Source organism: Mytilus trossulus, chromosome 10, assembly GCF_036588685.1.
Source record: "Mytilus trossulus isolate FHL-02 chromosome 10, PNRI_Mtr1.1.1.hap1, whole genome shotgun sequence".
NCBI lineage: Eukaryota > Metazoa > Mollusca > Bivalvia > Mytilida > Mytilidae > Mytilus > Mytilus trossulus.
This window is the reverse complement of record NC_086382.1, coordinates 75,330,964-75,396,545: the sequence shown is the minus strand read 5'-3', so window position 1 is coordinate 75,396,545 and position 65,582 is coordinate 75,330,964. Positions and strand designations below refer to the sequence as shown.

At 33.8% G+C, this 65,582-nt stretch overlaps 1 protein-coding gene across 1 annotated transcript; it reads right to left on the bottom strand.

The window, feature by feature from the left end:
- Positions 1-5,900: 5,900 nt before the first annotated feature.
- Positions 5,901-36,225, bottom strand: LOC134688174 (uncharacterized). Its single transcript, XM_063548645.1, has 8 exons — positions 36,066-36,225; positions 34,532-34,758; positions 14,475-14,614; positions 11,595-12,514; positions 10,137-10,955; positions 9,245-9,447; positions 6,835-6,903; positions 5,901-6,023 (listed from the first exon to the last, which is right to left on the bottom strand). Exons 1-8 carry the CDS (start codon positions 36,223-36,225, stop codon positions 5,901-5,903), a joined length of 2,661 nt encoding a protein of 886 aa, XP_063404715.1.
- Positions 36,226-65,582: the final 29,357 nt, after the last annotated feature.

Genomic DNA, 65,582 nt, shown 5'->3' with positions numbered 1-65,582 from the left:
GAGTTGTCTCCTTGTAGTGTTAGGTACCACCTTAAAATGACTGAATAATTGTGTAAAGAAATAACTTTTATTAATTATAAACTTGATCACTATAGTATTCTATATATTCTTTTATGATATTATAAGATATTTTTCTATTGCCTCAAATTTAGATCTGAAGAATTTTTTTAATATGATTGTATTTTTATAAGCCATCTTAATTGTGTCTAACTTACAATGTACATGCAACAACTTAGGGGATGTTAAAGAAAATGGCTTTCATGAATGTTGGTAAGCCTCTATTATCCTAAATTATAAGTTAAAGTCTGCATTGATCAATCCTCATGCAGAGCTTGTTGATACTCATTACATTTGTATTGTGATTTTACATGTTATATAGATCAATGTGTTCTCAGAAAAGGATTTCAATTCCTCAGATATTTGAAAAGTGATTATAAATAAATGAATATAACCTATATTATAGCATTTATAATTAGAGAATATGTTAGAAGTTCATATAATCCATGAAGGATTAACATTAAAAATGGTATATTGATCTTCTTATTTGTAACATGTAACCATGGTAATTGTGCAATAATCATTATCATTACATTATCAATTGGACATGGTGTATTTTTCATAGTTTTCATTAATCATGTTAATTCACTTTATATTTGTCATTTTCATTAATTCATTTAAAATTGTAATTTGATTTATATTAAAAATATTTGTTATAATAAGCAATTATGTCATGATAATACATTGTACTATATTTTTATGATTGATAATTTTCATATAGGAAATATGGTATTCCTACTGAAAATATGAAAATGCTTAATAATTATCTTCGTAAGGTTGTATATTTATTAATGTAAATATATCGAACAGGCTGTATTGACGACGCATAGGTAACCTTCAGCTGTTTTCTGCTCTTTGGTCGGTTGTTGTCTCTATGACACATTCCCCATCTCCATTCTAAATTTTATTATGGTGTTAACACATTGAAGGCATTACAGTAGCTTTCCTATAAAACAATACTTTTTGATTGTTCATGATTGTCAATTTTTCAAAATTATTCAAACAATTTTAAATTTGTCCAAATTTTATGATCACTTATTTAGGTTATTGCATTATACACTATTCATGAGAAATTCTATATAGTGAGAAGTAGTTGACCAAAAAATTTTAAATCCATATAAAATATAACTTTTTAATATTTTCAAGAATCGCAGATGAAAAAAACATGCAGGAATATTTTTTACTTGTGTTCAAATGAAGAGTCTAAACAACAATTTAGATCATCACTTAAACATGTTTGACGGAAGATCAGATTTTATTTTAAAGAAAAGATGAAATTAAATGGAACAAATTTAGAAGGAAAGGGTTTTTGCTAGGTGTTGTTATGATTGAAAATGCAATATAGACATAAGTGGATATGACTTAAAGGAGCTAAAACTGGGTAGCATTGCGCAAATTTAAAGATCAAAGGAACTTAAAACTCACTTGAGACCATATAGTTTTAATTGTAGTTGGGAAGTAATATTTAGTGACTTATTTAAAGGTCCTCTTAGCTTTGTAAGGGATAGTTTCACCATAGGTTTCATTTGGGTTTTTAGGAGCCTCTTGATTTTTTATTGCATTTTAAAATGTTGAATATAAAGAGTTGACTAGTTGCTATTATAAGCCAGAGATTTAACTCATTACAATAGTTAGATACTGTGATATATCTATCTGCCTTTATTTGTTGTAAAAAGTTGTCTTTGATATATTCATCATGTCCATCCCATCACATATAGTACTCTCTGCTTTATTTTTAAAAATCAAATTTACCAAGCTCTGTACGGCAATGTATTCTAGTCTTAACATATATATGTTTATAAGTTTGTGTTTTTTTATTTGATTTTACTATAAAAGATGACATTGTATTTTTTTAAAGATGCATATACATAGTGCTTATTTACTGATAACACATTATAACCTGTCCTTAATTGTTAATTTTGAGTTAGTTTAAGGTATGACCGGGTGCAATAAAATCAAATTTTTCTGTTTTCTTGCAAAAGAATGTTACAGTAGTCAAGATAGAAATTAAGTACAAATGGAGTTATCTACCTTTAGTTAGGAAAAATCTAATCTGCTATAAAAAAACAAAACTTTTTACTTTCACTGAAATCAATATGTAGAGGTTGGAACATATTTAACAGTGAAACATATCCATCAGCTCTTGTAAAAATAATGTAGCAAAAGAAACAAAAGAGTAACCTCTAGGTATGTGTGTGTAATTTATTTATTTTGATTTTTTTGGATAGCTATAAATGCTAGTAAATATTGGGTTTCATGTATATATGAAAAAAAGTTATGCACATGTATGTCATCATGAAATTGTATTGAAAAAAAGTATGCCCGTTAGGATAATGACAATAAGTTTTAATCCAATAAATAATGTATGTAAACCAATACAGCAAAGGGAGGTAATTCTATATAAAAAAACCAGATATAGATGAGTTTTATTCATTGTTGAATACTGTTTATTTTCCTGTAATTGCTTACATCAATTCATTTGAACTGTGGTGGATAGTTATCTCATTGTCAAGCATACTTAAGAGTATGTTACCAAAAAAAATCTAGTTTGTAGATAATAGTGTCATAAACAAAATCTGGCTTATAGATATCAAATGCTTTAGTTTAGCAGTTGTAGGTATCTTGTATGTTTATCTTGCCTATAAATGCCAAAACATTTCAATGTTTGACTCATACATGTAATAAATCATCCTGTAAAATAATAAATCAAAACAGATCTTTCTAACAGCAATTTTCATTTATTTGCTTTCTTATAGTCAATATGAAGGCATAACAGTTTTTATTGATTTTATAAATTATATAAAGGAAAGTATAATGTACTCACTAGTTTCTCAGTTTTGTTTAGCATTAGCCACCAAGGTCAATTAGTTGTTTTTTCTTTTGTTCAAGTTGGTTAATATTTTAAATTGTAAATATCTTGGCAGGAATGGATGTACGGTAAACAAACTGCTTTATTATAACTTAACCTTCTGCTTACCCTATTCTTGTAAACCTTTTTATCAGATTTAACATATTATTTCAATAACATAATGGCAAAGAGAGAATTGGCCCTTTTGAGATGTACTAATTTAGTGTAGTTTTATTATTACTTGCATTTGTTGTATTATGCACATTCCATCAATAATGTCATGATTTATTTTGTTTTTACACTTATTTTTACTGCTTGGTTTTTAGGAATAAATTGTACACAAATGAGACTAAGATTTTATCTGTAGATTCCATAACAATTTTGTATGACCTTGAACATTTCATGTTGAATAAGACAGGAAGTGTTAATCAGTTAGACAGCAACCCAAAAATCTAAGCATCATTCAATCAAACTTTGTGCTAAATATTTAGTATGTTCCAACTTGTGAAATTGTTTCAGAAAATTGAATTTCTCATACTGTGACACTGTGATTTTAACAAAATTATATTAGACGCATAAATTAAATGAAAGAGCTTAGTATGTGTTGAAGTGTTTATGACATATATGAATTTATATTAGTTCTGGCCTAATGTGAATTCATTGTTTTCAGGGGTATAAATTTTCATAGAATATCAAATTATTCCATTCAGTGGTTTTGACAAAGACTGCATAAAGCCTTTAGGATAAGTTTGCACTCCTTTGAACATTTATACTCTTAGTGAACATAAATCCAGAAAACAACAAAAAAATGTGTAAAATCAATTAACAGTGTATGGGTGCATGTGCACAATTTCTTAGACAATATTATAACAAAGATCATTTCGTTTGAAATTCAGTGAAAAAATACACATAATGATTACACAATATCACAAATGCAACTATTTATATCAAAGATATGTGTGTAATAAACAAACAAAATTGGATGCTATCTTATTGTGGTATACTGATATTACTGTGAAAGTACTTTTATTCGTGGGGTACCAATTTTCGTGGTTTTCATGGATGACTTTATCCATGAATTTAAGTGTCCAACGAAAATAAACAACCATAGTCCAAATCAAGACATGGAAAGATCCCCATCGGTTGGTTTGACTACTGATATGATCTAGAGAATATATTGAATAACGCCAAATCTGACAATACTTAAATAGCAGTCACAGAACTACAACCAGATGCAGGATTATACCTTTTTAATCTTTTATAACCTAAACTGTACAACTTTTGATCTTTTAATTCTCATGAAAAATATTTTTGATTGAAGAAAGTTAGATTTCCGGTATTGATATGCCAGTATGATAGAGTGTTCATTTTATATCCTCATAGTTCTCGTACATATATGAAAATAATAATTTCATGCTGGGCTTGATTTTGAATTATTTGACAATTCAAGATACGTTTAAAGCATATGTTTAGGTCACTGTTTTCTTTAGGCGACATGTTTATGGCCTAATTAACACCTTTGATGGTCTTTAATCTGTTGATCACTTAATAGTAAGTAGTATAACTACGATTTACACGGGTCAATATTTACCTTGCAATTTCCTTCAATCAAGACTATTTGTAACCTTCGTTTCTACAGGCTTTAAGTTTTCAATTTTTTTTTTTTAGAAAACTAAAATCCACGAATTTAAAAACCCACAAACATGTTAATGTTTCTCAAACCACGAAAATTGATACCCACGAATTAAAGTACTTTTACAGTAATTACTTCCATGGAAGCCATGTTTGCCTGAGTGCAGGAGGTGGTGGGATAAATAAATAGCCCGGAAAAGACTTGAAAATTGGTGTTTTCTGCTCTTGGTTAATCATCACACAGGATTTTAAGGACTGGTCGACTCAACTACAAGTAATAAGTAGACGAATTACCAATTTTCTATAGGCTTGGTAACCAGAATTCCACAAACCTCAAATTTAAATATCCACAAAAAATATATGTTTTCCTCAATACACGAAAATTGATATCCCAAAAATAAATGAATCCACAGTAAGAGAAACTGACCAAACCATGTAAACTTTATTTTAACCAGAGAAGCATGAAGATGAGATAAAGATTAGATGAACCCTACCAGATAGACATGTTCACCTCACAATTATTCCATGCTTTAACCTTATACATAGTTGACATATTGTTTATAGTACATTTGTATCTTTAAACAAACTTAAGATTGACTTGAATTACGCCAGACTGACATGTGCATCATAGAAATATTTCCATACACCATATAAAGTTCACCTATTGCATACAGTATAAAAAAACCAGACCAAATACAAAAAATAACTTTAACCACTCAACCATAAAAAATGAGGTCATGGTTAGATGACACCTTACAGCAATATAGTCCACATATTGGGTACAGTATCTGAGATATGGACTTGACCACGAAATGTTTACCTTGTTCACTGAGCTATGAAATAAGGTGGAAGTCAAGTGAAAACTGTCTGCCAGTCATGAGGGCATAGCAAGGTATGCAATTACCAAATATAGTTATCCTATTACTCATAATAAGAGAGAAATTAAGTTAACAAAAAATCTGAACTTTTTTTTCAAGTATTAAACCAGTGGCGGATCCAGAGGGGGGGTTCCGGGGGTGCGCACCCCCCCTTTATTTTTGCCGATCAATGCATTTGTATCGGGACATATGTTTTGCACCGCCCCTTTGCCCTGGGTTAGCACCCCCCTTTCGAAAATTCCTGCATCCGCCCCTGTTAAACTGAACCATAAAAATGAGTTCAAGGACTGTGGACATGTAAACTTCATAACATAAGACATCTTCTATAAAAAGTATCAAGCTTCCAGTTCTTCTACCTTCTGAAATATTAAGCTTTGAAGAAGTTAATGCTGCCACTGCAAGATCAATATCTTTATGTCTTGCTTTCTGCAACAGAAGTAGTATGCCCAACAAAAACACATAAATTCCACATTAAAATGATTTTATTAAATAAAAGTATGAATCTGTCTTAACTTTGTGTAAATGTCTACTATTGTTCTCCTACAAACATCTGATGAACCAGTATTAACATTATCCTCCTCCAGCTGCTGTAGCTCCGTCAGTAACTCCTGGAATAAATCATATAACTTTTTAAATACTCAGTTTATTATCAACAGGAAAATATACATCCAATATCCATTGAAAAATAAGTTGGGAATATGTCAATGGGTCAATGCCTGAGCTTGCATAGCATATAAAGTTATAAAAGGAATTTACTGAAAAATTTTAAAAATGAATCCACTAAAATTCAAACCTGATTCGTATTATGTGGTAATAAGCATTGTGTATAACGGAAGTACATAACATTCGGTTGAGGATAACTTAAGTTGGAGAACGCAAACAAAAAAATCAGCAATTGTTCCATTTGTAAAGGGACATAACTATAGAATGGTTAAAGTGACACCAACAAAATTCAAACTTGATCTGTGTTTTGTGGTAATAATCATAGTGTATAAGTGTTATAACATTTGCTTGGGGCACACTATTTTAGATAACAGAAATCAATTTAGGAATGTACAGATGGTCGAGGGTGGAACCTATTAAACCCTCCATTATGGTGGAGGCTTGAAAACTAAATAGTAACAAAAACATTACTTGGTAGGGAAGCAGCAAATACTTTTAAATAAGTTTTTTAAGACTTAAGTTTGGCACAGCCAGGCATTGAACCCTTTAATCCAACCCTAAGACATGAATTTATAAATGTAGTTTGCATTGATGTTTGTATACGTGTGTAGACCCTAAAAGCAATTTTTCATTATGTATTCAATTCCTAAATTATTAATACATGTACCAGATATTATCCAAAGGAGACCTGTTGGGTCTGTACTAATAGACATTAACATTACACTTATGACACCTGTAGTAAATTAACAGTCTTACCTGATGAAGTTTTAATTTTGTTTGAATTGAAGTCATGGTGAAATTTTTTTCTGTATTCTTGTCAAGACCCTAAAATAAGAAGAAAACACTTTGATGACTACATAGCATTGTAAATAATTATTCAGTGTTGATATTCTAATAGGGGCACTTCATTGGTAATGATTGCAGAAAACTACTATTACACCTTAATTTCAAAATTTTGTGCTTTTCTGATAGATTTGTATTTTACATTTTTTGTGTGTGTTTTGTTATATTTCTGCCATGATTAACAAGAGGCTCTCAAGAGCCTGAATCGCTCACCTTAATTCTTTTGGTTAAATCTCTCATCAATGATTATTTTGGCTTTTCAATTTATTTAAATGGTTTTTGGATCTTTCTATTTTCTTCAAAAGCCAAAAAAAATAATAATTTTCTCCTATGTTCTATTTTAGCCATAGGAGCTATGTTTCTTGACATACAAGGAAATAAAATATAAAATTTATACTAGATACTCTGAAACTCATTTAGCCTAAGTTTGGCTGAAATTAATACAGCAGTTTCAAAGGAGAAGATTTTTAAAAGTAAGTCAACATGATGAACAAATTGTGAAAAAAGTCTTTAAAGGGCAATAACTCCTTAAGGGGTCAATTGACAATTTTGGTCAAATTGACTTAATTGAAGATCTTACTTTGCTGAACATTATTGCTGTTTACAGTTTATTTCTATCTATAATTATATTCAAGATAATAAACAAAAACAGCAAAATTTCATTAAAATTATCAATTTAGGGGCAGCAACCCAACAACAGGTTGTCTGATTCATCTGAAAATTTCAGGGCAGATAGATCTTGACCTGATAAACAATATTACCCAACGTCAGATTTGCTCTAAATGCTTTGGTTTTTGAGTTATAAGCCAAAAACTGCATTTGACCCCTATGTTCTATTTTTAGCAATGGCGACCATGTTTGTTGATAGATCGTTACTTCGGATACAATTTACAAACTAGATACCCTAAGGAACATTCAATTAAAGTTTGGAAGTATTTGGCCCAGTAGTTTCAGAGGAGAAGATTTTTGTAAAAGATTACTAAGATTTACGAAAAATGGTTAAAAATTGACTATAAAGGGCAATAACTCCTAATGGGGTCAACTGACCATTTCCGTCATGTTGACTTATTAGTAAATCTTACTTTGCTGAACATTATTCCTGTTTACAGTTTATCTCTATCTATAATAATATTCAAGATAATAACCAAAAACAGCAAAATTTCCTTAAAATTACCAATTCAGCGGCAGCAACCCAACAATGGGTTGTCTGATTCATCTGAAAATTTCAGGGCAGATAGATCTTGACCTGATAAACAATTTTACCCATCGTCAGATTTGCTCTTAATGCTTTTGTTTTTGAGTTATAAGCCAAAAACTACATTTGACCCCTATGTTCTATTTTTAGCAATGGCGACCATGTTTGTTGATAGATCGTTACTTCGGATACAATTTATAAATTAGATACCCTAAGGAACATTCAGTTAAGTTTGAAAGTATTTGGCCCAGGAGTTTCAGAGGAGAAGATTCTTGAAATAGTTTACGACGACAGACGACGGACGACAGACGACTGACGACGACGGACGCCAAGTGATGGCATAAGCTCACTTGTCCCTTCGGGATAGGTGAGCTAAAAAGGCAGGGATTTAGGATCTCATAGAGAAGTTCAAATTCGTCCATACTTTTTAGCGAGTCTGTCAAAGCTTCATTCAGGTTGTGGTGTAATACCACTATTGATTTTCCCCAATTACTTTTTGTTCAATTTGCACTTTTAAAAAAATGTGCAGAATTTATCTTTGTTTTCAAAAAAATAAATACTTGGCATGAGGAAAGATTTATTCTGCCCAGTACCATAGAAAAAATTACACACAATTTTCATTGCATTGTATAAGAAAATAACTATCACTGGAACTTAAACAATCAAGTTTCACCCTTTTACTTCCTGTGTACAAGCTTTAAATTAGCAACCTCAAGTTTCCAAAATATTCTACAGAAACACCAAATAAAAAATAATGGCGGTTTGAAACAACTAAGATATTTGTCTATGGCACAGATATTTTTTAATGCAATGAAATGTAGGATAAATTTCCTACAACTGTCAAATTCAAGGGAAAATTTTGTTTCCTCTCCTTTTTCCAATGCAACCAGAAGTGACGTATTATTTTTTTGTGGTATTACACCTTAGTGTTGAAAGTCTTATCTTAATATAATTACTATTATGTGATTTTTGAGAATTGAGTGTTTATAGCAAAACTTGATCTATGGATTGAATGGACATAAGTTACATAACTCTATAATTACATATAACCTGTCTAATATGGCCAGTCTGATTGCTGTATACATAATGGCCACTCTGTGTATTGAGTGGAAATAACTATATAATTACCTGTAATCTGTCTAATATGGCCAGTCTGATGGCTGTACATAATGGTAGGTCTGTAGACTGAAGGGAGATAACTATTTGGTCCTCGATACTGACATCAACATGGACTTTACTCCCACCACAGACTGATAATGTAAGAGCTTTGTCACTGATGTCAGAAATCTGGTCAGAGTCCTCGAGAAGATATCTCAATATGGCAGGTTCATCTACAACAGATATTATAGTATTATTAATTTGTATATTTTAACTAACCCTAATTTAATTCTTCAGGGACAATCACATTCACATATTAAAATATATTTTTGAAGGTAGATAGAAAATGCAGATACCAAACGTTATACTGCACTGTTGTTTTTAGTATGTATATATATCAAAACGGCAATACTTTGTGAGTCATCTTATTATTTTTAGGATATTGTTAAAAAAAATTAAAGTATATATTATGATGGAATATTTGAAGAAAAAAATGTACCGGTACACTAAAAAAACAAAAAAATAATTGAAATAACAACTTATATGTCATGTATGTTGTTATTGACAAAGTAACAATATGATATCTATAAAATTTCAAATATGACAAAAATGGTTGGAAATTAATAAAATAACAATTATAGCCTTTGTATGAGGTCAATATATCAAACCAAAGAAGTGTATTGACCTTGAACTTCACCCTCAGTCAATGTACTTCTTTGGAAGTTCTTTCAGGTCAGTATATCCTTGTATTGACCTCACACATAGGCTATAACTGTATAATATTACATTAGTATTAGAGAGATCTGGCTAGATTCCTGGAGAAGATATACAATTCAGTTTGTCATGTCTTTCGTCTTGTACTGTTAAAATTTTAAAACATTTTATATAAATAACAAAAAAGTATTGCTGATGAATAAATTACCTTTTCCCACTCTACTGATTTCTCTCTGATTCAGTATATCTAGTGGTTTATGTATGAGTAATGTTACTGGATCATGAACAATTTCTCCACTATTGTCAGCATTCTGTAGACACTTTGCTATTGGTCGACTTAAAGCTAAGTCTCTCACTCCATTTTTATGATCTAACACTGGTTCATTCATAAACTTTTTCTGGTGTTTTTCATCCCCAATAAAATAAATGATGTCTACAATTTTTGAAGTTAAAAACACTGGTAAAATTACAGCACAATCAGTATTGTTAATTATGTCCTTTGGAATTTCCAACTGAAGCTGAATTTGCACCTTATAAGGGAGATAAACATTCTGATCAGATAAAACAGTCGAGATTGCAATGCATTCATTTAGTTTTAATCCTTTGTGCAGATTAAACAAGACTGACTTTGTTAAACTTGATTCTATATGCTTCACTGACATAACAAGGTTCCAATCTGATGAAAAGTAAACATTGCCACAATTAGTTAATTCATAGTTCAATTCAAACTCTAAAGAATGCGGTAAATATCGCAAAGTAAATTTATGTTTAAAAAGTTGATTATTCCCTTCCATACAAATTAAAAAGTTAGCAACACTAAGTTGGCTGATAAAAGTGTGATGAGCTTTTCCTAAAGCAGTCAATTTTTCTTTTTCTATATGACATTTTTCCAGGTTAACTAAAACATCTTTGATCTGCTGTCCAGGATTGTCTCCCCCTGGATGCTGTTTATCCTTCTCAATCTTTCCTGGACTAACAACACAACATTGACCAGATTTGGTTTGATAGAAAAGAAGACAGGGAGTACCTGTAACATAAAATTAAAAGTAATTAGTTTATATACATACATGTACATGTGAGTACATTGTAAACAAAAAATAAATATGTATACAGTATAAATGTACATTATATAGGAAGATGTGGTATGAGTGCCAATGAGACAACTCTCCATCTGAGTCACAATTTGTAAAAGTAAACATTATAGGTCAAGGTATGGCCTTCAACATGTAGCATTTCAAACATGAGCATCCCATCACATGTTTTGGCGTTTGTTAGTTCATTATTTATCTTTTGTATATATCTGCATGTTACTTTTCATTCCGAGAGTTCGGTTTTGAAACCAGATCATTGATCATTTGGATAATCTCTCTGGAATTATTTCAAAAATTTGTAAGACTATGACTGGTATAAAAGTTTGGCATTACTGCATTAATATATTTTACTTTACAGACTTTTGTTTGTTGTTCAACATCTCATTTGATTCATACATGTATATATATACAGTAGGTAACTAGACAACTGACAAGTTAGAAGGACCCTTCCAGCTTTTTCCTGTGAAAGATGCAGCAACAAATATAGATAATGTGTGTCTGCTGATGTGTTTCTGTAATGAAATTGACAAAAATGATAAATACCAGGTATAATGTTATCTGGTTATTATTTTTACCTTCCACTAAAGACTGATCTTGCACTGTAACCACTTGTTGTACATTACAAATCCCTAAACTCTGTTGATTTACAATACGTGCAGTTACTGTGCCGGTTTTATTATCACATTCTGCACAAATTTCACTTTCAATCAGATCTCTACTGTTAGAATGGTACAGTGTGTTTGTATAAATACTAAAACATTCTACAGGCCCTGGTATAGTAATAGGTACAAACTGTGCTCCATTGTTACTCCATGAGGAGATCAGAACACATTTTCCATCATTTGTTACCAAAAACAAACCATCCTGATTTCTAATTTCTTTCTCTGTATTTTCTTCATTTCTATTCTCTTCTTCCCATCTTGTTGGAAACCATATCTTGTCAATTCCAAGAACTTGTTTACTTGTTTGGCAAAATAAAGTCAATTTATGGAACAATGTTTCCGTCATTTCCTCATATTTTGATTTGACAGGTGCATAAAAAACAGATCCAAATGGAGGACAAAACAGAATAATTGCTGAATTCATTAATGCAAGTTCACTACCAAGCAATGATTTAAACAGGTTCATAGAAATCCTTAAATAGTCACTTGACTCAACATGTAGATTTTCTGATTCGGCCACCATATAAAATACCTTGGAGGACTGTGGCACATTGCTGTTTGGACAGTTTAACACAAACTTTCTCCTTAAGGTTAATGTATAGTGACCAGAATGTAAATGGATTGAATGTAGATTCAGTTCATAATAGCCTTCATGATGACAAACTGTCAACAAATTGTTACCATAGAGACAAATGGATGTGATATAAACTTGACCAAAGTTGTGGACTAAATCAGCTGATGTCAACACATACACTCGTTCTGTTGCTACAGAAAGTTCAAGGTCATTGGTTGTAAGTAAATCTTGGAAAATGTCATCTTCTTCTGAAAGACTTCTGAAAACAGTGTAAAATGTAGTTATAACTCAAGCAAGGTTGGGCGGTAAATACCACCCCCGGTATTTACCAGTGGTATTTACCGGTATTTACCGCCCCGGACAATACTTCTCAAGTGGTCAATACTGGCAAATACTGGTCAATTGAAATTTTCATGGTTGTTTCTACTAATAATTGAAGTAAAATCTTGATAAAAAGTCAAATATAATGTGTCAGCTTATAAAATTAATGAATTTGATATGTTTTATACATCTATAACACTTTTTCTTACTGTCACTGATTTAAAATTTAGTTTTTATGAATTATAATATAACATACATAAGATATATATATACAAATTTATATTTTATTTAAACATGTTTAAATAAATGAATTTTTATTCAAAATGTATGATTTTACAGGTAATTAAAACTAAAGGTAAATAAAACTACAGGTAAATGAAGTTACATGGGTCTTTTTACCTATCACCTGGCATTGCTAGGTGTGAAAATTTAATTACTTAAACAACAGACTCCAATAAAAGTTGACAGTACATGGGTTGAAAGTAACAAAATTGATTTTTGAAGACTCCCCTAAACAATAAATTATTTCCTGTCCATAGCTATTTAACTGTGAGATAAAAACCTTCTTTATGCTGGAAATGAAAATTTGAAGTTAAGGGACAAAAAGTTTTTTTCCTTTAACTATAATATTATGTTCACATTAATCAATATAGATTCCTGTTTAAATTAACAATAGAATTCAAAATTAAAGCATTAAAAATGATTTGAACACCTTCTATATAAATTAATTATTAATTGTAATTATAATTGACCAAGTAGATAGAGGTTTTTATAGTAATGACCACTCAAAATTTCAATCGACCAGTATTTGCCGGTATTTCCCAGTATTTCCCGGTAAATACCGGTATTTACCACTGGCATGGTCAATACTAGTATTGACCGCTTTTTTGCCAACCTTGAACTCAAATCAAGTCATAAATGAATGTCGGCATATTATAACTATTTAGAATAATTGATATATCTGAAACTATAAAAATGATTTAACCACCTTAAGAACATGAAGAAGAGGTATTGTTATTTCTTTCTATTTCATCAGGTTAAATTAAAGAAGTTACAATTACTATGATTTCATACAGCTGCAATAAACACTTTTATTGTATAGCATTATGATATTTCCGACAGAAGGTAACAAAAAGTTAGCGTGCATTAAATTGTAATATTGCACTAGTGCAATAAATCTTCAAAATTCATGATGTCATCAGCGACAAAATCTCAGTTTGAACCAATTTTTACTTTCAAATATCATATTGCTATACAATAAAAGGGTTATTGCATGAATATTGGAGAAAATTGTCCCTAGTAGAACATAGATATTGCACAATCTCGTGCAATATAAAATTTTACTCATGAAATAACCCTATAATACTGTAAATTCAGAAATTATTGTGTTGTTTTTATTATTGCAATAAAAAATAAACTGATTTCAGAGGAATAGATTTCTTAATTTCTTAAAGCTAAAAAAGTGGCAGTTTTTACAATTCTTTTCTTGTTATAAAAACTCTGCTCTACTTAAAGGGCAAGCTAACTGCAGGTTTCATTGGCAAATTAATTATTCAAGTCTTAGTATTCACAAAAGAAAAAGGCTGTTCTAATTCTGTGAGTATATAACCAAATTAAAACAAAACAACCTATTAAATAGAATCAAACATTACAACTATCAGTATATCATTTTTAGTGACAGTTAGCATGATTTGATATATAAACTATTAATTAATCAAATTTAATTTATTCTATTAAAACCTGAATAAAGAAATATCATGCAATTTTAGTTTTTTGGCAATCAACATGTACAATGTATGCCAAAACAAATTTCTTGAAGGTATATATATATATCACCCAGTGTTTGTAAGGTTAGAAATCTGATATAGAAATGGATTCAGTAAAGGGAAATAACTTACTTTTGCTGCTGACTAACAATTTGTTGTCTGCTGACCCTGAACAGTTGACCGTCTGAGGTCAAACAATACAATGTCCAGTCATCTAATGTATCACTTGTTACACTGTAATCCTTAATATAACCACTAGCCCTTATGTTGGCCTGAAAGTACAAAACAATTCATTCGGATCACAATAATCTACTGGCTTAAACTAAATATAACCACAGGCCTGAAAGTAAAAAAAAGTTCATATGGATAAAATCATCTACTGGCTTCATTTAAATATCACTACATGTACAAGCCCTTATGATGGCCTTAAAGTACAAAACAATTTATTAGGACCACAACAATCTTCCGGCTTCAGTTAAAAATACATTTAACCACACGCCCTTATAATGGATTGAAAGCACATTTCATTAGGATCAAATCATCAACCGGCTGTACTCTTCAGAAGAATACATGTGTGTCCAATTAAAACATCTACACAAAATGAAGACATTAAATATGATGACTCGTGTAAGGACAATGCTGTGTTCTCTAAAAATCAAAGAACTCTTGCAACAAATTATATATTATAGAGGTTCTAACATTTAGGGGGCTTGTTGCAAGGCAAAGTTTCACACCCTTCATCCTAGTAGGCCTATCATGCTAAGCCTATCTATAGTATCAATTACTTTTATCATAAATACCAAAAATTAAATAAAAATAAAAATTGAAAAATATTACTTACATATACCTGTATACATTTGTGTATATAAAAATTGAAAAATTATTATGAAATCAAAAATATATTTTTAATCATTAACAATATTGTTAAACCAGGCATGTGCCGGAAAGTAATCATCAACCAGTTGATGTTTTTTCTGTATAATAAGAAGAAAAAGAATTGTAAATTTGTTCTTTTCCTGAATATGAATGAAATATTTTCCACTTTACATTAATTGAAAACCATAATAAGTATCACACTACTTAAAGAATATGAAAGATAAATCTTCCCCACTGGTAGCTAGATACTGTGGGACTTAAACAAGACTTTGATCTTTATAAATATTTTGATATGAGCATCACTGATGAGTCTTGTGTAGACGAAACGCGCGTCTGGCATACTAAATTATTATCCTGGTACCTTTGATAACTATTTGATAATTCACTGTTTCAGAATCTAATGCATTTTTGGTAATATTTTCAATAGTGAAACCAAAACATTGTGATTGGTTAAAACATTCTAAACAATTGAAATTCAACCAATGAGGTCACTTTATTTTCATTTTAGTGTACAAACAATGAGATTACCAATAGTCCTTCAGATTCTGAAAAGGCGAATTGTATTTTGTTGGTGTATAATACTTATCTTTATCAATATAGTATATATACATGTATGTCTGAATTGATTATGAGCTGTACCTTAATCATATACATGTAGGGTTGTAAAAGCCTTGACCGTGCACACATTTTTAGAATGAAACGCTTCTGCGCTTCAGTCAAAATGTACTTCAGTCAATGCTTACACCTAATGAAGTTACAAAAAGAAGCATTCAATTTTTAAGTAATTACAAATCATCTAAGATAGTCAGGAGTGTACATATTCATTGGTTAAAATTTACATTTATTTTCGTGGAAACCAATTTTTGTGTACTGAGAAAAACCTACATGTTCATTAATTGCAGGGTTTACAAAAGTTTTCATACCAGCCTATAGAAAATATGATATTTGTTGAACATTTAATTTTATTGTTCTCCTGTACCAACATAATCCAAGGTAATTGGTATCCAAAGAATAATTATGAATCCACAGTACAATGAAGTACATTCATGACATGTATCAATGCTTATTTGTTTTATTAAAACCAATCTTAAATAAAGGGGAAAGTTCATGATTTTTAAATTATTACCCAAATAAGTTCATTATAATATAAAATGATAATTTCACTTCTATTTCACGCAAGGGAAAAGCTGTTGTTGACTATTTTTGTGTTCCGTATGACTCTCTCAGTAATTATGATAACTTTAAAGTGCTCCCAATACAGAGTATTGTGGACATGCATAAACTTCAACCGTTGATTGGCGAAAGGTCAAAATTACCGGACCATTCAGTGATTACATGTCATCTTAAACTTATGATTACGGATTTGATAGACGAAGCGCAACCGATTGATCCATTATTTAACCGTACTCGTTATAGACTAGACAGGATACCAGGCGATTTTATGTCAAGTGAACTGAGACGGCTAGCAATAGTCAATATTATTGATCAGATAGAGCGAATTAGAGAGACACAAGAAAATATTGACATGATATACAGTGATTTGTGCAACGTGATTGTCGCTGAAATGGACGAAAAAATACCGAAAGCAATTTCAAGCTCGTCAAAAAAACGCTTTAGACATACAAAACCGTACTGGAACGATACATTAGCTACAGCATGGAATAAAATGCATACAAAGGAGAAAGAATTTCTAAAGTGTACTGGTAATAGATATACAACCAGATGCTCCGCAGGGCGTAGCTTTATACGACCGCAGAAGTTGAACCCTGAACGGTTGGGGCAAGTATGGACACAACATTCAAGCTGGATTCAGCTCTAAATTTGGATTGTGATTAAATAGTTGACACAGCATAGGTTTCTGACAGAGATTGAATGTGTTCTAATGAACTTAAAATTTTTGTTTTCTCTTAGAGAAATTCACTAAGCTGTTGAATATTAATCCTCTCCAAAAAATGTTTGAAGAAATTCTCTTTTTATTTATGAAATTTCAAATGAGAAAAATTGAACCCAATTTTTTAATCACATCCCCCTTTCCCTTATTCCAAAACTAATCTCAATTAAAATATTCTAATGGAGTTTGCAACAATAACTACTCATTTAAATACATCATAAAATATTAAGATTTAAAAAAACTGCTTGTTATCACTGAATGGTAAAGATTATTTAAATTTATCAGTTGGTAGTAAAAAGTGAATATACATTGTATATTGTATATAACAAAGATTTAAGTTGATTCTGAACAAAGAAAGATAACTCCAATTCAAAAAAATTCTTGCTATTGCAGAATATTGTGCAATAAGATATTTCTTGCTTACTATTCTGGACAAAGAAAGATAACTCTAATTAAAAAAAAAAAATTGCTATTTCACAATATTGTGCAATTAGATATTTCTTGCCATTGCGCAATACTGTGCAATTGAAAAGACTTGCTATTGCACAATAATTAATATAATAATTTTAGATCCTGATTTGAACCAACTTGAAAACTGGGCCCATAATCAAAAATCTAAGTACATGTTTAGATTCAGCATATCAAAGAGGCCCAATAATTATTTTTTTTGTTAAAATCAAACTTAGTTTAATTTTGGACCCTTTGGACTTTAATGTAGACCAATTTGAAAACAGGACCAAAAATGAAGAATCTACATACACAGTTAGATTTTGCATATCAAAGAACCCCATTTATTCAATTTTTGATGAAATCAAACAAAGTTTAATTTTGGACCCCGATTTGGACCAACTTGAAAACTGGGCCAATAATCAAGAATCTAAATACATTTAACATATCAAACAACCCCATGGATTCAATTTTTGTCAAAATCAAACTAAGTTTAATTTTGGACCCTTTGGACCTTAATGTAGACCAATTTGAAAACGGTACCAAAAGTTAAGAATTTACAAACACAGTTAGATTCGGCATATCAAAGAACCCCAATTATTCAATTTTTGATGAAATCAAACAAAGTTTAATTTTGGACCCTTTGGGCCCCTAATTCCTAAACTGTTGGGACCAAAACTCCCAAAATCAATACCAACCTTTCTTTTATGGTTATAAACCTTGTGTTTAAATTTCATAGATTTCTATTTACTTACACTAACCTTATGGTGCGAAAACCAAGAATAATGCTTATTTGGGCCCTTTTTTGGCCCCTAATTCCTAAACTGTTGTAACCAAAACTCCCAAAATCAATCCCAACCTTTCTTTTGTGGTCATAAACCTTGTGTCAAAATTTCATAGATTTCTGTTAACTTAAACTAAAGTAATAGTGCGAAAACCAAGAAAATGCTTATTTGGGCCCTTTTTGGCCCCTAATTCCTAAAATGTTGGGACCAAAACTCCCAAAATCAATACCAACCTTCCTTTTATGGTCATAAAGCTTGTGTTAAAATTTCATAGATTTCTATTCACTTTTACTAAAGTTAGAGTGCGAAAACTAAAAGTATTCGGACGACGACGACGACGACGACGCCAACGTGATAGCAATATACGACGAAAATTTTTTCAAAATTTGCGGTCGTATAAAAACGGCAATAAGAAAAGATTACGTTGATACACGAGACAAATTTGATAAATTGTTAAGAAAAACGGAACGTGAATATAGAAGTGCGAAAGCTTCGGACTTTGAATCGATATCTGTAAATAATCCGAACGAGTTTTGGGAGAAAATAAGTAGGCTTGGACCTGAAAGGGATACATCTATTCCAATGGAAATTATTGACAATAACGGGAACTCTGTACGAAAAGAAGCTGATATTCTAGAAAAGTGGCGAACGGATTTTTTCAACTTATATCATGGTGGAAATAGTGAACAGTTTGACAGCGATCATTATAATCGAACAAAAGTGCATAAAATCTTATTAGAGCAAAATATGAATGACCCTTTATATGAACCAAATGCATTCATTAACGGTAACATTACACGTGAAGAAACCAGTGACATAGTGATGCACGCTAAGAACAAATCTGCCTGTGGTCATGATCAAATACCATACATTGTTTTGAAGAATCCCGTAATAATAGATGCCTTGCATAATCTTTTTCAGTGGATTTTCGATACTAGTACTATTCCGTCGATCTGGCGAAAGTCGATTATTTGTCCTATTTTGAAAGACTATAATACGGACGCTAGAGATCCTATGAATTATCGAGGTGTTAGTTTGTTATCATGTACCAGTAAATTATACAGCGCTTTAGTTAATAAGAGAATTACGAACTATTTAGAGAACAACGACAAATTAGTTGACGAGCAAAACGGGTTTAGGAGAAACCGCTCTTGCGAGGACCATATTTTTACATTGAATAGTGCAATTCGAAACAACGATAAACTTTATGTGGCATTCATTGACCTAAAAAAATGCTTCGATTTTGTTGACAGAGAAATGATGCTTTATAAACTGTTAGTTAATAATATAGATGGTAAAATTTACAACTCTATAAAGAGCATTTACAACAGTTCCGAATCTTGTGTTAAACTGAATGGAAAGTTAACTGACTGGTTCCCCTGTACAACTGGTGTAAAACAAGGAGACAATTTATCGCCTACATTATTCTCAATTTTCATAAATGACCTAATAGCTGAACTGAATGAATTGAATATTGGCATTGACATCTCAGACAGGAAATTATCGGCGTTACTTTATGCAGACGATATAGCTTTATTGGCTAAAAGCAAGGACGATCTACAGTTATTGTTAAATAAGCTCGGGAACTGGTGTAAACGCTGGAGAGTCTTAATCAACACCAATAAATCTAAATGTGTTCACTTCAGAAAATCAAAATGTAAGCAGACTGATTACAATTTCATGATCGGAAGAAATAAACTTGAAGTTGTTGACCAATACAAATACTTGGGTGTTATATTTACATTTAACGGAAAATTTACCACAACCGCCGAAGCACTGTCAAAAGGGGCTGGTAGAGCACTTGGAAAAATAATTTCTAACATTCATTCATTTAAAGAGATTGGAATAGAGTCATTTGAAAAGCTATTTTACTCGTGTGTTGTGCCTATACTAGACTATGCATCCGGAGTTTGGGGTAACGAAAGTTTCAAGCCATAGAGAACATCCAGAACCGATCTATACGTTACTTTTTAGGAGTTCATCGTTTTGCCCCACTTCTTGGTATTTGTGGGGATATCGGATGGATCCCGTGCCACTACAGACATTGGACTAATATTGTGCGTCTCTGGAATAGACTTGTTCAATTTGATGACAATCGCATTACAAAACAAGCCTTCAATCACGACTATGAAAAATGTAGAAATAATTGGTGTTCTGACTTCAAAGACATACTCATGAAACTTGGTATTGTGGACTACTTTGAGCGCAAGGACGTTATATGTATGACTTTGTTCGAATCCATATTGAAGGAACACTATAACTGTTTATGGAAAAATGACATTGTGAAAACTCCAAAGTTGAGAACTTATGTGAAACTAAAGACTAATTTTGGAATAGAAACTTATGTTAAATTAAATTTGAACAAAACTGAACGATCTTTCCTAACACAGCTGAGATGTGGAATTCTTCCTTTGAGACTAGAGACGGGTAGATATAGCGGCGAGCAACCAAATGAACGCTTATGTAAGTTTTGTAACAGCAATTCCATGGAGGACGAGTGTCACTTTATTCTCCACTGCTCCTTATATAATGACTTGAGAGAATCTACTTTTAATGATATATTTTCTGGCAATGAACTAATAGATATGACAAACGATGAACAAATTATCTTTTTGATGACAAACTATCCTAGAAAGCTGGCTAAGTATACAGTGAAAGCGTTCCGGCATAGACGCGAAGTGTTATATAATACATGAACAGTTTGATAAACAGTATATTGCAATTCCAGATGACAGTATTGATTGTATTTGACTGTAATATGAAAATGTAAAAATGTTACTTCTTGGTCAATCTAAAGATTTCCAGTTTCTTTATTATAAATATTAATTTATTATGCATTCAACTTTACTTAATCGATTTTCTAATAAGTTCATTTTTTATATAAGTTTGAATTTTTCATTATTAATTAATTATGCATTCAACTTAACATTTATTAAATCGATCTCCTAATAAATTCATTCTTAATTATTTATTTATATAAGTTTGAATTTTTCATTATTAATTAATCATTTTGAAATTTAGCTTAATCTTACTTTTCATTAATTTGTTTGAAATCCGTGATAAAAGAATTATGTTTTATTATTTGAAAGTGACTTATAGACCCAATGGGTCGGGGGTATTTTATTGTGTATGTAATATATTTGTACTTTATTGAAATGTGATTACACAGGTCACTATAATAAACATTTACTTACTTACTTACTTACTTACTTACTATATAACATACATATTTAGGAACTTTAATCAAAGCAGACATGGCAGATTAAAAGTAATAACAAAAAAATATCATTCTTTCAGCATCTACTATGATCTAGGAAATTTGAATAAAAAACAACTTGTTTTTAAAAATTAAAGCATCACATCCATTACATACATTTTAATGTGTAAGAAAACCACTTCCGATGAGGGTGAGCATGGTGAGATAGCATTAGCATCCCATTCAGAAATATAGCATTATATATTACCAAGATGCTAAAAAGCCCTGGGGAGAATACTGCTTCCAGTTGTGAACAAATTTAATGTTTAATTTTTAGTGATTTTTCTGAATGACAAAATTGATAGGTGTAAGGAATCTTTCCACCTTTCTTTTAATACAAGTCTCAGTGACAAATCAAATGGTCTTTGACAGTTGATCATCAATAGAAATTTAAAAAAAAAAAATCTTCAATTTAGAATAAAGAACTGAAGCTATGTACATGTACATGTCAAGGAATTGTATATTTAAAAGGAATGGAAACGCGGCTCGAGATCAATCGGGATACCAACAGCGCACCCGCAGAGCTATAAAGTATAAACCATGTATGGCTCAGGAGGAAGTATGATGAATAATATAAAAAATCATGATGGAGTTCCATTTCCTGTCATATAAATCGGTCTTTAAATTCACGGGGTCATCTTGCTTGAGACGATATAAATGAGATAGAAACCCGAAATCAAGAATAAACTTTTATTCCTAGCAAAAAGTAAGGCCTTAGGTATCATTTTAATGCCTCATCAAACATACGTTTGTAAAATTGTATTGAGTAAATTCTCATTAGAATAGACCTCGGTCTTGAAAATTGAGGGAGTTTCATCCGGATTTCAAAACAAAATATACTGTGTTTTGATTTTTTCCTAAAAACTTGAAAACTGCGAAGTGCAAAACAAAACAGTTGATATCATTATGAAGCCGAAACATTATTCTATCGCTTAGGCTCTTTTTGAAGTTTCTTGTAACTTTTTTGAATTTTCTACGATTTTTTCGAAATTTCAGTTTTGAGTTTCAATAATCTGTCAAAATATGTCTATCAATCTGGGGGTGCACTACGATTTCTTTATTATATTGGAAAGTAGAAAGAAAAAAGTGAGAAAATGAGATATCATTTTAAAGAAGGAATATTTTTCTACAGTTTGGTCTAAATTACGAATGCTAAATGTAATTGGTACAATATATATGATTTTATTTCGAAACATGTTGAAAATTTGAAGTTGTGCGTCAACAAATACATCGACACTTTGTATTTTGGTATAAGTTAAATAACTACTTGAAATAGATGTGACATTGACATATAATTTATATTAAAAGCTTAGTCTTTTTTCTATCGCATAGTGTTGGTTTTATGAAAATGGTGATAAAAACGAATTAGCTATAATTTTTTCAAAATCCCATGTTTATAGTTCACATTGACGCCATTTTGTTTGAAATAACAGACAAGAAATATATAGAAGACACACGATGTGGATTTATGTGCCTCTTTATATACCATGTATTTTTTTTTGTCAAATGCTGCTTTAGATACTAAATCGTTGTTTAGAATGCAGTTTGCCATTATAAAGCGTTGCCACAAATTACCATACGAAACAGCAAAACTGTTCCTTCCTTTTTTCTCCCAGAGCAGTAGTCTATAGGCCGCAAAAGTATTCCTTTGGTGTTAAAATAAATAAAATGCGAATGTGGGAAAGTTTTAACTGTTTCTAATTAGAAAATTTATTGCATCTCTGCATAATTTAGCATTAATTAACAGGTGAGCTCGACATTATTAATTTTTAACATCTGAAAAGTATGTAAGACCAGAGACAAATTAGCTTATCATTGATACATGATATATTATACCTGCAAATTGGAACATCCTGCATGCCGTTGTATATTATAACACCTGTAATCTGAGTTCTTTTATCTAGATAATATACTGCCATGACTGCAGTTGTTTACATTTTCCTTCCTTCATAATAATTTATTAACTTCTTTTTTTAACAGTCATTTAGTTACATTTTTTAAATGTCCTTTATTTTGCATGAAAACTTTTTAACACTCGTAAAATGTCCGATATCATCTGATTGTGACATAACTTCATGAAATATCACGATAAAAAAAATGTGTGAATAATAAGTTTTTATCACTAACTTTGCATGAAGTTGTATTGTTATATTTTTTTTCTTGGATTAATTTATTTTTCGTTTCATTATTTATCACTTAGCTACTTTACCACGTTCGTACTACACAATGTAAGTACCGTTACTCTACAATAGAATGTGTATTTTGAATTATCTTCTAAAAAAACAATAATATAATTTATTTTTCGCCAAGCAAATTGAAACAGAATGCCCCTTAGAATGATGTTTTAGTCATTATTTTTTATTACAGAAACATGCCTAAGAAGAAAGAAATATCATTGTCAAGTTAGATAACTAGTGTCAGATTAAAAGACCACGTTCGATAACTTCTACCAGATAAGTAATGAGCCAGTTAGAGCGATGGGGTGTAATTAACACCCGGTCAAAGCAAGAGATGCATCATAACATTTTCTTTGAAGTCGGCCGCGTTTCCATTCCTTTTAAATATACAATTCCTTGGTACATGTATATAGTTTGTAGGTGTTGAGAGACAGACACTTTTCACATGAAATAATATCCTTTCTATGAAGGACACTTTAAATATCACGTCTGTTGACACAATTTCATAGGTGAATATCTTTTGAAAGACATTTTATAACAAAATTATGTTCATGGACACAATTTATTTTGAAAAAGTATCCTGTGGAGATAATTTAATGGCAGGTAATATAATTTAAATACTACACAAACGTGTGTGATACGACCTTACAAGGAAAGAATGAGTATGGGAGCAACATAATTTTGGCGAACGGACCCAGATTTGAAATAAGCAGAGTGTGTTTTAGGCTATGGCATTAAACCTGCCAGTTATGAACAGTTTTGATGTTGCTGTGGTGCCGCTAGTGTGTGTAGGAAGAACCAGTCCACATTCTACTGCATGCTACCCTCTGCAGCTGAGTGACGTCACAGGGAGACTTCCCTTCTACTTCCGCTTACTATATTGAACACATGTATTATTATATTATTGCTGTCTGCTGACTTATATATTCACCAGATTACAGAGATCAACAGATATTAAAGGTATTCTGTTTATCACACATACACTTTACTTATTTGTACCATATCGGCACAACATTGGCGTCGTACGACAAAGAACGAATTATTTTTTGCAAGTGAGGCGGACTCCACGAGGGCGCCTTTACAGATTTGAAAACTTTTGATGCTTCATTTTTTGTAAATTTATTACGTAAGCATTACCATAAATTTACTACAGATTGATAGTAGATTAAATTGCATCAAATTTTTACAGTTTATCACGTATGAAATCTTCATATTTGATATTTTTCATCAGATAAGGTTAGGAACTTCCGGTTATCGCCATTAGGTCCTTCTTCACGGAAGTCATTTGTCTGCAATACTCCATTGCGCAGACGCAAACCGGAAACAGTCTCGATTTCAGTAACTTAGTTTCGTACATTATTTTTATACTGAATTTAGACTGATATTTTATATTAAAGAGGGTATATACTCATAAATATTTTATGAGTAACATATTATACACCGTATAATAAAGTACAGTGTGTCAACTGAGTCTCTGTTCCAGTTCTATCCTATTTTGTTGCCTGCATTTTTGAAATTGTAAAAGTAGTAGCTTTTATAAAAAAGCTGCATTGTTTATGTCTTGAGTCACACATAAAAGTTGTGATTTTGAGATTTATTTGCCTTGAGTAATTACTCAGTGCAAATTATAATATTGTTTTGAGTTGCATAATATTGTAATTTGAAATATTTAAGAATATTGTAATTTGAAATAAAGACAACATGGCAGGAATTGGGGATGAGAATGAACTGAAGGAAAACATTGAAACAGAGGAGTTGATACAAGATGACATATTCACAAAAGAAAATATAGCTGATACTACTTTGACAGAACCAGCTGAAAATACCAAAATGTCATTGGAACAGCTATACCAAGAGTTTCAGGCGGATAGAAAAGCAAATGCAATAAGAGCTGTTGAGACTGAAAGCAGAGTGAAACAAAGTGAGGATCGCATTGAACAGATTTTCCATGGTTTGTTAAATATTCAATCTGAACAAAAAGAAGCAACAAAAATCAGTACAGAAAACATCGTGGCAATATCCCAACAAGTGCAACGGTCAGAACAGAGAATTGACAAGAAGATTGATGCTAACGGAAAACGTTTAGAAGAGTTAACATCGGATAAGTTTAATGCCTTGGGAAGGCGGCTAGACAAAATGGCTGCTGCTAATGATGAGGCAAGTACCGTGCAATTCAAGAGTGCATTTGAACACCCAGGTTCATTTCAGCAGATGGCATCAAGTGTTAGCGATTTGATTAACAAGAGAAATAAGGAAGTCAAGCTCCCTTCTATGGATACTCCTGTTAAACAGAAATCTGAAGCTAGTCCATATATTGCCAGTACTCCATTACTGCAAAATAAGCCTCCAGCATTTAGTCTCTCGCCAATTATGTCAATTGACGAGACTACACAGCCTGAATCTAAGGCAGGTACAACTCCAGTATCGAGTGACAAAGGTAATGTGTTAGGGCCCCCGGCTCTGCACAATACATTGTTGTTTCAACAGATTCAGGGCAAAGGCATGCCAGAAAGTGTTGGTAGTGACCAGGAGATCTATCATATGCAAGGTTCGTTGCCACTACTGAGTGACAAGGGAAGCGTGCCAGGGCCCTCGGCTCTGCACGGGACAAACTCAGGTATGGTAACACAGCATCCATTCAAAGGCATAGAGGGAGTATCCACTGAATACAAACCCCAACATAACACAACTCCAGCAACGGCTACTTTTGCACCGTCCTATGTTGGTACACCATATGTATCACAGGGTATCAATGTTAGTACACCTTTACACGTTGCACCAGCTACAAGTAGCGAATCATATGCAGCGTCCTTAGTACAGAGTAGACCAGCTCTGTACCCTCATATAGGATCAATGATACAACAGCCTCCGCCTGCGTTTATGACCCCTGTGATGACAACAGTAGCATCCACAGGCCCGTCACCAATGCAAATTGACACTAGCAGGTCTTCAAGATCACGCACTAAAAAGAAAAAGGAAAGAAGCCACAGCTCTTCGTCAGACTCCTCTCTTGATAGGGAGTGCTCTAGGTGGCAGGAAAACTCTGGGGCGAGAGACAGGAGTAGAAGTCCCCAGCTTCCTAAAATGCAAGTTTTCACAGGAAGAGGTTTTCTTACGTGGGAAGCCTTTATCTATCAGTTTGAAAGAACAGCAGGAAGGAGACAATGGGAAAATAGGAAGAAAGTTTGCCGACTATTGGACTGTCTAGCTGATGTGGCTTTAGAATATGCAAGAAAGGTCAACATCGATGATGACTATAAGACTTTAAGGAAAGCACTGAAACAGCGTTTCAGCAAAAAGGACGAACCTGTATCAGCAAGACGCCAGTTGCAGTATGTGAGGCAGCAAGACAGTGAAACACTGGAGGAGTTTGCTGAACGGGTCCATTTTGTTGCAATGGATGGGTATGATAAATGTGACAATTCTGTCATTGATCAAATTGGCACAGAGGCATTCCTCAGAGGTTGCAAGGACAAAGAGGCTGCCCGTCACGTGATTGAAAGGAACCCAGAGTCCATCAATAAGGCGTTGAAAATCATGAAAACGTCCATAGCGAATCAGAAGGCTATTTATGGATCTAGAAGTCCAAATTTTGCCCACAGACAGGTCTCATTTGCTGATAGCGCTGGTAAATCACAGGACACAGAAAGTGCTAGTACTGTTAATAGTCCATTGGAAAAGGAAGTAAGGAACTTGACTCAACTTGTGACCAAATTGACAGAGGTGATGCTTTCTTCTGATCAACATACACGTGGTAGGTCTCCCGAAAGATATACACCACCTAAGTACAATGCGTATCGATCACCTACACCACCTCCTAATCAAAGTTCATATAGTCCTCAACAAAGGTCATATAGTCCCCAACAGAGGTCATTTAGTCCTCAACGTCAACGTTCGCCATCACCACGACCAAATTCTAGAAATCAAGGCTACTTTAAACAACGGTCCCCTTCACCTGGCGACAGAGCTTATCCAAACTCTACTCCAACAACTGAGTCTTTAAATGCCAACGGGTCGAGCCGGTAGGCCAACACTCGACTCTAAAATCACATGGCCAAGGGAAAATACCACCCGACAAATCAGAACCGAGGCCCACGGCTTCGTCTGATATTGTTATAAGACGTACAATTGGAAAAAGTTTGGCAGTACGGGGAACAGTATTTCAACAAAATGCAAGTATGATTGTTGATACAGCAGCTATGATTACACTCGTCAACGAGAAATTAATACCGGAGAATATAGAATGTTCCGAAACAGTGACGCTACGTGGTTTGGGCGAGCAACTGGTCATTGGCAAGATTATTAGGAACACACTCCTGAATATAGATGGATTAGAAATAAGGTGGGACGTGTGTAGGGCACCACTTACAGATGATGTCATTCTAGGTCTAGATATTCTGGATACGCTTGGTGCAGTCATCAACCTCAGCACTCCATCACTTACAGTTAACAACAGAGTTATACCTGCCTCATTCGTTACTGGATCTGATGATAGTGCTTCTCAACAAGTCTGCATTAAACGTACAATTACAGTCCCGCCAAATTCAACGATGATCTTCAGCATAGATACACACAGAGGATCCGAACAAGAGTTTATTTTGGAACCATGCTCTCTTGCCAGTGGAGTTTTAGTTTCGCATGTTGTCGGAAAAGGCAAATCTTGCCCTGTAACTATTTTGAATGATGGGAATCGTTACATACGTATTAAAAAGGGAACACCGATAGGTCATTTAGAAGAGATTGACAGTATAATGGAGGAGATTTCGGAAGAAAGTGAAAATCGAACTCCAGATGTCCGTCGTGGCATCGTAGAAACACAAACCCAGGTGCCCACGGCACCAGGTTTAAGCCAAGAAGAATTGTTTACGTTGCCATCCCATTTAACAGACCTGTATGAACGTTCTATAAAGCATGTAATTAGTCAAGATGATAAGTTAAAACTCAAGAAGTTATTAATCGAATACCAGGATGTATTTGCACAGCACGACCTAGATCTCGGATGCCTTACAGCTGTCCGGCATAAAATAGATACCAAAGACCACGCTCCAGTTAAACACCGGATGCGAAGAACACCTCTTGGATTCCAAGATCTCGAACAGCAGCACCTTGACAAGATGTTACAAGCAGGTGTCATTGAGCCATCATCTTCTGAATGGGCCTCAGCTCCAGTGCTGGTAAGAAAGAAAGATGGAACCGTGCGCTGGTGCATTGACTACAGAGCTTTAAATGACAGAACAATAAAAGATTGCTTCCCTATTCCTATTATTGAGGATTGCTTGGACTCACTCCAAGGCACCACCACGTTCTGTACATTGGACCTTGCCAGTGGCTATTATCAGATTGAGCTTGAGCCAGAAGACCGAAAGAAAACGGCGTTCATTACAAGATATGGGTTGTTCGAGCACACCAGAATGGGAATGGGCCTTTGTAACGCCCCAGCAACATTTCAGCGGGCCATGCAACTCGTTTTGAGAGGACTTACTTGGACACAGGTGTTAGTTTATCTTGATGATGTCGTGGTTCTCGGTCGCAACTTCGAGGATGGTCTCGTTAATTTGAGGGCTGCATTTGAAAGATTTAGACAGTATACCCTGAAGCTGAAACCAAAGAAGTGTCAACTGTTTCAGCCTGAAGTTGAGTTTTTAGGAAAACTGGTGAGTGCTAATGGCATCTCCGTTTCTCCATCTAAGATAGAAGCAGTGAAAAAGTGGCCAACTCCCAAGTCAAAGAAAGAACTCATGTCATACCTAGGGTTTGTCAATTACCACCGGGATCACCTGCACAACTATGCAGAAATGACTGCATGTCTATACGACCTTGCTCACCAGACAGGAGAAGCTGAATGGCAACAGTGTCACGAAAAGGCGTTCCAACAGTCAAAAACGGCGTTAATAAGTGCACCTTGCTTGACGTATCCTAATCCCAATGACCAGTTCATATTAGACACCGATGCGTCCGATACAACTATAGGCGCGGTGTTATCGCAAATACAAGATGGTAAAGAACGGGTTATATGTTATGCCAGCCATGTTCTGATGAAGCCTCAGCGTCGTTACTGCACCACCAGGAAAGAGTTATTAGCTGTGGTAAAATTTTGTCGGCATTTCCGCCATTATTTGCTTGGTAGGCGCTTCATTCTCCGCACGGATCACAATAGTTTAGTATGGTTGATGCGGTTCAAGCACATTGAAGGGCAGCTTGCACGATGGCTAGAAGAGCTGTCATCTTTTGATATGGAGATAATACATCGACCAGGAAAGAAACATCTAAACGCTGATGGCCTAAGCCGCATCCGAGACGATGTTACTGAATGTGATTGCTATCAGGCAGGACTTGATCCTACAACACTGCCATGCCACGGCTGCCGATATTGCATGCGAGCTCATGACCAATGGAGCAGGTTTGGTAACGATGTAGATGATGTGATTCCACTGGCAACAAAGTCTCTTATGGCAGCAGTACGTACTGTTTCTGTTGTCCCTGAAAATGAAAAGGACAAATCCCCTGACCAAGAGCCCCCGGCTCTGGCAGTGGATTGCGAAGCACACCCATCATCAAGTCTAGACGACACTTTACCGTATGCTGATGGAAATCCGTGTAGTAATTGGGCACCTGAGTACCCCCCGGAACAGTTAAAGATATTTCAGCAAGAAGATCCCGATTTAGCTCCAATATTGACTTGGATGCAACAAGATGCTGATCCTACACAAGCTGAACTCCGTTTGCGAGGAAAGGCTACCAGATCTCTATGGTTATGTAGACTTTGTTTCCTTATGTTTAACGATGTACTCTACTACCAATTTATAGGTTGTCCAGAGCGCCAAGGACTTTGTTTAGTTGTACCAACAGCATTGAAAGAAGAGGTGCTGCGAAACTGTCATGACACTAAAGTTTCGGGACACTTGGGTCAGAAAAAAAACACTTGAAAAATTAAAACAGTCATTCTTGTGGTACAATATGCGAAAGGATTGTGAGGACTATGTTAGTACTTGTGCCATGTGTACCCAGAATAAAAAGGCTCATGTTAACCCAAGAGCTCCGCTGGGACAGTTCCATGCTGGATATCCGATGGAGAGAGTCCATATTGACATACTTGGACCATTTAACACCAGTAAGAGCGGTAACAACTATGTCCTAATGATGGTGGACCAGTTTACTAAATGGGTCGAAATGGCGTCTTTACCTGAGCAAACAGCCAAGACGGTCGCTGAGAAGTTTATTGTACATTTTATTGTCACGTTTGGGTGTCCATTAGAGGTCCACACAGACCAAGGACGGAATTTCGACAGTGATCTGTTTAAGACGTTATGCGAGGCATTGGAAATTGCAAAAACGAGGACAACCCCGTATCACCCTTCATCGAATGGGCAAGTGGAAAGGTACAACACAATTGTTTTAGCAATGATAAGGTGTTTTATCGAGAAAAAATGTCGACACTGGGATAGAGATTTGCCCTTTCTGGCGATGGCAATGCACTCGATGGTCAATAGACAAACTGGATTTACCCCGAATCAGATGATGTTAGGGAGAGAGACCATTCAACCAATTCAACTTCTCCTCGGAATACCTCAATATGGCCAGAACAAGATGACTCCTAGCACCTATGTACAAAAGTTAGTAAGTCGGATGCAGAAAACACATGAATTTGCAAGACATAATCTCCGTGCTTCGCAGCTGCGGCAAAAGAGGGATTATGACCTCAGAGTAGTCGAACATAAATACAACCCCGGTGATTTAGTCTATAAGGCAGACTCCACCACTAAAGTCGGACAGAGTCGAAAGCTGAAATCGCCATGGTGTGGACCTTTTCTGGTCATATCAAGCAGACCTCCATTGTATACTATCAGGGGACGTAAACGAGATTCTACGGTACATCATGACAAACTGAAGCGTTGCAATGATAGGGATATTCCCACCTGGATCAAGAGACTAAGACATGCAATGTTCAGGGAAGAAGGCGATTTCGATGAGAGCTGGGATAATCTTGACGATACCATTCCCTATGGTGTGGACTTTAATGTCCAAAGCATGTTTGAATCGGATACCCAATTGATTGACAATGATACAGCACTTCAGTCTTTAGGTGACCCTTCCTTTGCCCATATCCCAATCACATCAGAACTGGAACAGGGGCCCGATGTAGACCTTGGGGAAAATTCAAGTCTGGGTAACGATGCCAATGAGGACAATGTTGATACTGGAGTCAGTGGCACAGATGGCGAGACGAGGCCCTCGGCCTCTCTGTCCTCAGTGCAAACATCCAGATACGGTAGACCAATCAGATGCCCAACACGGTACCAAACAAAATAGGTATTGTGTGGGAGCTTCACGACTGTATATATGTATATATCTCTTGTATATTTCAATTAGTGCTGATAACATTATTTCTAAAATATATGTATGTTTTTAATAATCATGATATGTTTTCATTTCTTCTTGTTCCAGAATGGAAGAAGGGTCTCGTTCAGACCAAGATGTTTTATCGCTTAGTCCGCACAGTGAGTGGCATGATACCCGGTCCGACTGTACAGATCTTGATGTGGCGGACTTGATGGTAATTGATGAAGTGGGTCCTGATGACAGTGATGCAGGTGCTGGTACTTCTCCTGGGGCCCTAGGCCCTGTTGAAGCACACAGTAGCATGACAGGTATGTCACAGATGAGTTTTTCTAGTCAGCCTTGTCAGGAGGGAGAATCAGGTGAGACAAATGAAAGCCAATCAGAAGGAAGAGTAGTAGTGCCTTCCAAAAATAGACTACGGAAGTGCCCTGTCTGTGGAATAATGTCCAGGGAAAAGACACGTCGTCACATGATGAAGACACACCTGCCATGGTTTTGGTCTGGGTCCACTGCCTGTTGGGAGTGTAGTCGACAAGAGGTACAGGCGTCCTCCTTAGCGCTACGGCACACAGAAGAGCACAGACTTGGATGTTTCTTTGATGAGGAACATCTTCACCTATGGTGTCAACTGGTGACCGGCTGCCTCCATCGTATAAAATCTTGGTTCGGTTGTGCCAATCTCGAAGATCTACTGCAGTACGTCATTGACAGACAGTTGTATGAAGGTGTTAATAGCGGTTTCAATGATCAGGAACAGCAACTCTTGGTGTACTATGCACAGAACTATAGTCCTGACTGTCTGGTACATATCACCGCCAACCCTCCAAATCACGTCATTAGCCTTACAAATTGGGAGATCATGGCAAGCTTACTACGACGAGTGGGCTCAGCGCAACAGCAGTCTCTGATGTCACCTGTGGAGATTCTCACATACGAGGGCAGCCCCATATTGGACATTGTGCCATCACTGCCAGAGCCGTTCGTTTTTGTGGATAGCCATTTTCACTTGGATTTGGTTCTGAAACGACTTCATTTTAGGACTTTCCTGCATATGAAGTCAGCAATATCTCCAAAGGAACACAACAACTCATTTTACTATGGGATTGCCAATTATGTGTTCCCTGACCATTGGAATGATTGGGCTCTACAGGTAGGACCTGCCCAAGCTGTATATGTTTCATTTGGGATTCATCCACATGTTGCAGCAAAGGGGGTCACCCAAAAGCAGCTGGAAGAACTAGAGTTCCTGCTTGGTAATCACAAATGTGTTGCTGTTGGTGAGATTGGCCTAGATTTCACAACACGCTGTGACTGCAAGAGGTGCAGAACTCCACAACAGTGCAGGCAGCGGATGGGGGAATGCCAGGAGCAGGCATTCATGCAGATGCTGGAGATGGCACAACGGATGAAACTGCCTGTCATATTACACTGCCGTGATGAGGGCACTGGAGAAGCAGCAGCCCGTGTGCTGAAATTGATAACTGAAAATTTCCCTGACCTATGTTACCATCGCCATTGTTTTGCTGGGAATGTGGAGGAGTTGAGGCAGTGGCAAAGCCTGCCTCGCGTAGTATTTGGCATCACTGGCAAGTTTATTAAAGATGCAAGCAATGCTTGCAACACAGATGCCATATCCAGAATCTTGCCACACCAGCTGGTCCTTGAGACAGACTCCCCATTTCTGACGCCATGGTCGTGCTGTGCTGTCAACCATCCATGGAACTTACGGGAAGTGGCGGTAGCTGTTAGTGAGAGACGCAACGTCCCACTTAATATCCTAAACTGGACGACAAATGACAATGCCCTAAAATTCTATGGCATCCCAAAGCTGCCACAAGATTCAGCTAGCTGGGGCCCTAGGCCCCGTTAGCTCGTGAAACTTAACATTGTTTATTGAATTAGTAATGTAAATATTTGTTATCACCAAGGATGTGTTGATAACTGCATAAGTGTATATATATGTATAGTTTTATTAATGTTTTGTATTACCCTTATTTTATCTTGCATTTGAGTTTCTTTTATAGTTTGAGAATGTGCCTGGTTCTACAAGAATGGGGCGGATGTGGTGCCGCTAGTGTGTGTAGGAAGAACCAGTCCACATTCTACTGCATGCTACCCTCTGCAGCTGAGTGACGTCACAGGGAGACTTCCCTTCTACTTCCGCTTACTATATTGAACACATGTATTATTATATTATTGCTGTCTGCTGACTTATATATTCACCAGATTACAGAGATCAACAGATATTAAAGGTATTCTGTTTATCACACATACACTTTACTTATTTGTACCATATCGGCACAACATTGCCAAATAAATTAATTTTTATATAGAAGTCAGAGTAAACATCACAGGTGTCAGAAACAATGATCGTAGTAGTTTTCAGGTTTTTATTGTGTATTTCTGATCAATTGTACCTTTTTAGTTTCGTTTTCATAAACATGGATTGTTATGTGATTAGAACTTAATAAGAAAGAACATTTTGTCTTGTCCAATTCCAATGTTTTCATTTCACCAATGTTGAAATTCCCGGGGATTATCTCCCCTGTCTTATAAAACCAACAACGGGCAGACATTGCAATATTTCCGCAAATAGAAAATACTGTTTTTGATTTATTAAGGAATTCCTGTTCTATTTTTCGGTCTGTTAGGAAAATCAAATAACATAAAAATGTAACACAAATAAACTGACAACACCATAGTTTAAAAAATAAAATGACCAGCATACAAACAGTTTACAAAAAAAAGTAATCCCCAATATTTTACATTCTTTATGGGAGAAACGTGCATCTGGCGTAAAACTTTGTAATCATGGATTCTATGATAGTGTATTTATTATCTATTACATATACGGTAAATCATAGACATTTAAAACAATAAAGGACAAACTTGTTATCTGTTTTTTCTACAATAAGCTCATCTAAATAAAATGTCAGCATTTTTAAACCATTAGGCATAACACTAACGACTATACTTCCTAATATTGATATTCACTGTCGGACTAATGGAACTCATTAATATATATATAGTGCAGATAGGAAACAGCACATCTCTTTCTAATTGCAGATGATTGTTGTCCGCTCACAAGGATGATTGGTGGTCGTTATTTTGTTTTCTTGGTAGTAACAAGAATTTTTCTAACTTATGGTTCTAATGTATTAGATTGCCGCAGTGCGAAAACAGGATTCAATTTAGATGGCAAATTTTACCGAATAACGCAATTCGAAGATACCCATTTGTTTCGGTTCACTGACTCACAAAATTTTTCGTTTTTCTTTTTACGACTAGCAGCAGGGTGTGTTGCTCATCTTCAGGAAAAACAGAAGGTTGGAAGATTTATAGAAATATCATCATCCGATATAGAAAGCATCTTACAAAAGGACAGTTGTCGAAATGAAAGCGAATTCTGCCAGATGTCAAACAATACTCATGGACTCTCGGTTCGGTTGGAAGATACAAAACCCATTCCTTATTTCACAGAGTTAAACGTGTATTATGTAGACACATACTGTACAGAGTCACTGTTATCAGCCATTGAACAGAAAGGGGACACGTTTTCTTTATCAGATTTCACCAATTCGTTACAATATGATAAACTTGATTGTAAGCGATATCTCAGATTTAACCAGGAGAGAAATTTTGCGAAAACTAAACTTCGCAATGATAAGGAAAATCTCGAATCTAGTGCCTTGGATATCATTGACACAAACGTGTTACGCCTGCCTAACCTAGAATGTCTTCAGATACCAAACCCATACTTCAGTTCAGTCGACGTTAATGATGCATGGAAAGCTGGTAGTTGTTCGTTTGATGTCAATTTCGAATGTAGAAAGAAATGGATCTTCATGGCGGAACCTACTTGGCATTATATTCAGCTTATGTTTACAATTGAAATAACATTAGTCAATACCTTTGTTTGCTATATTTTTCTGAAAGAGAAGAACCGATCACCCGTTACTATATTGTTATCAGCACTGGCAGTATCAGATTCTGTCTCCAATCTCTTGACGGTAATTCCAGATGCCATTGGAATACATTCATACTCAGATGATATGGAGCGCGGCCAGTACAATGTACTACATTGGAACCTTCCATATACGATGTGCGACATGATCTTAACCTTAAATGCCCTAGCCAGCGCCTTCCACATGATTTCAGCGGCGCTTACTGTTGCGCTATGCGCTCAAAAAGTAATCGTTATTATGTTTCCCATAAAGGGGAAAATAATCATGACATTGAAGTGTTCCATAGGGTCAACATTGGTCATATTTTTGACATCGCATCTATTCCAGATTCCAGAAATAGTTGCCACGACTAAGAACTCGCGCCGATTAAGTAACACGTGTTGCTATTCATATTCAGAGACGGTGGACAATGTCCATATTCTTTTCAGAAAGGGATTCCATACACTATTCATAGTTTTTATGTGTGTTGTTACCGCGTGTACCACATACATATGCTGTAAATTAACCTGTCTAAGGAAAAATCTTCCATGGAGCGATTCGTCGTCAACTAAAGCGAAGTACCTCAAATCAGCTACTACAGTAGTTATCATATGCATTGTTTTTATTGCATCAGAACTTTTAAACCTTCTTTTCTTTATCAAGTATGCATACAGCGGAGATTTTGCCAATTCAGAAATTTGGTGGTATATCTTCGCCAACATTAGGCCAGTAAGTTCACAAATTGGATGTTCGATCAACTTTTTTGCGTATTTGTTCATAAGTCAACAGATTAGACAAATGTTTAGGAAACAACTTGGAAGGATTGGTAAATGTTTCAAAAAGACAGAGAAGAAAAGTAGCTCATCTGAAATAGCTTCAAATGAATGTTCTAACCGGCACAGTAGACAATCAACACCCTCGACTCAAAAAACATTTCAAATGACAGGGTAGAAATGTCACGCATCTGAAGATACGTTTATTGAGTTTTTTGAAATAACTCAATAAATGTTTCCAAGACAAATAGTAGAAAATCAACTCGTCCGAGATAATCAAATACATGTTCAATTCATTGTATGTTTTTGGTATTCCTGTAACAAATATATTCAATAAATAAACATTATTAAAAGTTTTGATTTTTATGCCCACCTACGATTGTAGAGGGGCATTATTTTTTCTGGTCTGTGGCTCCGTTCGTCCGTTCGTTCGTCCGTGCGTCCGTTCGCCCTGCTTCAGGTTAAAGTTTTTGGTCAAGGTAGTTTTTGATGAAGTTGAAGTCCAATCAACCTGAAAGTTAGTACACTTGTTGCTTATGATATGATCTTTTTAATTTTAATGCCAAATTAGACTTTCGACCCCAATTTCACGGTCCACGTAACATAGAAAATGAAAGTGGGAGTTTCAGGTTAAAGTTTTTGGTCAAGGTATAGTTTTTGATGAAATTGAAGTCCAATCAACTTGCAAATTAGTACACATGTTCCCTATAGTATAATCTTTCTAATTTTAATGCCAAATTAGATTTTTACCCAATTTCACAGTCCATGGAACATGGAAAATGATAGTGCGAGTGGGGCATCCGTGTACTTTGGACACATTCTTGTTGATTTTGCAGCAATGCAAAACATCATATTAATTTTACCAATAATTACCTCATATTTTGTAAAAGGAGTCCAAATCAATCGTAATAAAGTGTAGTCAACGGTCGATACGGAATAAAATTGACAAACAAGATTTTGTAATTATCAACTTCTATAAATTTGGACGCAACATAGCCTCTGAATCTTTTGGTATGATTGTTTATACTTTAAAGATATGCACACCACTTCGTCTACTAAATTAAATATTTTTTTGCAGATTTTGTAAAAAAACAATACAAAGACATCACCATGGCTACTTTAAGATAGACGAAAAGGATAATATAGTCTTTTTGACACTACTCAGAAAACACAAAACAAAGTAATAACACGAACCAATAAAAATCAAGATGGAACTCACGTAAAAATTCTTTCATAAGGTAAATTGAGGTGTGTCACAATCGAGAACGAGGCTACGAATTGCATCATATTCATGGTAATCTGTAACACTTATATTCCAGTTGAAAAAAATATGGTCCAGTAATGTTATACTTATATTCCAGTCGAGAAAAAAAACATGTTCCAGTGCTGTAACACTTATATTCCAGTCGAGAAAAAAAAACCATGGTCCAGTGCTGTAACACTTATATTCCAGTCGAAAAAAAAGGTCCAGTGCTGTAACACTTATATTCCAGTCGAAAAAAAACACATGGTCCAGTGCTGTAACACTTATATTCCAGTCGAGATAAAAAATGGCCCAGTGCTGCAACACTTATATTCCAGTCGAAAAAACCATGGTCCAGTGCTGTAACACTTATATTCCAGTCGAGATAAAAAAAAAAATGGCCCAGTGCTGCAACACTTATATTCCAGTCGAAAAAACATGGTCCAGTGCTGTAACACTTATATTCCAGTCGAAAAAAACATGGCCTAGTGCTGTATCACTTAAATTCCACAACAGTCGACAAAAGCATGGTCCAGTGCTATAATAACACTTTTAAAAATTCAATAACAATCGACAAACGCATGGTTCAGTGCTGTAACACTTATATTCGATAACAGACGACAAAAGCATGGTCTAGTATTGTAACACTTATATTCCATAACAGACGACATAAGCATGGTTCAGTGCTGTAACATTTGAATTCCAAAACATTCTAAACAAGAATGGTTTAATGCTGTATGGAATTTAAGTGTTACATCACTGTTTCTGTTGTGTCGTATGTAGTTCTCCTCTAATATTGGATGTGTTTTCCGTCAGTTTTAGTTTGTAACCCGGATTTGTTTTTTTCTCAATCGATTTATGAATCTTAAACAGCGGTATATATAAAGGCAACAGTAGTGTACCGCTGTTCAAAACTCATAAATCCATGGACAAAAAACAAAATCGGGATAACAAACTTAAACCGAGGGAAACGCATTAAATATAAGAGGAGAACAACGACACAACACCGAAACGCAACACACACAGAAACGGGCCAAGCATAAGACAAAACACCACGAGAATAACAAATATAACATGAAAAAAAAATACATGAATTTGGAATAGACAAGTACCGTGCCACGTCTTATCTCAATATCTCAAAAATAAGAGAAAACACAAACGACTCAACGTTAAAATGCAACACACACAGAAACGAACAATAATATAACAATGGCCATCTTCCTGACTTGGTACAGAACACTTTTAAAGGGGAATAAAAGTGGTGGGTTGAACCTGGTTTTGTGGCATGCCAAACCTCGCACTTTAATGGCAAAGTTAAATATAACATTGAAATGACAACATAATATTACAGGACTACAATACAAGTAAATAGGAGAACATAATAGAAAAAAACCCATGATTAATAGAAAAAGCATCAGGTTTAAAATTCAATACGCCAAAAACGCGCCTTGTCCACACAAGACTCACCAGTGACGCCCAGATATAAAAGATCGAAAGTGAAAAAAGTACAAAGTTGTACAGCACTGAAGATCAAAAGCTGAAAAGGTTTCGCCAAATACGGCATTGTTTTCATGCCCGGGATAAGAACATTCTTATTATATAGAACAATTCATGCTATTGCAAACAGTGAATTTTATCAAAAGAATATGAAAGAGATATACATAAAGAAACTGAAGTATTAACTAATTACAGAAAACTAAACCCGAATACATAACGCCCAGATATAAAAGATCAAAAGCGAAAAAGGTACAAAGTTGTTCAGCACTGAAGATCAAAAGTTGAAAAGGTTTTGCCAAATACGGCATTGTTTTTATGCACGGGATAAGAACATCTTTATTATATAGAATAATTCATGCTATTGCAAACAGTAAATTTTAACAAATGATTATGAAAGAGATATACATAATGAAACTGAAGTATTAACTAATTACAGAAAACTAAACCCGAATTAGTTTAACACAGAATAGACACACCCGAATCAGTCCAGGCGTCAACGTAATTAAAAAAAATTGACGTCACATACGATGGCGTAAAGGCACAAACGTTATGCCACATTTGAATTTATCAAATTTAGAAACAGCATGACGTCACATATGAAAAACTATCATTCAAAAGTGAGATAGAATTAGGATTGATTTAAGATTGTATTAGAACTAAATACTGATAATTCATTTAAACAAATGCATATTGCAATACTTATTAATAGCAATTAACTGTAATATATATATATATATGTCCAGTTTGTTATGAATCCAACTTCAAACGTTAATAATCGTACAAAATTTAATATAATTAATAAAGGCGGTGATTAATTTTTCTATCCGTAACACCCAAATATATTAAAAAGACGTCAACACATTTGACAAAATCCGATGAGAATTACAAATATAACATTAAACATGTTAACTAAATACATGAATTTGGAATAAACAAGTACAGAAACACGTCTTATAATAATGCGAATTCACATTCAGCAAAACAGTCACAATCGGGAATAAGTCACGTATGGTAATTAAAAGATTAGACGACATAATGACAAACCACAATCTACCATGTGGTAAAAATGTCCTTAGCTAGTTTGGTTAAAGAGACATCATATGGATCCACCAATTCGTGATGGTGTCCATAAAATTTACGGAGTGTCAATTTTAATCTGTCCTCCTCATAACTTTGTTGGAGCAGTTTCTGCGTAAGGAGCACACTCCTGTATATGAAGTCAGTATAGTGTGAACAAGCACGTGACTATACTACTGTTGCCTTTATTTATAATTCGATAAGGGAAATTCTGTTTTGAATTCTTTGGAGTGAAGTTTTTCTTTTATTTTACTTTTGAAAAAGATAATTTTTTATTTGCATCGCTTACTGGTCTTTCGCCATTAAATTTAACTGTTGGTTCTACTTGATATACATGACTGGTCAACACATGTGATTTAAAATTTGTTAAAATGCTGTTGGAGTTAATAGAAAGTAAAACTAAAATTATAATATCATGTACCAAGTCTGGAATATAGCAGTTGTTATCGAATAGTTCGTGTCTATGCATATTGCACTGCGTTTGTTTTTTGTTTCTGATGTTTCGTTGTTTTACACCCATATATAGTTCATGTGTTTCCCTCGGATTTAATTAGTTCGTAATCCGCATTTGATTTTTCTCAATCCATTAATGACTTTTGAACAGCGGTATACTACTGTTGGCTTTGTCTAAATAAATATTCCCTGAATGATGGCAAAATATACAGAAGATGCATTGTACGAATATAAGGCGGTATAAAAGAATATAAACTCATCATTGATACCAGGATTACTTTTTCGCGCCAGACGCGCGTATCGTCCTAAAACAAACTTATCAGTGACGTTTGAATCAAAATGTTTTAAAAAGAAAGGCCAAATAAAGACGATTTTTAAGAGTATTGGGGACTAGCAATTCCTAAAAGTTAAAAAAGAACAAAGCCAGAAAGAAAGAAAACAGATAATGTAATGACCAAACATTCGGACAATCAAGCCAAAACTATTCTAATGGCGAAATCAATCAAGCTATAAGGACAGTACTGACTGAGCAAATTTTATCCAACGATATACAAGGTATATCAGAAGAAAACCCGACGAAGTGACAATGACAGACGATGTTTCTGATTTTCCTGTGTTTGACATGTGCATTGAAATGACCTTTATCACATATTATCGCTATTCTGTGGATTTTTCCTTTGATCTTTTTTTGTGATAATTTTCATATCATGCTACTCGCTTGAGATGGAAAATTATCGCTAGAAACTAAGGAGCCACGTGCCTGTTGCTAATGTAATTGACATGAAATTGACAACGTCGTCAATAGCGATGAAATTGACAACGTCGTAAAATAGCGATAAACAGATTATCATTGGACATCTCAACTCGATTGCATTTCTCGCTTTCGCCGTGACCGGCTCAAGCGAGAAAATCAATCTCGTTGAGATAACCAACGATAATCTATAAATAGACACACTATCATACTGATTTATGTGTGACTAACATGTGTATCTAGAATAACCGTTAGCCCGATACGCTCGCGAACCTTTTATGACGTCATTACCGACAATGATACTGATAAACTCATCATATATACCAGGATTGAATTTTATATTGACGCCAGACACGCGCGTTTCGTCTACTAAAGACTCATCAGTGACGCTCGAATCCAAAAAAGTTTAAAAAGCCAAATAAAGTACAAAGTTGAAGAGCATTGATGTCCGTGTATCTAGATTACCCTCCCGCAGGTACATACGTTGATCTGTTATAAGAAGTCACTACCAGAATATGATTTCAATGTGTATGGTACGTGTTTCTGGAACAACATCAAGCATAATACCGACACGTTTTTTTGGAATAACTGTTAGCTAGTACGCTGGTGAACCTTTAACTATGTCATTGGCCAACTATGATATTGCCATCTTTGGACAAACAGTCAGTATGTATGCTCGTTAATTTATGTTATCAATCACAACCACCACCATGCATCACGTTCACCTTTCTCTTATCCAAAATGCCCGAAAACCCTAAAAATGGTGAATCGAAGACAGACTCTAGAAAACTATGAAATAAAACTTGCAAAACATCGAAAAAGAATCCACAAACACAACAACTTCGATGACAACTGTCGTCTTTACTGATCTGAAAATAGAAAACAAATGGCAGATTGTTTTCGAAACCCTAATTCATCCCCCAATAACTGTCTCTCTTCTGAAAGAGATAAAACTGAGTGGAACTGAAACATTTTCTATCTTGCATTTCAACCTCTCTTTTTCGTAATAAACTGATTCAGGTGTGTCACTGTTTAGAACATTTTGATGTGTCTAAAACAAATACGAAAATTCTCATGAGATATGAGCTGAATTGTTTATGTCTGTGGTATTCCTTGTTTCCAGTTCTATAAGCAACATGCGTTTAACGTACTCACCAAACCTTCAACTATTTAATTTTATGAAAAAGTACATTTAGCGACAACGGAAACTTTAAGTCGCTTAGACTGCTCCAAGATGTTAAAAAAGAAAACAAAGTCAACTCAAACAGGTAAGCAAATACAAAATAAAGAGTTAAAAAAATCGATAATTTTGAAGTCATCTGTGCAATTGTTTAAACCTGTCCTATGTCAGAGCCTAATGTTCAGTGATTGCCGTCTGTTTATGTGGTTCATAAGTGTTTCTCGTTTTTTCGTTTTTATATAGATTAGACTTTTGGTTTCCCCGTTTGAATGGTTTTACACTTTTAATTTGTTTGAAGCCCTTTATAGCTTGTTGTTTGGAGTGAGCCAAAGTTCTACGTTGAAGGCCGTACCTTGAAATGTAATGGTTTATTTTATAAATTGTTATTTGTATGAAGAGTTGTTTCATTGACACTCGTACCACATCTTCCTATTCTTAATTACTTAAAAAGATGTTAAAAAAGACAACGGAATTAATTCAATTCGAAAATCAAAAGTTAAAAAACGATAATTTTGAAATCATCTCCTCAATACATTACAAATCGATATGGCAACAGAAATAGTTTTAATAATTGATGACAATCACCACAGTGTTTAGGATGACATTTATTTGATTTATATACATAATTTATATAATGAGATGTTTTTGAGATAAAATCTTTGTCATCAAAACATATAATACAATGATAGCTAAAGTATATCTTTGTCAAGGATAAAAATCCAAATCACATATGGCAGAACACTGGCTTAAACGTTGGTTCTTTCCATATATAATACAAAGTCTTATTTTTTACCAATTCATTGTATATATTGTAGTTATCCCTTTGAGGTCACATGAATTATAGGTGATGAGATCTCCTCCTAACCATAATAAAACGGGACAAATTATTGTTCTGAATTGATATCAAATTCAAATTTGAAAGTTGAAACAATTGTCATATGGTGTCTACCAATTGATTCGGTTAAAATTTGACAATTCATTCTGAAAATAAAAGGATCAATTCAGTACAATAAATTTGTCGCGTTCTATTACGGTAAGGAGGAGATCTCACCACAAAGAAAACATTGTTTGGAGAGATAACTCTTACAGTAAAAGTCTTCGACAAATAACATTTCCGTAAAATTAAGGATGCGCTATTGCGTTTTAAATACATTTTCGTAAGATACAGACAAACTTACAAACCAAATATTTGTACCTTTGAAAGAATTTAGTAAGTGTTTTAAGTAATTTGTGGTCAGTAATTCACAGACTTAATAATTTACCAGTAATTCATTATTATTAGTTATATATTACTAGTTATTATTATTAAAGATGCAGTGCGTAGGCAAACCGACGTGTGGACTTTCCTCAGTAGTAATCATCGAAGCTTTGGACCAAATAGTTCATCACCGATGTTTTTGTCTAAATGTTGTTTGACAAAATTGAACCAAATTGACTGCAAAAAACGAATTACTATCAATTCATTTATTTCATGAAAGATTGAACAAATGAAAATCTGTAATTTGTTATTATATCTCATGGTTTTGCCCTTTAAGGGACTTTCCGTTTTCAATTTTCCTTAGAGTTCGAAAACTTTGATATTTTACTATTAATCTATGAAAAGGTTCTAATATACAAATGTATTATTTGTTAAATTTCTATCAAATATAAAAAAAAACCAAAAAGTCTCATTTCGTGATATTTGAGTTGTATCTATGATAATGATGATGAGTTTCCCTTTTTTATCTAACAGATAATGACATCTTCACCAGGGAATTATTATTCATCCTATACCATTATATAATGATTTATTAATTAAAAAAATATATAATCAGAAATGCTAACTTTTCAAACAATATAAAAATTAATACGAACTACCATTAATTCAAAGTGTGTGTTTGTTGCCATAAGACCTTTTTTCAAAGAAATGCTACAAAAATGAAAGAGTTTGTCTTAAAGTTGTACGGTATTGTTATTTTGACTATCAAAGCGGGTGGTTTCATTGTACCACAACAGACAGAATTCTATAGATTACACAATGTTTGCATTAATGATATATTCCACTTCGATTTTAGAACGCGTAGGAGCAGTGGCCTGTTATTGAGTTTAGAGTCGGAGAATATCAAACAGCATCACTTAACGGTAACTATTACAGATGGTGATTTGGAATTCACTTATGGGGTAAATAATACAACAAAATCTTTTATATTACCATATGAGGACATAGAAAAGGTTAACAGGTTGAACGACTACCGCTGGCATAAGTTAAACGTAGAACGTATTTTAGAAAGAGGAAAGTATCTTTCATTAAAAGTGGTTGTAGATGAACAAATTCACCGATTTGGCTCAGTAATGGAACAAGACGAACATGTTCGAGGACCAATTGACGTCTACCTCGGTGAAACCCCCCATATTAATGTGAAAAATGCAATTTACATAAATTGTAAATGTACGAAAATGAATTTGGAACTCGGAAGAGACAGGATCGAAGCCGACAAATTATGCCTTGAGAAAATTAACAGTGATACTAAAGAATCGGACCAAAATCAGATAAAGTTCAGAAATCGTGAGTAGTACATTCTTCTTGTAAATACATGTAGTTAAACCCAAATCCCATTATTTATAAGCATATACTAATGTTTAATCCGCAGTGCTGTTCCTTATTTTAGAGGTCCAGATTTTATATGTTGATTTTATTGATTAAATGGCGTTGAGTTGCTGGCTTGGTCAATACTGTCTTTGTGTTACTGAAAAGGTTGATTCATTTTCATCAACATTAGTTTTATTGCAAAGGTTTTTAAAAATAGGGAAAGTTGCTATATAGAGAGCATTCGCGCAGAGAAAAAAAAACTTGTATTTAGTCTGAACCTGCCATTTATTCAGGAAGCTCGTCAACGGTTGTCTTATGTGATAATGTTTTTGTTCTTTTTAAAACAAGAGTGCACACACTGACATGTCTCGCCTTCTTTACTAATCATTGATATTATGTTTATAGTCCTAGATATAATGATTTATTACAACTGTCAAATAAACTTAACATTAACCAAGAAAATTAAACATTGACCAATGAACCATGAAAAAGGTCAAGGTCAGATGAACCATGTTAGGCAGGCATGTACAGCTAACAATTCTTCCATACAACAAATACAGTTGACCTATTGTTTATAGTTAAGAAAAACAGACCAAAACACAAATACTTTACACTGAGCAATGAACCGTGAAAATTAGGTCAAGATCAAATACAAACTGCGCAACTGACATATAGATCATAAAATATTTCCATACACCAAATATAGTTGACATATTGCATATAGTATTAGAAAAGAAAATCAAAACTTCGAGAACTTAACTTTGACCACTGAACCATGACAATGAGGCCAAGGTCTGTTGACCTCTGCCAGCTAGACATGTTCACCTTACAATCATTCCAAACACCAAATATAGAAGACCTATTGCATACAGTATAAGAAAAACAGACCAAAACACAAAAACTTAACCTTAACCACTCAACCATGAAAATGAGGTCAAGGACAGATGACACTTGCCAGTTGGACATGTACACCTTACAGTGCTTCCATACACCGAATATACTAAACCTTTTGCTTATAGTATCTGAGATATGGACTTGACCACCATATCTTAACCTTGTTCACTGATCCATGAAATGAGGTCGAGGTTAAGTGAAAACTGTCTGATGGGCATGAGTACCTCGCAAGGAAGGCACATATCAAATATAGTTATCCTATTAATTACAATAAGAGAGAATTAAACATTACAAACAAATCGTAACTTTTTTTTCAAGTAGTCACTGAACCATGGACATGTGACTGACGGAAACTTCGTAACATGAGGTATCCATATACAAATTATGAAGCATCCAGGTTCTCAGCCTTTTAAAATATAAAGCTTTTCAGAAGTAAGCTAACGCCGCCGCCGCCGCCGGATCACTATCTCTATTTCGAGCTTTCTGCGACAAAAGGTGCAGGCTCGACAAAAAATCGTGTTGATGGAAGGCCTTTTCTGTTAAATGTATTCATATTTTCTTAATGCAGGACGATTAAGAGCTGATATATTGTTTATAAACTTATTGTTTATAAACTTATTGTTTAAGACTATATTTACCTTTTGTGTGTGGTTGGTGTGTCTTTAACGTAAACCTTACATCTCCGTTAGTATATAAATTAGGATAGTCTAGGAGTGGAGATGAATTGACGGATTATAATGAATCATTCAAAAATAGGTGGTATTTATTCTAGTTTAACTCTTTAAACGTGAGATTTTAAATGTTATCTTTAAATTCAGACATCTTTTTATATCGGTTTGGAATTTGAAGAGGTGACTGGTTGACCGTCATTATTAATATTTTTCAATTCAAACAACTTATATGAAGCCAAAAACGTCGAGTTGTACAAAAGAATTCTATTTTTCGTAAACAATTTAGCATTCAAGCTCTTTGGGTAAAGGTTTTTTATAATTTTTTCTTGGCTGAAATTAAATGCTTAAAATAAAATCTACTTAGTAGGTCGTAGACAAGTATCTTTTGAGGATGTTCTATTTGTAATTTTTAAATTGAAGGGACTATAATGAAATGACTTTTTTCATTCATGACAATTACATATTTGGCACAATTTTTTGGAATTTTGGGTCTTCAATGCTCTTCAACTTTGTACTCGTTTGGTTTATAACTATTTTGATCTGAACGTCACTGATGAGTCTTACTTAGACGAAACGCGTATTAAATTATAATCTTGGTACCTTTGATTACTGTTTACATATACTTTACAAATAATAACATACAAAACTACTCATATAGTCACTATACCATACACTGAAATTTGACAGCAAATATATGTGTAATTAGAAATATGGCATAAATGCTGTTAAAAGTTTTATATTTCTTTCTAAACTATTCTCATGAATGAACTTGTACTTGTTAGCTTGTTGTTCTGTGTGAGCCACCTCCGTGTTAAAGGCCGTACATTGACCTATAATTGTTTACTTTTATAAATTGTTATTTGGATGGAGAATTGTCTCATTGGCACTCATTCCACATCTTCCTATATCTATTTGATATATTTCAGACACAAAATCTGGGGTTTCTATGAGTGTTACTGCATGTTCAGGAGGAGAAGATACCTGTCATATCAACGCCAGGACTGTCTACGCTGAAAAAGCCTATTGCGAATGCGTAGCGCCGTTCTACGGAAATGGAATTCAATGTTTGACAAAAGGTAAGTGCATTATTTAAAAAAAAGTAAATCTAAAATTCCCAAAATACCGTGGAGAATTCGAAACGGAAAGTCAAATGCAAAATCATAAGCTCATACACATCAAACGAAAGAATAATAACTGTCATATCCCTGACTTGGTACAGGCATTTTCCTTATGTAGAAAATAGTAAATTAAACCTGGTTTTATAGCTAGCTTAATCTATCACTTATCTCAATATTTAAAATTACTTAACTATAGGCAGATGTAATTTGTACACATGTTTACAACATTCTTAATTGATTGTTGTTTCCACCATGACTATTGTAAACATGGTTAATTTATTTAACAACCTTATTTGTAATTCATAACTGTCATGATATTTTCACGGTAACTTGAATAAAATTAAACTTTTCCAAGTATTTAGATATAGGAAGATGTGGTGTGAGTGCCAATGAGACAACTCTCCATCCGAATAATAATTTATAAAAGTAAACCATTATAGATCAATGTACGGCCTTAAACACGGAGCCTTGGTTCACACCGAACAACATGTTATAAAGGGACCCAAAATTACTAGTGTAAAACCATATAAACGGCAAAACCAACGGTCTAATTTATATAAAAAAAACGAGAAACGAGAAACACGTATAAATTACATAAACAAACGACAACTACTGTACATCAGATTCCTGACTTAGGACAGGTGCAAACATTTGCAGCGGGATTAAACGTTTTAATGGTACCAAACCTTCTCCCTTTTTCTAAACATAAGCATAACATCATAACATAGAAAAACACACGATAAAATATCAATTGGCAGTTTGTCCACTTATGTTGAAAATGATGATATTTGTTTCGCGTTTTTATTTTTAATCCAAGAGAGGTGACGAATTTTGAACAAACTATATCCCTTTTAGTCCTAATGGTTCTTATGCGACGTCAAGCTGCATGACTAACGTACCAATTAAAACCTTTTGTCTTTACATACATAGGGAAAAGACTAATACTGAGAGGGAAGGTTAACGGTGTATTGAACAACAGAGCCATAAAGAATGTGGACTTACTTTCTTATGTATATACAACCAATGGACGAATAGAAACACATATAAGAAGTAAACAAAATACTTTGAGAACAATGATGAAAATGTTACAGCCAATTGGTGACATAATTGGATGGCTATTTGGTGTTCCACAGGGGAAGAAGACTAAAAATGGCTTCATGATGACAGGTTTGTAGCTATTATTCGTATGTTTCTCTGTCCTGTATGTGCTCCCATTTATTTGTATTGTAGTCCTGTCATGTAATATTGTCATTTTAATGTTTTATTTATCATTGCCATAAAAGCGGGAGGTTTGCATTCCAAAATACCAGGTTCAACCCTCTATATTATTCTTAAAATATCCTGTAACAAGTCAGGAACATTGCCATTGTTATATTATAGTTCGTTTCTGTGTGTGTAACACTTTAATGTTGTGTTTCTGCTGTTTCGTAGTTCTTCTCTTATATTTGACGCGTTTACCTCAGCTTTTGTTTGTAACCCGGATTTGATTTTTCTCAATCGATTTATGAATTTCGAACAGCGGTATATTCTTTTGATTTTTTAACCCTGTATGCGTACATTGCCTATGAAAATTTTAAAATTGTTTGTATGCACATTGAACGACAAACTTATGTGACGTATATAATTTTTCTGACGTCGGACACTCAAGTAGATCCATGTGTTCGTGGATAGGTTTTTGTGTCCTGTTAAATTGTTCCTTTTAAAAGTTTTGGATTCTCATAAATTCTATGTATAACTTTTGGACTAGTTTGATTTCTGTAATTTATTCTTACATACTTTTGATTTTTTAACCCTGTCTGCGCTCATTGCCATTGTAAAATTTAAAATTGTTTATAATCCAGGTACTTTTGATAACTATTGTATGCACATTGAACGACACATTTATGTGACGTATATAATTTTTCTGACGTCAGACACTCAAATCAATCCATGTGTTCGTAGATAGTAGATGTTGTTGTGTCCTGTTAAATTGTTATACGATGATGACTGATGTTCCCATATTTTGACTATTTTATTGATTGTGACTGTTTATTTAACGCATCATGTAAATGTAACGGAATTTGATGAGACTGTTATTAAAGTGAGAGGGTTAGCGCTATAGAACCAGGTTTAATCCACCATTTTCTACATTTGAAAATGCCTGTACCAAGTCAGGAATATGACAGTTCTTGTCCATTCGTTTTTGATGCGTTTTGATTTTTGATTTTGCCATGTGATTATGGACTTTCCAAATTGATTTTCCTCTGAGTTCAGTATTTTTGTGATTTTACTTTTTTCTACTGTTGCCTTTATTTTGTACACTATAAGATGTAGTATTTATCTAATAGGCATACATTGAAGTTCGGAATATCAGACTATATTTGTCTGTATTACAAAGGTAAAACTGCGCATTCGAACACTGGAACAGAATAAAGTACTTTGTTGGACATATGCATCTATATTAGTTAAAGGTTTTGTCACTTTACCCAATCTCTGCTTTTTTTGTGTAATGTTCTAATAAATTATTTTTGTTTTATTCGAATTTGGTTCCTGTTTCCCTTTGATTCACGTCAATGAATACATGGCTCTTTTGACACAGTACCAGACCAAATTAGAATAAGATAAGCGCCAATTTTCAGGATTCAATCTTTAGTAGATATTGCATTTGATATTTTCTATGTCAGTCCTTTGAAAAGGTAAATGCTCGTTGTTATTTCAAAAAGTCTAATTTCAAATTTAAACAGCATCTTTTCTCCAAAATACCTATGTTGCTGCTAAAAAAAAAAACGAATAAAGTAAGCCTTTGATCAACAACGTTATTATCTCTTTATTGTGGTAATATGGTACAAGAGGGGTTTTATTATTCAAATTAGGCCAAAAATATCAATGCATATATATATAATTATATGAACGTTAACATTATAGAAACTGAGGTATATCAGTCGAAAAATAAAATAAAGACATAATAAACAATGTATTGGGAATCAATTTTAATTTAGGTGGAGAACTGAACAGAACTGCTCAAATAAAGTATGCAAACGGCGAGACAGTCTTAATTACACAAGAATTCTTTACCTTTTCGTCAGAGCTCAAAGTTCACACATTTGTACAAGGGACAGTACCGGATCGTCTGGACAGTATATCATTTAATGACTTTACAGAACAGCTTACACGCCTTTCTAGAGGTATTCTAATCTAACTGAACATATATGTATTACATTGTTTAACTTTGAAAAACATTCATGTGTCCCATACACTATTACATATTTATTGCGAATAGCAAAAATATTAGCTTCCATTTTTATTTAGCAAAATTCCAACAGCGCTTGCATACGGAGTATATATCTCCTAATTGATATGATATTTCCGGGCTTTTAAATCCTATTTTTATTTCCATGATAGAGGGTTGCTGCTGACAAGAAAGCTTTTAATTCAAGACTTCCAAACGGTGAGGTTAAAAGCATCCCTTCGTCGATTTTAAGAACGCAATCGCGACTTGGTTGACCGTTATGGAAGGTCCATTTTACGAATGTAACCTACCAAATAAGACGTTATTTTTTTTACTAAAATGAGCAACACGCATCCACATGTGGAGCTGGATCTGCTCACCCTTTCAGACCATCTGGGATTACCCCCAGTGTTTAATAGGGTTCGTATGGCTTAGTATTTATGTGTCTATGTTGTCTTTGGTGTACTATTGTTTGTCTGTTTTTCTCTCTCCATTTTTATACGCCCATTCAAATTTTCTCAGGACGTTTTTCTGGTATACAGATGTCCGCCGTCCGCCTGTGTGTCCGTCCATATATCTGTCTGTCTGTCTGTCTGGCGTTCACATGTCTCGCCGTAACCTGAGAACCGCTTATCCAAATTTCTCTTCACAGAGTTGTTTCTTATGATGGTCAAACGATCTGTATACTTTTTGGTGAAAATAGGATTTAAACTTTTTGAGTTACGGGTTTTTTTTTTCACATGTCGCGCCGTATCTCAAAAACTATTTATCATAATTCTTTTAAACTTTACAAACTTTTTAGTTATATTAATCTAAAGATCTGTACACTTTTCGGTGATGATTCAAAATTTGATTTTAGAGTAATTGAGTTTTCTTTAATAAAGAATGGTGTTCACATGTCGCACCGTATTTCAAAATCCATTAATGATAAATGCCTAAAACTTTCCACACTTCTTAGTTATATTAATCGAAAGATCTGTATATGTTTTGGTGAAGATTCAAAATTTTATTTTAGAGTTATTGAGTTTTTTGTAAAAAAAAGGTGTTTTTTTTCACGTGTCGCGCCCTATCTCAGAAACTATTTATGATTATTGCATAAAACTTCACACACAAGACGAAGGGGGTATCTTACGCTCGTTGCGCAGCTGTTTATTAGCACTGACGTTGTCAGTTTATTTCGATTGATTAGTTATGTATGTTCCTGAGGAATCTTTCGCCCTTTTCTTGTAGAAAACACCGACCACTTAGTGTTGAAATCGAAATAAAAAAATCAAGAGGAGAAAAGCCAAGCCAGCAGGACAAGAACACACACATTTGTACATTTAAACGGAGAAAACAAATCTAACAAAAGCTTTTAATACAACATGATCAAATGCAATACTTTTGTTCTATACCAAGAAAGGTATACACGTATTTTTATATTGTTATCGTGTCTTTCTCTTAGCAGTAATCAGAGATGACAAGGAATTATGTCACGTTAATTTTGGCGAAGATCCCTAGTTTATATACTTTTAAACTTTCCTATTTCATAGGTGTTATTAAGTCGTGTTCAACAAGACGATATTCAGTAAATGGGTTTACATCCTATTTCACGATGGACCAGACTATCACGTTTAATGAATGCCAACACAGTTCATTCAGACACAGTTTCAACAGCATGAGACAGGTTGTTACCAGGAATACAGTTATGAATGATAGGAAGAATAATGCTCTCAGATTTTCATCGACCAATCAAATCGGAGCTATTGGTGGTAAATTTTATTAGACATTATAAAAAAACACAAATGACTATATATACAAATAGTTTTTAAAGTTTTTGAGAATTTCGACAAAGGAGCAATTTTGGAATGACAGTGTCTTTGAGATTTTATTTGTTGTTTCTATATTGATACTATGCTTCAGAATATAGTGTGTACTTGACATGTTTCAGATACCACAACTGTGCTTAGGATTGATTCTAGTACATTCTTAGAAGGAGAATCTACTTGTCATGTAAATGCCGAATACGCCTTCTTTAACACTGGTGTCTGTTGTGAATGCAAAGCACCATTCTACGGGAATGGAATTCGATGCTTGAACACAGGTAAGTATATTTTAAATTATTCAATAGCATAACAAATGAACCATGTCATTCCTTTATTTTACTTTTAAGTATTGAATAGTTGATCGAAATATATGTGCACATCTAAGATTTCAAATTCTTTCATCATTTTTTTATTCATATTTGTGAATGACTGTTGTTTACACAATGAAAATTTAACAGTTAAGTCAACACGGCGTAACACAAAGATATACATATTTTTTTTTATCTGATTCTGTATCTTGAATTGAACAACACATTTTCAAATTTGTTCCCTCTTATATTGCATGTCATGGTGTAATTTAATCATTAAAACTTAAAACGTAAGTATACTTATAATAAAAATAAAGTACACGGTAATGATGCTACACGACTTAATATGGAATTAATGTTTTTGTCTTTACACAAACAGAAAAGAGACTAATATTGAGAGGAAAAGTAAGCGGAGAGTTGAACAATCAAGCGATGGACGATTTGGAAATAATTGCATTTGTATCTGTAACAACTGGATTTATAGAAATACATTTACGAAGTTTGCAAAAAAACGTGGAAAAGATGATGATATTCATGCAACCTATTGGTGACACCATGGGTTGGGTGTTTGCTGCTCGACAGGATAAAGAGGCAAAAAATGGCTTCATTTTGACAGGTATGCAGTGTTATTTTATCGGAATACATAATTATTCGTCGTACTGGAATACATTATAAATTGTCATATAATAATGTATTTGTTTGTCTGTTTTGAAACGGCAAAACAAAGCCACCGTCATTGGATTATAGACTAATGACTTGGATATGCATGTAAGTTATGGTTTCTTTGTTCAATCGTTTTGTGTTCTCTGTGAAATATTCAAATGACTACACATTGATGGATATCTCTTTGTGTATCTCCTATCATCTATTTTTACTAAGATGTGTTTTCAAATGAACAAATTTTATTTCCGAGATAGAGAAAGAGGTTAATAGATATTTTAAACAGAAACATCACAGAAATTTAAGAGAAGATCAGAGCCAGTTTGGAGTATTTAATCAAGATAATGTGTAACATATAAATTGTGAAAAGTTATAAAAACAGACGAAAACGACACAGATTCTCACAACTGTCCACAAAACACTACATTTAAAAACAAAATATTGAGCAACACGAACCCCACAAAAAACTAAATATTGAGCAACACGAACCCCACAAAAAACTAAATATTGAGCAACACGCACCCCACAAAAAACCGACGGGAAAGTTTTCCCCTAATTGTTATTAGGTATTGAAGAACTTTGAGTTTTTAGGGTAATAAAGAGGAAAGAGAAGTCAAAAGTTGTTATAATGTTGCAAGAGGAAAGAGACTAATACTGTGTGTACCGTAATAGAACTTTGGAAATTAGTATTAGAGGAATATTATACATTAAATAAGCAAGCAAAAAATACGGTTTGATACATGGTGAACCAATTCAAGTTATTGTTATAGGTGGAGAACTGAACAGAACAGCTTTACTCAAGTACCAGAGCGGCGAGACGGTGTTTATAACACAACAGTTCTCTTCCGTATCGTCAGAGTTTAAAGTTCAGACATTTATAAATGGAACAGTTCCAGATCCAGTGGATAGTATATTATTTAATGACTTCACTGAACAATACAGTCGTGTTTCCAGGGGTATTACAATGTATACTTTAACTGATAATATAATTGTGATACATGTTCATCCAGGCAATACACATATATTAATTGTATATACAAAAAAAAAAAAATATTTCATAACAGTTGAGACCACAGATAAGAAATGTCAAAATTAAGTTTACAGTTAAAAGTGACATCCACGCATTAAAATACTATATATAGATATAGGAAGATGTGGTGTGAGTGCCAATGAGACAACTCTCCATCCAAATAACAATTTAAAAATTAAACCATTATAGGTTAAAGTACGGCCTTCAACACGGAGCCTTGGCTCACACCGAACAACAAGCTATAAAGGGCCCCAAAATTACTAGACTTAGTGTAAAACCATTCAAACGGGAAAACCAACGGTCTAATCTATATAAACAAAACGAGAAACGAGAAACACGTATATATTACATAAACAAACGACAACTACTGTATATCAGATACATATATTTAAATTCAGTATTTCAGTATAAATGCATTTAACTTAAATCTAGAGTACAATTTATTTACAAGACAAAACAAAGCAAACGATACATCACACATATACATATATAATCATGATAAATGAACTGAAAACAAATCTGAATAAAGCTTTTTGATAGAATACAATGATTTTTTATCATACAAAACTGGAATAATCGTATTACTATACTCGCTACTTTTTTATTATAATGTTTGCCTCCTCTAAGCGTAAAACAGTGAAAACAAGTGATTATCCTATGTTTTTTTCTTATTATGTTGTATTCTCTAATTTCATAGGCGTGATACAATCCCGTTCTACAAGGAAATTTGAAAGGAATGGGTCTACGTCACATTTTACTATGGACCAGACTATAACGTTTAATGAATGCCAGCACAGTCCATTTAGATACAACTTGTATACTCTGAGACATCTAGCAACCATAGATATTGTTATGAATGATAGAAAGAATGATGTTCTCCGATTTTCTTCCACCAATCAAATCTGTGAGATATAATTTTAGTAATTTTCTATGTTTATTTTTCACAATTCTACAACGAACATTCGACAATATGTAAGTGTAAGAAGCTTTCAATTTTGTTAGTTGCATCACAAATAAATGTATTACCTCTTTTTATTAAGAAACTTTTACCTTTCTGAATTCTAGAAAAGAAAAAATTCTCTCTTTTTAAATTAAAATAGGTAAAAAGTTCATTTTGGACGATATTATGTAAAAAATTATTCATGGCGTTAGTATGCATCGCTTTGGCACTGAAATGATATATACTATACCTTTCTTAAATTTTCCGTTTTCAAATTGATAAGTTATTAGGAAACGAAGGTTACATATCTATAAGACAAGGTTTACCTTAGGTTGATTTGGTTATTATTCTATTTTATATTTAGAACATAGATTCATATATCTTTGACTTTCAAAGTTTTGGTTTTATAGCATTCTTTATTAAGATATATATGAAAGCGCTTGAGACACACTTAAATTCATTCACTTGAAACGTTCAAGCCCATCAGTCGATATTAAACTGACAACTTCATGGCTAGAACCAAACAGACAAACAATAGCACACAAAACACAATATAGAAAACTAAATACTGAGCAAGACGCACCCAACCAAAACAGCGATAGGGTTTGGGGATACATGGGTGTGGGGTTGAAAAAACAAAACAAATTACAATGAAGGCTTATAACAACCATCACTGACGATTTTTGTTTAAGCCATGTTGCGACTTCAAATCATTGACACTTTATTATTAAATTTCAGCTTTGACAAAAAAGAAAATTGTTGTTTGTTGCTATTTATTATATTTATTTTTCGCTTATAGTTGGTATACAGTATAATTGTGTTGTGCTTTTCGTCATATTTCGTTTTCGTTTATCATTATTTTTGTTCATATATCAGGCCGTTCATCTTTTTGTTTGAACTATTTTACATTTGGCAATTTGGTGCCTTAAATAACTTTTCTTCTCGGTGTAAACGATCCCTATTTTCAGAAAAAAAAGTTCCCTTAAAATGCAGTTCTTTGCTAAAATTCAATAACTCAAAAGCTTAAACACCATGATTATACATTCCTCTGCTCTTGAGGTAAAGCTCAATTATTCATATGAGCAATTTTCTATGTAAGAAAAATGCATGTACCAAGCCAGGAATATGACAGTTGTTATCCATTCGTTTAATGTGTTTGAACATATGATTAGAGACTTTCTGTTTTGAATTGTCATCGGTATTTTCGTTGTTATACTTTTTACAACTTTACAAATTAGCAATTTGTCGATTGTATTATGAATCAATTAAATATTTGTTTGAGTACCACTGGGAAGAGAATTTTGTTTACCATCGAAACTATTTTTAATTGATTTAAACCATTAGTCTATCCAATATACCTTCACACAAGTCACAAAAGAGAGGACGATCTGAAAACTTTAATTTACAATGTGCAGACCCTGTTAAAGCATTTCTACTTTCTGTGAGTTCATTTGATGTTAAATATATTGTAGAATAGACAATGATGTTGAAAACCTTATCAACATATTATTATTTACCTCTGGAATTCTGATATTGTTTTCCAGAAACTATTTGATGGGGTAAAGAAAATACAGCGTAATCAGATTGACCATTTGCAAAATCAGTTTGATATACGATGATGCAATTTAACTAGATAAAATAATGGTTAAATCAGGCGTCTTTCCAGTATCTTGTGTTATTTATGCTAATTTTGTGTACCACACTTTGTAAACGCCGTTCCCCTTAAAACATTCAGCATGGCTTGCAATTAAACAAGGTTCAATCCAGGATTTGTTCTTAAAATGGCCTGTTCCAAGTCAGAAATATGACAGTCCGTTTTTATGAATGTTGGCGTCTGCTTTTTTTGTTGAAGTTTTATAGTGTTCGTTTTGTTTTCCTCTTAAAGTTGATTTGTCCCCCTCGGTTTTAGTTTTGTTACCCGGATGTGTTTTTCGCGTAATCGAATTATCACCATTCAACAGCGGTATACTACTGTTGCTTTTATTCTAAATTTAAAAATAAAAATAAGTTTTTAATAAGAATCATGGACTCTGTCTGAACGTCGTTCAAACAATTATGGTTTACCTGACCTGTGAATTTATCTGGTCGCCTTAATATTTTCTTCTTATTATTTGATATTAAACCTATGTAGGACGATACTATGTAGACTTTTATATCTTACGTGTTCTTATTTTTACAGATATGAATGCATGTGCATCTGCTCCATGTGTCAACGGAGGTATCTGTACAGATGAAATGAATGGATATAGATGTACATGTGGAATTCAATATTTCGGAGTAAACTGTGAAAAAAGTAAGAACTCTGTATGTGTGTGTGTGTGTGTGTGCTATGATTGAGTGCCAATGAAACAACTCTTCAACCAAGTCACATTTGGAAAAGTACCATTATAGGTCAAAATACGACCTTTAACACGGCGCCTTGGCTCACACCGAACAGCAAGCTATAAAGAGCCCCACAATAACAAGTGTTAATCCATTCAAACGGGAAAAACCAACGGTCTAATCTATATAAAAAAACGAAAAACATGAAACAATTATGAATCACATGAATATCTGTATGTTTAATAAGAGAATTCAAAAATGAAATTAGTAAAACAGATTTGCAATAGACAATATTTTTTGGAAGGGCATTTTTCTTAATTGGTCTACTCTGAGAAATGCACACCGTGACCACAATGACTTCATGAGCCTGCATATTTAGTTTAATATACTTTTCAAACATTGAAAAGAATTTTAAAACGATTTTTTATGATAAATGGTGTGATACAGGAGTATCTTGTGTCAATGATTTACTGAATGAGAACAATGAATTTCTCTCTTTTCATCGATTCAAAGAAACAAAAGTCATATGATTTTGAAACTAATTTTCTTTAATTCTATGATATATATCATATGATCCCAAGTAGTTGGGAGAACCACATCAAACTTATGAAAAGAAAATCAACATTACTTGTGATAATTTTGACTATTTAAAAAATCGGAATCAGAAATCATATCCATATTTGTATTTGTCTTTTTCTATTTATCATTAAAATACAATGAAATCACAAAACAAATGGACAGAAATTTTTTATATGGCAATATATCACTGGGATCTTCATTATATGCATCAATTCAAGTATACTTTAAGAAATAAACTGATAAATTTTTCAATTCCAAATTTCTGCACCGAATTTATAGCACACATGATCTGCTAAATAACATTCGAGGCAAAAAGATAATTTCATAATTTTATGAAATATCCTAATTTGTAACATATATTTCATGGCATTTTTCTTTGAAGTTTTTACGTGATAATCTGCTTAATAGTTTGGTTTTGAAAAACCATGGTTAAATATAAAGATTGATACGTTATTCCATTAAAACGAATTATGACGAACTTTGCTCTTGCAACCTCATGTAGGTAGGCGGATTTAATTTTATATATTTTTTATGTTAAACCAGGATTTAAACTCCGCCTCTTTGTTACGTCTCCATGTGAGTGACAGTTTAGTGAATGCACAAGGACAAGGATTTCGTTTTTTTTACAAAAAGGATTTCTACTTTTTGGGAATTCCGTCACTGACTTCATCAATTTCAACGAAATTTTCAGACACACCTCTCACGACTCGGCCAGTTTTTCATGAAAAACAGAGAAGGCATCTGGTCCATGCTTTCAGTTTTTAGAACAACTCATTTAATTTTCGGGGGGGGGGGGTGTTGTTTATAGTTGAGCCGGAGTATTTCTATTTTATAAATGCAATAAAACTTTGTTGCAAAACAATTTTGTTGCGGTTTTTTTTTAAGAATTGTTTTGACAAAACAGAGCGGAATATTTTGTTCTAAAAATGCAGGCACCAAAAAATTCAAATGCTATGTGATTCAGAGGAACCCGAGTCGCTCAATTCAGAATTATTTTTTTGTCATATCTGATGTGCCGTATTCCCAACTGTATCGGCTTTTATCGTGCGCGCTAAGCAGCGGGCTAGAACGACAATCCCACTGTTTTTTCATTGGTTAAAAAATCAACAGGCCACTTCTTAATGATGTTACAAAACATATACACCACGCTTTACTCACTTAGATATTTAAACGATATCATCCTGCGGATTTAAGAAATAATTGATGCAAGCTATACTTTATTGTAGTTTTAACATTGGTAGGCATTATATTCGTAATTTTTTTTGCCCGAGCGTTAGTGCGAATTAGCGAGAAACTACCGCATCCGGAGGCGTCCTTCACCTGGCTTCTAAACAGATGTCTTTACTAGTTCAGTGATAATGGACGTCATACAAAACTCCGAATTATACACAAGAAACTAAAATTAAACTTCATACAAGACTAAGAAGTGCCTCGGTTTTAGTTTTGTTACCCGGATGTGTTTTTCGCGTAATCGAATTATCACCATTCAACAGCGGTATACTACTGTTGCTTTTATTCTTAATTTAAAAATAAAAATAAGTTTTTAATAAGAATCATGGACTCTGTCTGAACGTCGTTCAAACAATTATGGTTTACCTGACCTGTGAATTTATCTGGTCGCCTTAATATTTTCTTCTTATTATTTGATATTAAACCTATGTAGGACGATACTATGTAGACTTTTATATCTTACGTTTTCTTATTTTTACAGATACGAATGCATGTGCATCCGCTCCATGTGTCAACGGAGGTATCTGTACAGATGAAATGAATGGATATAGATGTACATGTGGAATTCAATATTTCGGAGTAAACTGTGAAAAAAGTAAGAACTCTGTATGTGTGTGTGTGTGTGTGTGCTATGATTGAGTGCCAATGAAACAACTCTTCAACCAAGTCACATTTGGAAAAGTACCATTATAGGTCAAAATACGACCTTTAACACGGCGCCTTGGCTCACACCGAACAGCAAGCTATAAAGAGCCCCACAATAACAAGTGTTAATCCATTCAAACGGGAAAAACCAACGGTCTTATCTATATAAAAAAACGAAACACATGAAACAATTATGAATCACATGAATATCTGTATGTTTAATATGAGAATTCAAAAATGAAATTAGTAAAACAGATTTGCAATAGACAATATTACAATATTCATGAGCCTGCATATTTAGTTCAATATACTTTTCAAACATTGAAAAGAATTTTAAAACGATTTTTTATGATAAATGGTGTGATACAGGAGTATCTTGTGTCAATGATTTACTGAATGAGAACAATGAATTTCTCTCTTTTCATCGATTCAAAGAAACAAAAGTCATATGATTTTGAAACTAATTTTCTTTAATTCTATGATATATATCATATGATCCCAAGTAGTTGGGAGAACCACATCAAACTTATGAAAAGAAAATCAACATTACTTGTGATAATTTTGACTATTTAAAAAATCGGAATCAGAAATCATATCCATATTTGTATTTGTCTTTTTCTATTTATCATTAAAATACAATGAAATCACAAAACAAATGGACAGAAATTTTTTATATGGCAATATATCACTGGGATCTTCATTATATGCATCAATTCAAGTATACTTTAAGAAATAAACTGATAAATTTTTCAATTCCAAATTTCTGCACCGAATTTATAGCACACATGATCTGCTAAATAACATTCGAGGCAAAAAGATAATTTCATAATTTTATGAAATATCCTAATTTGTAACATATATTTCATGGCATTTTTCTTTGAAGTTTTTACGTGATAATCTGCTTAATAGATTGGTTTTGAAAAACCATGGTTAAATATAAAGATTGATACGTTATTCCATTAAAACGAATTATGACGAACTTTGCTCTTGCAACCTCATGTAGGTAGGCGGATTTAATTTTATATATTTTTTATGTTAAACCAGGATTTAAACTCCGCCTCTTTGTTACGTCTCCATGTGAGTGACAGTTTAGTGAATGCACAAGGACAAGGATTTCGTTTTTTTTACAAAAAGGATTTCTACTTTTTGGGAATTCCGTCACTGACTTCATCAATTTCAACGAAATTTTCAGACACACCTCTCACGACTCGGCCAGTTTTTCATGAAAAACAGAGAAGGCATCTGGTCCATGCTCTCATTGGCACTCACACCACATCTTCCTATATCTATTTCAGTTTTTAGAACAACTCATTTAATTTTCGGGGGGGGGGGGGGTGTTGTTTATAGTTGAGCCGGAGTATTTCTATTTTATAAATGCAATAAAACTTTGTTGCAAAACAATTTTGTTGCGGTTTTTTTTAAGAATTGTTTTGACAAAACAGAGCGGAATATTTTGTTCTAAAAATACAGGCACCAAAAAATTCAAATGCTATGTGACTCAGAGGAACCCGAGTCGCTCAATTCAGAATTATTTTTTTGTCATATCTGATGTGCCGTATTCCCAACTGTATCGGCTTTTATCGTGCGCGCTAAGCAGCGGGCTAGAACGACAATCCCACTGTTTTTTCATTGGTTAAACAGGCCACTTCTTAATGATGTTACAAAACATATACACCACGCTTTACTCACTTAGATATTTAAACGATATCATCCTGCGGATTTAAGAAATAATTGATGCAAGCTATACTTTATTGTAGTTTTAACATTGGTAGGCATTATATTCGTAATTTTTTTTGCCCGAGCGTTAGTGCGAATTAGCGAGAAACTACCGCATCCGGAGGCGTCCTTCACCTGGCTTCTAAACAGATGTCTTTACTAGTTCAGTGATAATGGACGTCATACAAAACTCCGAATTATACACAAGAAACTAAAATTAAACTTCATACAAGACTAAGAAGTGCCACGGGCTCCTGATTTAAGACAGGTGCAAAAATGTGGCGGGATTAAACATGTTTTTTTGAGATCTCAACCCTCCCCCTATACCTCTAGCCAATGTAGAAAAGTAAACTCATAACAATACGCACAGTAAAATGCAGTTCAAGAGAAGTCCGAGTCCGATGGCAGGATCGGTGACAATAGTACATAGATAACAACAGACTACTAGCAGTTACTGACAGATTATATCTTCATCATATGAATATCAGGCACAATCCCTCCCATTTATATGTTTTGACTGAATTTTTCGGCACCGATTCCTCTATTTTGTTTTGAAGGGATTTTACAATCTCTGGTTGACCGTGTCTTATTTGATAACGGGTAATTTCCCAATCATTATCATTTGGTTTTAAATAAAAATAACTAAGAATATCACTTTATTTTTCTTCACTTACTTGAGAATACGAACTTTGCGTCAAAAATATCGGGTCCGACTCTAACAAATCTATATCATCCATGGTCGTAATGCGGATTTTTTTTCAATAAACCTGGACAATGATAACACACTTTCATATCTTAATTAGTGAGTTTTATTTCTGTGAATTATTTTCACCTAATTTACATTATAATTTAAATGTTAGGCGTGGTTATAACCAAACTAATTTGAGCAGAACCTCTCATTTTAATGATCGGTAAGATAGGATAAAAATTTCTGAAAAACTGAAAAAACAGAATATTTTCCGACAGTATTTAAGTCAGATAATGCATATTTTAAAGATTTTCTTGTCGTAGAACACACCTCGGGGTGTCAGGATTTCCCCCCAAAAAAACCTCCCAACGGTCGGTCTTTCATTTGTTCAATCCAGACACCCCTCGGTGTATTCTACGACAAGAAAAACCTTAAAATATGCATTATCTATTACATAATTACGGAGAAGGGGTCTTTCTGCGATTTGACCATATATAATTGAAAGGCATGAAAAATGCAGAATATCCAATTTCATTGAAGGAGGCTCGCGGGTATAAGGTTTTCAAAAAAAAATTAAACATTTCATTTCCATTACAAATTTTATAAATTACTTTAAGTAGTTGTTACTTTATCATATGGTAAAAAAATCATTCCAAAAAATCAATTCGTTTTGGCCCCAGTTGACTTTTTAAATATAGAAATCGTTGAAAAAGCTCGAAATTATCTCCCTTTGGTGCAAAAATGCTATTTTTTGGCATTTAAATTGAAATATCTTTTTTTACTCATCGGTGACCTATATTTTTTATTGTTGTTTTCAAATAAGCTATACATAAACTAAATAATTGTAAAATTTAAGCGATTTCTGTAATTAGGTTCTTTTTTTATTTCGATTTTACCTCTTTTTCTCCTATCAATTCAACAGAAAAAAAGGACATTTACAAAAATGTATGTTTCTTTCGAAGGCAGATTGTGAGCGTAAATGATCGGTGACCCCTCTTTTTTATTTCATTTTTCTATTAGGTATAAGATAAAGTTCATTTATGGAAAAAATTAGCGAAATCTTATATTAAATAAAAAAAATGATTTAGACCCGCGAGCCCCCTTAACAGTATCTTTGTGTACAATGCATATGTATAAGCAACTTCATGTTTAAAGAGTCAACTTCTATACAGATTTTAATATATCATTGTACATCCTGTATACGTTATTCAAATAGGTTCTTCTAAGCGGCCACCGACAACTGGTTGACTTTTCTGCCACATTTATGGAGTGCGCGCATGAATAAAAATTTTAATCTAACAAAAACAAAACAAGGTGAAATTTATATACAAGTGCAAATAAAAACATGTCAATTTAATTTACTGACGGAGCTGAGCCTTGAAAGATTCAGGACTCGTTGCAGAGACCTTACAGTTGGGCAAGGTGTTCCATCCTCTTATTGTTCTAAGATAGAACGACTCTTTCCGAACTGTTGGTTCGCATGATGGAATTCTGAATGCTTTTTTGTTGTTATTCCTGGAAGGATGATCATTTGGTATCACTTTATTTGATGTATCAATCTTTACATAGTTGTTATTACGCTTATACATCATTATCAGTATGCTCTGTTTTCTTCGTTCTTGTAGTGTAGTCCATTCTAGTTTTTCAAGCATGTCACCAACAGATGAAGTGTTGTGGCATCTGTTAGTAACATACCTTGCTGCCCTTCTTTGGACCATTTCCAATCTATAAATATAATTTTGTTGGTACGGGTCCCATACTGAACTAGTATATTCCAATGTTGGTCTGACGAGGGACACATATGCCTTTTCTTTTATAGACCTGTTGGAGATGTTAAAGTTCCTTTTAAAAAAACTGATGGTATTGTTTGCTTTGGAGCAGATGTTGCTAATGTGTTTACCTGATTTTAGATCTGATGCAATGGTACATCCCAGGTATTTTGCTGCTGTGACATGTTCAAGGTTATAGCCATTTCGTTTCCCATTCAGCTAGTTTGTCAAGGTCCTTTTGAATGTTTGCTGAATCTGCATCGGATGAAATTGTAACATACGCAATTGATTCATCGGCAAACAGTCGTACAGTTGATTGGATCCCATGGGGCATGTCATTTATATAGAATCGGGAAAGACTTGGTCCCAGGACAGATCCTTTGGGTACGCCGGACTCC

What these genes read in the sequence shown, in the direction of transcription:
- LOC134688174 (XM_063548645.1), bottom strand. Translation starts at nt 36,225, where the DNA reads ATGTCGCACATCGTATATGGAAGGTTCCAATGTAGTACATTGTACTGG. An exon ending in TGATAACAATATAGTAACGG is followed by an intron (nt 34,759 to 36,065) that starts GTGATCGGTTCT and finishes TTTTCCTAACAG; the next exon opens with ACCGAAAAATAGAACAGGAA. An exon ending in AATCAGTAGAGTGGGAAAAG is followed by an intron (nt 9,448 to 10,136) that starts GTAATTTATTCA and finishes TATCTGTTGTAG; the next exon opens with ATGAACCTGCCATATTGAGA.